The sequence below is a fragment of the Rhinolophus hipposideros genome, assembly GCF_964194185.1.
Source record: "Rhinolophus hipposideros genome assembly, chromosome: 4".
In the NCBI taxonomy this organism is placed as follows: domain Eukaryota; kingdom Metazoa; phylum Chordata; class Mammalia; order Chiroptera; family Rhinolophidae; genus Rhinolophus; species Rhinolophus hipposideros.
This window is the reverse complement of record NC_138050.1, coordinates 20,028,593-20,100,681: the sequence shown is the minus strand read 5'-3', so window position 1 is coordinate 20,100,681 and position 72,089 is coordinate 20,028,593. Positions and strand designations below refer to the sequence as shown.

Sequence of the window (72,089 nt, the reverse complement as noted above, 5' to 3'; positions counted from 1 at the left end):
CCACCAATTGTTCCCTTACTGTAAGCTTCTGAGTGAAGTGGCCTTAGAGGCTTCCATTATAACCAGCCTGTGCCCAAATTCCTGAAGGGCTGCCCTGGAGTTAAAGGGTATGCAGTAAGTATTTTCTGACATTTCCAGGAAAGGTAATGGGCTGGCATTTTTCCAGGGTGCAGAGCCCCCCTTGCAGACTTTGCCTTCCATCTCTCCAGAAAACCCTGGCTGGTTCCAAATCTTGACCACACCCATGAGAAGAATCTCAGCCCACCCTTGGTGGCACTGACCCAAACAGGCCTTCCTGGCCCACCTCCTGGCAGACAAAGAAGGCATTGGCAACATGATATCTTGCAACAGGTTGAGTCTGTGGTGAAGTTATTACACCACTTGAAAATGGGGTTATAATTGCCAATTTGAGTTTGAGGCATTTAAAAGATAATAAATCAATTGACAACTGAGTAGTCATTAATACCACCATGGGAATAGGTTGACCTAGATTTCTTAGATGCCTGTGAATTCAACCTTGATCATCCAAACGTGCTGTAGGCAAAATATTGCCACATCCTGTTTTGGTTTGTGGCTATGAGGGTTGGGGGTGGGGTGGGGTGGGAGGATGGGGCTGGTGGGGGCCTGAGGTTTTTCAAGGTCTGGGGTCCCATAGCTCAATGAGGGACAAGAGTTTTTCAGAATCTGCATATGCGTCCCTGGAAAGTAGATTTATAATTATTTTAAATTTCAATCAACAGTGAAATATCAACGTCTCAGTGCAAGGTGCTGGCAGACGCCCTTCCCTGGAAAGTGGATTTATAATCATTTTAAATTTCAATCAACAATAAAATGCTAACATCTCAATGCAAAATACGGACAGGCCCCTTGCTCAGCCTGTGAAAAGGTGCAAGGTTTGGAAAGAAAGGGATTAGGTATTTCTACTCCAACCAGTGGAGGTCAGTATTGAGTCACTGATCTCTTAACTGGATGCAGAAGTTACCACGTTTGATAGGTCCTTGCTCATAAAACAGAGATGGAGAAAGGACACCCAAAGATGAAAATTGTGTAAAGGGCAGCTCCATGACTCTGAAGAACGATTGCTTGGAGTAGCTGGTAACATTTGGAGCAACCTCAGGAAGACGCGCTGCTTAGCGAGAAAGTGGATGGAGGGATGGTGATATGTGTGCTTGCAGTTTCAGCTAACGAGACCTGCACCTGCCTTTTAAACTGACAACTTCCCCAAATTCCTGCCTGCCTGCGGAGAGGTTTTTGATCAAAAGGGAACGTGCTGTTCTCCTCCTTATCTATGTGAGTTTTTAAAAGCAAAGAGAGACTGGAATTTTCTTTCCAAGAGTGAAGGGAACTTCTTGTAAGCCATGCCTTTCTCAGGGTCCCAATCATTATTTCTACGAAGTTTAAAAAGCCTACTCAGACATTAATTCCAGAGAGCCACCCCACTGATGGCTTGCTAGAACTCACTCTCTGGGTGGACCTACCTTATTAACCTCTAGCTACTGCACAAGTGGGGAAGTTTTAAGTGTGAGGGAGGAGCCTGGGGCTGTATGCTCCCAAACTAACCCAGTAACATCAGGAGACAGAGAAGGCCTTGCAAGGGGCAACTGATAGATCTCTCTACTTGTCTCCTCCTTAAGGGCTACAAGTTTCTTCTCCATAATTTGAACATTTGACGGCATAGAGAACTAAGTGAAGTATTTGTCCGAATCAAACACTAAAGCTCTTGGAGGTTTACTCAGCACTGTTATTTAGGTCTTCAGTGATTTGGCTGAAGGGGAGATGGGCCGAAGTGCAGGAAGGCCTCACTTTCTATGGTTTTCACATCCTTGTTGATAGTAGTTACATTTTCAGATGGTTTTGTTCTTCATCAAAGGGCAGCTAAGAAGGATGGATGGCAGCTCTGTGTGTTTGCTAATGCCTGGGGGTGTAGGTCGCAATTAGTAACTTAAAATGATACACAGTGGAGGGCTCTTTAGTCCTTAGAGCCCGTGATCGCCGTTCAAACCTCCAATTAGCAAAGGACATTTTCTTGAAATGGAAGGAGGAGTGTTTTCTTGGTTTTTGAGGTTGGTATTCTTTTTCAGATTTTTGTGTTTATTTTTTGGAGATTTTCAGTTTCTGTTTTACACTCAGTCAACCAGGCTGACTGAGCCCTGGCCATAGAGATTTCTCTTCTGATGCAGGTATCATGTACTTCAGTTACTAGAAACTGCCTCTGTTCTTTCATACCACAGATTTTCATGCTCCTATGCCTTCGCTCATGCTACTTTCTACTCGTCACACTCCTTTCCTTGTGCAATCTGTAATCTGCCACCCCCAAGATAGATGTCTTTCCTCAGTGGTGAAGTTCTATTTGCTCTTCACATCTAATTCACATGTCACCTCCTGCATAAAGCCTTCAGTGCACCTTGCCAATCCTTTCTTCCCAGGCAAAATTAATCATTCTCTTCTCCATCCCCCTCAGTATTATGTACATTTTGATAGTGTTTCTGCACATATGTGTGGACATCAAATAATTAAATTACAAAACTTTAGCGATGCAGGAGAAGGATCATCAAAAAACCACTGTTGTTGCCATTGGGAGAATGAAGACAACACAACACAAGCAGTAATCGCAAAGGAAGCAACTTTAATAAGTGGAGGAAAGAGGAAACGGCTTTTCTAGAGAGTTTATAAACAGAAAAGTTTTCAGTTGCTGTCCCCAAATCAGAGGGGCCTATAATATCACTCCCCTCCGTGATAGTGCAGAGAGAAGACATGTTTAGCCATTATTTTATAGAGTCCATTTTAGGGGAGCCTCAAATCTCTTTAAGTTTCTGCATTTGTCCAGATTCGTGCAGTATCAATTAGGAATGGAGATCGCTGGTGCTACAGAAATGTAGTTGTTAAAGAATCTAAAATTTAGGATCTAAACTGTAGTGTCAGAACTTTCTACAACTTCAGAGAGACAGAATTCCCTGTAGTTACTAAAATCATTGATAGTAACTAATTTGACCAATCTGCCGGGTTAGGCTGGGACATGGATCAAACAGTAATAGAGAACAGCATCAGCAAATAACACAAAGCAGTGAAGCCAAAAGCGAGAATCCAGTCCAGCAGGAGACAAAGGTGTTTTACACAGACATTTGTGGTGTAGATTTTATCAGTGCGTTTCATGAGGAGGGGAAATTAGTGAATCCAGGTCACAGTCATCTCTGTGTAATTTGGAAGCTGGAGTGTGTGCATGTGTGTAACGTGTGCAGTTGAATAATCTTGTTATATCTTCACCCATCTGCTGCCCTGCCCCCAACCAGCCGAAGCTCATTGACTGTGGTTTACTGACTCAGGGAAAGGATGTATTAATCAAAAGCAGGCAACAGGGAGCCTCTTCTGGCTTTCGAGTTTCCACAACCAAAGCCCAGAAAGAAGCCGGGAAGATTCAAAGCAAAGATTCCAACTTCTAAGAGAAAGATAGAGCTTCACTAGCTTGGGTGAAAGAGAAGAGTTGAAGAAGCAAGGAGTGTCTTTTCTTCAGGCGGGGTGAGGTGGGAAGGATGTCCACATAGGGTGTGTGGGATCCAAGAGCAAGTGGCGACCTAGAGGCCAGCACACAGAGAGACTCCAGAGAAGCCTTGGCTGTGTGGCGGCACGAGTGCTTCCACTGTTCATGACTTTCCCAGCACATCAATGTACGGAGTGACTAGTAGAATTGTCCTGCTTGTAAGTTCTGTCGTGACTTGGAAGTAGAGATGGGACCAGGACAACCTCAAAGAGTTTTTCATGCCTTGGTGCCGTTTGGGAGCAGCCACATATTTCTCATGAGCTCAAGAATGACCCAGACACAGCATAAAGAGGCCTCAGCGTGTACCCCTGATGGAGGGATTGTGGACTGAAAACAAGATAGGATGGTGGCCATCTCAGTGGAAACTAGTATCATCAGGTGATGCTGAAGAGCCAGATGCTCTTGCCTTGGACCCTCTTGCTTGCCCAATGCTGCCCTGAAATTATATGGACTTACCAATTGCTTAGGTTTTAGTTTATGTCCCATTAGCCACAAGGGGACTTAATTTATAAATTAACGTGAGTAACCAAAAATATAACATATTTTACTCTTTACACAGTTGAGTTTGCAGTGAGGCTGTGAATTTTGTTGTTGTTGTTTTTTTTGGTACAATTGCTTAATTCTTCATCTACCTACCCATTAGACCATGAACTTCTTAGTTATTTTTATTTCCTGAAGCACAAACAGCGTGACTGAGGGCTTAATAAGTATTTGCTAAATAAATTAAAGAATGTCCCTAATGGTAGGGGACAGTGAGTTGTTCTTACAATTCTTTTGTGCCCTCTCATATTCTCGCAGATTTGGGGGCACAGAATCAGGGCTCAATAGTCATTGAGTAAATGATCAAATAAGGAAAAAAGAGAGAAAATATGTGACACCAAAGGGCTGTTCAGTGTCCTTGGCATTTTCCAAAGGAAAGTGAATTTGCTTTATGCCCATTTGCCTTAGTTATATGTCTAAAGATCTTTTCCTATATTTTCCTGCCCTGAGAGTGAACTCTAGACCTAACAAAACACAAAAATGCTTTTTAAATACTGCAAAGAAGAAACAAGCACCTATCTTTTTCCATCTCCCATTCCTACTTCAAAAATCTTTCTGACTCTTTTGTGAAACCGTAAAAACTTGCAAAGACAAAACTCTCAATGTAGTTCTATGATTAAAGCCTTGAAAGCGTGAAGGCCCCTGTGTCTGGAACCCTTAATATATTAACATATTTCAGAAAAAGATTAGATTTCTCTCAAGATTGACTTTGGCAGAGTTTCCTCCCTCATGTCCCACTCCCCCAGCTTCCTGCTTTGGGCTCCAGGCTGGGATTCTCACCATGGGGCCTTGGTTTCCAAGGGGATGAATCCCTGTACCCTTTTTAAAGTCAGCGGCTTCCTTTGGGTTGAATCCAGGTTCTAGACCTGCTCTCTGGACCCATATGCCTGCCTGTTTGTCCCAGACTACCCTACTCCATCCAGTGTGCTCTATGCTCAGGTCGTAACAGCCTCTCAAACCTGATCATGTACTAAAACCATGTACTGATCATCCATCAAAACCTATGATGGATCCCTGTTTTCAATAGCAGCGTTTTCCTCCTGCTTGTTGGTAGTACATTTTGTTCAAAGTATTAGTCAGGATGGTCTAACTTCTTTCACAACCAATTGTAAATTTGTGGTGGCTTCACACAAAAAATTTTATTTCCTGCTCACGACACAATTTAATGCAGGTCAGAAAGGGGAGTTGGGGCCCATGTGGTCTCTCAGGGGCACAGTTTCCTTTCATCTGGTGGCTCTGCTCTACTCTAGGTCTTCATAGACCTCATCATCCCACCAGAGGAGGGTGGAAGAACAAGCACTGGACATAGGAGGTTTGCATAATAGGACTGGTAGTGGCACATTCTGGTAGTTGTATTGGAAGTTGTACTTCTGTTCACATTCCATTGACCAGAACTCAGTTACATAACCATTCCTAAGGAACATGTAGTCTGCTAGGATACTGAGAAAGAAGAGGAGAACACAGGTTGGTGAGCATTAGTAAACTGAGTCTCAATTGTAACTTCCGCTACTGAAGATACATAGTTCCTAAGAATTTTAGGCCAAAATTGTCTTCTGATGCACAGGACAAATTATACCCTATCCAGGTCTGGCTACAGTGATGTAGCCCAACTCTTATTTGCAGCCACACTCTTTTTTTTATTTTTCAACTACAAGATTAGACAAATGAGTGAGCAGAGAAAGAAATCAATCATAGTAATTATACTAATTATCTTCAATTTCTGGTTTATGTACCTGATCTCAATTCTGTACCTTGCTTTAAAATAATTTCAATATGAGTTAACATTTTAGATTGCTGATAAAAGAATATGTAAAGAACATTTGCTATTTATTAATGAATTCAATAGAAACTCAAATATGTGTAACACACACATATAGTATGGAATGGTTCAAAATGGAGAATGTTAATATTTCTAGTTCTATTTGAGGAATGCTGAACAAAAACAAGATAAGTGTCCTTCTCAGTATAGCCTCAGCCCACCTCTTCACCACCATCTCCACCACTGTCTACCAAGGAACAGAACAGGTGGCTGGAACAAGGATTACAAGGGTGAAGGGCCACTCTCCCTTTGCTGTCAAGCTGCATTTGTTGACTGAGAGAGAGAGTAGGCAAGGTACTGGACAGCAGTGGGGGACTGTGGTGGCGTGGACATGAGTTCAAGGTGAATTTGTTTCTTTCATCTCACTGTTACCCCTAGTTTCACAAGCAGGGCCCTTGGAGCTCAAGAGGGTCTGTTTGGTTTAAAATATATATATAAAACACTGACCAGAAGCTGGTTTTCTCAGTTCATCCTCCTTCTCTAGGGAAGCACATACAGATTTCTTATAGGTGATATAACCTAGCATATCTCCAGCTTTTGGTTAATACTGGTAATTCACAAAGCAAGCCAAGGACTTCACAGCTTGGGACCATTTTGTATGGTTTTTGAAACCAGACCCAGGCATAATAAAATACTTAATTCTTAATTAGATGAAGATCATATGCTAGCATAGCAATTAGCAAATAAATTATGTTGTTTGATAACCATATAATTAATTCCCAACCCAACCAGTTAGCCTACAAACACAGGCCTTTGATCTCAAAGGGGTTTGTGTGTGTGTCATTTGTGTGGGGTAAATCTGGGTTTGTAATCTTTGACATTTTTTGTGACCTGTACCAAGTTAACCAATGTGAGCCATAGTAATGAAACTACTAAATAAAGCCCACACCAAAGGTTGTGAGGTTAGATGAGAACACATAAAGAACACCTACTTTATCTTTCTGATCACAAATCCACCACTATTACCAATTCCTGCAACTCAAAGTATAATTCCTACTAGCAGCAGTTCAGCGCCATAATCCTTATATAGAAAGAACTAAACATTTTCATTACAGGCCACTAGCCGTCGCACAGCCTAATATGGTAGCTAGAACACAAGAACAGTGGTCAGAAGCCCAGGGTCTAGACCTAGTTTGCCTCCAATTCAACTCTGTGAATTCGGGCAGGTCAACCTTCCGCTTCCTCATTTGTAAGTTGGAGAACATAATTCCTGTTCCATCACCTTCCAGGCTGATTTAAGACTCAAATGTCACAATGCTTATAATTCCATCATTATCATTAGTCACTTCATGTTAAACAGGGTTCTTTCTATGTAATTTTGAAAAACACTTAAACTCTTACGACAAAGGCCTTGGGAGTATGACTCATTCATTCAACACTGATTTACTGGTCTTCTCTGCTGTGTTGGGAGTCCTGAGGAGCTATGACATAGCAGTGAGTAGGAGAGGTGGGTAGAAGTGTATAAACAATCGGCAAGTAAACAAATAAATAAGATGATTTCAAATACTTAGGAATAGTTAAAAAACTAGGCAATATGAAGACAGTAAGTAGGGAGAAAGGGGATGGCTTAAACTGGTTGTTTAAGGAAGGTCCTTCTAGACAGGTGATGTTTGAGTTGAGATACAAAGAATATATTTCGCTATTGGACACCTTATAAACAATGGAATGACAAAAAAATGGTTGTGCAAGTGCCATTCGCAAACTGCAGTTAAATTCTTTTCTTAGAACTGGGTTGAGAAGCTGGGTGGGACAATAAAAGGAAGGAATGGGCCCAGGCAAAGAAGGCAGATGGGCACCAAGGACAAATTTTCCTTATGTGACAATTTGGCTATTTACCACTTGTCGCTCTGTGATTGTCTAAGTTATGGTGCTTTATTCTATCTCTCTCCATCTTATGCCTTTTACTTATCATTTCTCAATTTTTATCTATTGTAACAAGATTATATTAACCAAAAAAAGGAAATTTGAAAAATCCCGTATTTCTACATTTCCAACACAGATGTTCTATTTTTCTATATTCTCTTCCAGTCTTTGACACGCCCCCGAGTGTGTTACGTGAATAGGATCCAATCCTATAACCAAGGTTCTGAGTGGTATGATTATTAAGCAGACTCTCCCGAATTATCCATCCTTCAGGAAGTAAGGAGAAATTATTGACAGTGGAGCTTAGCAGTCTCACAGGACCTCACACCCTGGTGACATCTCTAAAGGAGGTGCCATCTTATTCATGGTGTCGACATGGGCAGTGCCGGGCAAGCACTGGGTGTGGCTACACCTATTCCCCCATATAAATTCAGTACTTCCCCATGGAGAAGCTCTGGGGCAAGGTTTATAACTAAAATTCCTCTCTCTCTTAATGAAACAACTAAGACTGGTGAGATATCTTCCCTCCAGAGAGTCACAGGCCATGGTTGGAATTTTAAAAGAAGATTAGTGTTGACATTAAATTCTGAACTTCTGTGCAAACAAGCTCTACAACTTCCAGGGCCCAGGGACGAATGTCAAGATTGTCTCAAGAAAGTGTCCTCCACCTTACCCCACCTCTGGATTGTCTGTATTTTTATAGGTGATGCATTGCCCAAGGGTGCCTGCTCCATCGTGTATACATTACTTACATGTCAGCCAGGGGCATATTTCACCATGAAGCCAGTGGAGCTTGCAATCCAGGGGTACTTCCAAGGTCCTGGGAGGAGAAAATGTGTTCATGTGGTCACATGTTTTAGTAAAATTTGCAAAAGACAGAATTTAAATTGCAATTAGTTAAGACAGCTAATTCCAATGTTTTCCCCTGCATCACACTTCTTCCTCTATTGAGTGGTGTTGAAGTGACTGAGGACATTTTTGGAAGTAGCTAAAGGGGCATTGCATTGGGGATTCATTTAGTTTGGGTTTAGTGAGGTATATTTACATGACACAGTGGTCCCTTCTCTGTATAGTTATTTGAGCTAATGCACTTCCTATGTAGAAATATCCTCCAGGATGGAATTTTGAATAGAAGTAATGGGTAGATTTTTGAATTATTTGATAATTTAATGAATGAAGAGGAGTAACTAATTCATATGATTTATTGAACACATTGAAAAGGTTTCAATTTCTTACCTATTTGACATAAAATATTGACAACAGTGAAGAAAACAGGAAACACATTCACCACTACAATGAGATATATGATGCACTGGATAATGAGTGTTACCAAGTTAAAGACTAAAGGTTAGCTACTGTACAAGAAATCTCAAAATGACCTTAAAGCCTGCAGCTCATATGTGAAAAAAGCTTGATAGAGGTTTTGCTACATTTGATAACAATTCTACCAAAAAAAAAAAGGAAAATATTGCCAATACGAAGTTGTGAAGCTGAAAGTTTGTGGCTAGAAAGGAAAGGCTGAAACTAAATCGTCTTTCCATTCTCTATGTAGAAAATACTATAACAGTATCATTGTCCTAGGGAAAGGGGATCAAAGAACAATCAAGAACAAATGTGGAAAACATATAAGGGTGTCAGGCTGTTAACTAATAAAAACTGTTTCTAGATTTTGTGATGGCTCTGGCATTGGTCACCTCTTTAAAACTGTCATTTATTGTCGTTTCTTTTCTCATTCTAAATAAATATTTATTTTCACACAACTTGGTATTCACAATTATGTAATCTTTTTCTTTAAAGAGAGTCCTCCAGTTGTGTAAGTTTTAGGCTCCACAAGACTTGAATCCACTCCTGTAGCTGGCCCCATCAGGGAGGTGAGGGGAGGTTCTCGGATTTTCCTGCAATGACCGAGAGCAAGTGCACAGACACTCACTGGTACACACACGTGCACCCAGCTCTATCCTGTCCAGGCTACTCCCCAGCCAGCCCTTCGGTGGCTTCTTCTGGAGGCACGATTCTCACTGCCTACACTCCCTGAACCCCACGTGATCACCTCCTGTGGGGGGCTGGCTGAGGGGGGAGCGTGGGGCAGGTGCTGGCTGTGAGAGTGGGAGAGAGTGTAGATGCTCCTGGGTGTGCACACAGCCCTGCCTGTCCCTGCAAACAGCTTAGAGGAGAGCCTCGCCCAGCCCAGGGGGCCCTTCTGTGCAACCGTAATTCTGCACTCGTATGGGACTCTTACGTAGATTAATAAAGAGTGCGATACCTGGAACCACAGGTTGGGTACATTCATGGTGAATTTTACCGTTGAGACCCTGGAGCCAAAGCTCTCCTTGACCCTTCCTTTGTGTCTTTACACCCCTTCCCTCTCACCCCTCTTCTATGTGCAAGCCACTGCCCAGAGCCCTGATTGGGTGGAGAAGGTGGAGCCACGGCCCCTCCTTCACCACCTCTCCTGCTTTTCCTTGGGTACAGTCTCAGCACGTTTATTCAAGTTGGCCAATAACATAGTAAACAATTTTTTTTTTTTTTAACTTGTGGAGGGGACACTTTTTTTCTAAAGATCACAGACGCTCAGTCCTGGTTCTTCCTTCTAGAATGCAGAGGAACCTAGAGACCATCCACTGCTAATCTCTACAGGTTACCTCTCTGGCTGCTATTGCCTCCTCTGTAAAACGGGGTTAATGATACCCTGTTTCCCGGAATATAAGACCTAGCCGGACCATCAACTCTCATGCGTCTTTTGGAGCAAAAATTAATATAAAACCCTCTCTTATATTAATTTTTGCCCCAAAAGACGCATGAGAGTTGATGGTCCGGCTAGGTCTTATTTTCGGGGAAACACGGTAGTATCCACCTCATTGGTTGAACAGTGGGTGGCAGAGAACTCTCCTCCCCACCCCAGTTAGCAAGTCTGCCTTCCCCATGTCACCCACCCCAGCCTAACCACCACAGCCTGGCCATCCACATTCCCTGCCATTCATAATTTTTCCAAACCCGCTTCCTCTCTACTAGTGTTTGAGTGACCAGGAATTTCTCAGAGCCGTTTGTGAACAAACGTGACGTCAGATTTCATGGCAAATACCTTCATGGCAAAAATAATAAGAAAAAGCAGCAGGGGTCTCCTTAAAGGGAAGTGTTATTTTGGTTCACATGAGATCCTTGTGGGCTTAAGAGGGAATCTCAAAGTTCACATTGTGTCATGAAAAGAATAAAAAAGGACCTGAGAAAAGAAAAACAAACTTCTCTCCCACACAACTCCTACTCTTCCCCTCTTCAGACCTTGTCTTTTTTTTTTCTTTTCAACAAAAGAAAGAGATATTAATGATAATGGACACACAAATAGTTTCAGAAATAGACAACACTGGGAAATAAAGATGCGTGGAAATACTTCCTGGTTCATTCTGAAATGTTTCCATTTACCTGATCACCACTTTAACTAACATTATGATGAATTTTATACAGGCAACATATTTTGAAATATTAGAAATGGCCAGTTATTTACCTCACCGGGTGTTAGTTTTCTCAGTTGTACTATGAAGAGTTAGAACAAAATGATTTCCGAGGTCTTTTTTTAGGGCTAACGTTCTATGATTTCATACTAATGATTTTAACATTGTTTTGATAACCAGTTAACATTTCTTTTGTATTTTTTAAGTGTCTTGCAATCTAGTCGACAGGTATTGATTAAACACTACCAGGTCATATAACTCAGAAAAGTACTTTTCTGTAGGACACAACTGTGTTTTTGACAATGTGAATAAAACGTATATTTTAAAAAATGAATCAACATCTTTTTACATATACCATGTGCTTTTAAGAATCCCACGATGAAGTGTTTTGCACAATTTATTTATTATGTTAAGTTCAATTTTCTTCAAGAAGAGGCACATTAATACTGGGTGCTTGCATTGCACTGAATGTCGTTTTCCAGGAGGTGGTACTGAGGCACAGAGAGATTAAATGGGTTGCTGAACAGTAAGAGCAGCTCCAGGACTGAGACAAGAACTCTGGAAACTCTGGTCCCATACTCTGACACCAACGTTGCACACGTCCTGCCCTGGTTAGTTGTTCTGAGAATTAATGTGTTAATGTGCCCACATGATGGACTTCCACCGAACAAGCTGAGCTCTGAAACACCAAGCACCCTCTAGGCAACATTTCATGAAAAACAGACAACCTTCTGGATGCTGTTGTCATATTGCGACGAGGCTCTGTCTGTTTGGCAGTACAATGACACTCCAGATGTATGTTGCCCCAAATTAAAACTATTTATTTACACACATACGAAGGGAAAATAAACCTCACTCTGCTGCAGACTTCTTAGTAGCCACTCTCTTTTTGATATAACCCCGGCTCCCTGTCTCTGTTCGTGGATGACAATAAGGTGCAGTTGGCGGAGTGGCTGCCTCCACAGTCCCACGGAGTGTTGTTACATGGAGGGTGTCCCCCAGCACATAGGACATATGCTTCCTCATGTTCTTCCATGGGCTTCAGCTCTCAGTGAGGACCCTGCCAACAGAGAGCCTTTTCACCCTTTAATCACATCACTTGCACTGCGGAGTAAGTCTTTACTATTATGAGAAGTATGAATCTAACATTTCTTATCATTCTTCTGATATAAGGTACTTTCCCATGTACCATTTCCACATCTGAAAATCCCAGGCTAGGACTCTTGACTTTATTTTCCTCTCAGGACATATTTCTTCCTTTATAATATTTTCACTTCTTGGCCCCCTGCTTTACTTTTCACTCCAGGAAACAGTGTGTTAGTTCTGTGTTCAAGTGATGTATTGGATCTGAACAGGTGGAAAGCAAATTGATGGCGGAGCCATCAATAATATTCAAAGAGTGTACTTGACAATGAGATTCTTCCTATAAAATGGTAGGAATTGTTTTTCTTACCTCAATCATCCTTTTACTTTCACTGGTTTGGTCTTATTTTTCATGTTTTTTCTCTCTCTCTGTCTCTTTCTCTCTCTGTCTCTCTCTCTGTCTCTCTCTCTGTCTCTCTCTCTGTCTCTCTCTCTGTCTCTCTCTCTCTCTCTCTCTGTCTCTCTCTCTCTCTCTCACACACACACACACACACACACTCACCCCCCACACACACACTCACCCCCCACATACACGGGGACTGTGGGTGGGGTATATGTGGGAGGATGTCACAGGCCAGCCCGGCATCAGTGCACATGTTTCTACCCACATTCCAAGGGAAGGCTGAGGAATGTGATCTACTCATGGGCCCTGAGAGATGAGGAAACAAGTTTTCTCAGTATCCAGCCAGGCTCTGTCCCAGGAAAAGTGTTGGAGCAAGGCTAGACCACTCAATAAGTGAATATTTACCGCTGGTGACCATCAGTGCACTGGGTCAGAGGTGGGAAATACAAGGTGAAGTGAAACATAATTTAGAGGCAGATCCCTCTGTCAGTTCCTCTAAGGGCACGTAACACGACCTGATGGGGTACTCCTGCTAGTGGTCTGAACAGTGGTGTGGGAGTAGACAGTATGGGAATGCTTGTCTTCCGGGCTTAGGGAAATTTTCACAGCAGAGGTTGCTTTTTAGTAAGTTTGTGAAGGGTGTGCACACTTTATGAGGGCACCACAAAGGGACAGTTGATATAAACAGAGTGAAGTCCCTGAGCCGGGCAAGGGGTGGCAGGTGGTCCAACGTGAATGGGGGGTGAGGCCACAGAGCAAGTTGAAGGAGACGGGGGTAGAAATGGTCCATTGAGAACATATGGTGGGGAATAAGTCATTGCTGAATGTTGGAGGACAGGGGAATGACATGATTGGATCCATGTTACGGGCAGTAGGTTCTGGTGGCATGTGGAGGATGAAGGGGAGATTGGAAAATCAACGGGAGTCAGGTAGCATGATGAAAAACATTCTTCACCATCCTGGGCGTATTCATATTTGTAAAGCTGGTCATGCAAAATGATGGTATGTGAAGGTTCCCTTCTGCCAAATCTCCATCACAGCAGATGGTGATGAGCATGTGGTTTAAGACTTCTCAAGGGATTTGATGGCCAATTGGATGTGGTGGGTGAGGGGCTTGGCACTTTTTTTTTTTAATTAAATTTATTGGGGTGACAATTGTTAGTAAATTTACATAGATTTCAGGTGTACAATTCTGTATTACATCGTCTATAAATCCCATTGTGTGTTCACCACCCAGAGTCAGTTCTCCTTCCATCACCATATATTTGATCCCCTTTACCCTCATCACCCACCCCCCACCCCCTTACCCTCTGGTAACCACTAAATTATTGTCTGTGTCTATGAGTTTTTCTTTCTCATTTGTTTGTCTTGTTCTTTTTGGTTTATATACCACATATCAGTGAAATCATAGGGTTCTCTGCTTTGTCTGTCTGACTTATTTCACTTAGCATTATACTCTCAAGATCCATCCATGTTGTCACAAATGCTCCTATATCATCTTTCCTTAACGCGGAATAGTATTCCATTGTGTATATATACCACAACTTCTTTATCCATTCATCTATTGAAGGACATTTTGGTTGTTTCCATGTCTTGGCCACCGTAAACAAAGCTGCAATGAACATTGGAGTACATGTGTCTCTATAGAGGAATGCTTTCAGATTTTTTGGGTAGATACCCAGGAGAGCGATTGCTGGGTCATATGGTAATTCTATTCGTAATTTCTTAAGAAACCTCCACACTGCCTTCCATAGCGGCTGCACCAGTCTGCATTCCCACCAACAGTGTATGAGGGTTCCTTTTTCTCCACAGCCTCTCCAACACTTGTTACTATTTGTCTTATTCATGAAAGCCATTCTGACTGGGGTGAGGTGATATCTCATTGTGGTTTTCATTTGCATTTCTCTGATGATTAGCGATGTTGAGCATTTTTTCATATGTCTATTTGCCATTTGTAAGTCCTCTTTGGAGAAATGTCTCTTCAGGGGCTTGGCACTTTGAGAGATCTGTTTGCCTCCTCCTGCCTGCCCTCCAGACCTGCTGATGCTCCATTTTACTCTCACCCTAAAGTGCTAATTTTAATGTTGGTGATTACAACAGGTAATGTTATTCATTTCTCCTCAGATTTACCAGTGAGAAGTCTGTCCTAAGTGGCGAAGTAAAGGCAACACTACTAATACTAACATTTCCGATTTTTGCTCTAAATTCCTTCCAGGACATTATTGAGTGGACTTGACTTAGCTGGGCAGATTCATAGTCAGAATAACTTTTACTAAGAAAATGCCAGGCACTGTTCTAAGGACTTCACATATATTAAATCATTCAATCCTCATGATAACCTAACAAAGTAGGGTGCTGCCAGAAAAATTATCCAAAACTTAGAATAAGGCAGACTGGTGGACAACACGTTCTTTCAGTGTAAGAGGGTAAAGACTGTCCAAGAATTTTCCGAGTAATGTTCTGGGTTTGCCTCACTGCTTAAAATCTTGATCAAACTTCCCAGACTTAGGGAAGTCACTTGTTAATTTGAAGACTTTGATTCAACAGATTTACAAATAATTTATCATGGGTGAAACACATAACCCAAATGATTTATGGTATGTTGGACATTACCCAGGTTATATCTAACCCAACAGTCTTATCCTAACATTTCTTTATCAAACTGTCTATAAATATCCTAGCTTTTCAGATACACTTTGAACCAATCATAATATTTCATTAGTTATTTCATTATTAATGAGTTAAAAATAAATGATTTTATATTTTTTGAAAATTACGTTTTGAAAATTATTATCCCCATTTTATAGATGAATAAACTGAGACACAGAGACATTATGAGACTTGCCCAAGGTCAAAGAGATATAAGTGATAGAGCTGAGATTCAAACTCCAGTAGTCTAGTTCCAGAAAAGTCTCCTTATTCACTCACCATGCATTGAACACTTTTCTCCATTCTTGACTATTCTGAATTTCTCCTTCTGAATCCAAGGGGTATTTATTTCATTTAACAAATGTTTACTGAGCTGCAGGTTCTGGATTATTCTACTTCATGGTAAATAGCATTCATGTTGTACAGTACAAACTTAGAAATAAGCTCTTGTCCATGTGTTCAGACTCTTAAAAAGGAACAGAAAAAAAAAGCAGTCACGGAGACTTCTAGGCATTTGTATAATTTGCCCTGTCCTTTCTGTTAGAGTTTTATGGTTATTATGCATATGGCAAACCAAGTGTACTTGCTACCAGAAGAGGGAAAAGCGAGAAGAGGTAAAAAAAATAAAAAATAAAAAAATAAATAAATAAGTAAATAAATCAAGCTTCTTTATGATGGGGTTAAGCACTGTGTAAATTTCAAGAGCCAGGTTTCTTCCAGAAGCTTGAGCCCATAGAATTCATATTTGTAAAGCTGGGCATGCAAAATGATGTCATGTGAAGTTTCCCTTCTGCCAAATCTCCATCATCGATGCTCTGCTTCAAAATCACCTGGTACCTTCCTTTCATTTTCACACCTAATTCTCATCTTAATGTTGGTCCTTTATGTAGCAATCTTTCCAAGCAATTATAATTGGTGGTTTCCTTGCATTTCAGCTGTTAGTATATTCTATTGTTTTAGTAGTGTCTCTGCCTTTAGGTGATAAAAGCATACGATAAAGGGACTGGAATAACTGTGGCCACACCTGTAATAACAGCTGTTCCTGAGAACATTCAGCAACTGTTGGTGATAAATGTTCTGTACTTTAAAAAAACAGGTTCTTCCCACAACACTCTGAGTTTATCTCCATTGCATGGATGACAACTTAAACTCCCAAAGTCAGGAGATTTCACCTGTAGCACAGAGAAGAAGGAAGTGATACTTCAGAGGTTTTCCCCATCCAGCCTGTCCAGCAGCGATGATATGCCTAATTTGCCTTTTAGCTTTGTGGTCTCCTATTCACCTAGTAGTTGGTCAAAGTAACTTGGATGACTCTTTTTTTTAATTAAAATTTATTGGGGTGACAGTGGTCAACAAACTGGTTTCAACTGTACAATTCTATAATACATCGTCTATATATTGCATTTTGTATTCACCACCCACAGTCAGTTCTCCTTCATCACCATATATTTGATCCCATTTACCCTCTTCTACCATCACCCCTCCCAGATGACCCTTTCTATAGCTTTAGATTGAGTTGTAATAACTAATCAGTACGCCACCCTCCAGATTCCAATTTTCAGTTTCCAGTGGTTTATGTTGACTCCAACAGCTGTTATCATATTTGGTGTCTAATACAGCAAAACTCTAGAAGAAAACTTCCCCCACCCAGATTAATAAATTTTAAGGAAATGATAACACTATACTAGCTGTATTATTATTAACTCTCACATCTTCTGACTTAAGCTTAAATTCCTCAAGATGTTAAATAGCTGAAATGCTGGTGAGTGTCTGGCCTCATTACTGATTACTGGTGCATGTATCTCTGTGTCTCACTTGTTCCAACCCAAGGTGCCCGTTGAATTTGGGTTTTCTCTATATGATTTGATACCACATCTGAGAGTGAGTTACTCTTCAGCTTGAGTCAGTGAGGAGGAAACTGCTAGATTACCCCTTGGCAAATTCTGGCTGTTATGGACCAAATGGTGTGCTAGTGATATGAGCATCATGGCACTTCCGTAGTACATGATGTAAGCTGATGGGTTGTTCTTTCTCCTCCTATAACAAAAGTACGAACACAATTGTGTTAGATCTGGAAAAGAACAAGGAGTCCTCACTTGGGAAGTGCTAATTTGCACATCTGAAGACTGCCGGTTTATAGGGAGAGACAGATAACTCAGAGCTGCAGGACAGGTAGGAATGTGAATCTCTTACTTTTATGGAACCCTTAACTGTTTGCATCAATCCAGGGAAGGGATTACGTGGCAAAGATCCAGGAAAGGAGGTTGAATAGCTCAGTTGATCCCCTCTTGCTGATCAGAGAAAGGAGGCCCAGGCAATTTAACTGGCTTATCTGATGTCACCACTAGGGAGAAGTGGCAGATGAGGGATGGGGTCCAGGATCTCAAATGTGATAGTGAGCTAATCTATCTGTGAGTGTCTCAGAACTAGCTGCCATTTGTGCCTATAGGAAAATGTCACTGAACACTTCTCTTGAGTGTGACGTGCTCCTTGGAAGGAAATGTCCTTTACTTAGCAGGTGCACACATGTCTTCATTGAAGAAAATGTGCTTGAAAATTCCTATTTTTCCTCCTCATTTGAGAGAATAAGCTAAGAAAGACAGTGAAGGTGTGAAGTGAGCACTCCAGGAGAATCAATAACCAGCCTAAATTAAGGCTGATATGCAAATGGAATTCCAGTATGTTTGATTTCCATGTGAGACGCCCAGCTGCATTTTTCCATCACGCCTTATGGGCCTCTAAGGAGCTGTGAAAAGCATCTGGTCTCTAGGGACCAATATTCCAAAGTAAGCAGCTAGGAAAAATCCTTCTTTAATATGTCTTGAAATGAACTCATGATTGGACCAGAAATATATTTTCACTCAACATGAGCACATCAATAAGCCAAAAAGCAGAGATGCTTCCAAAGCACTTTAAGTGGGTGTTTGATTAACATCTCAGAGCCCGCGGCAGCTCCAGAGCACGTTTGGAAATTCTCTCCATCCAAGTTGAACAGAAACCCATGTGCTGGGCAAAACACGAGTGTGGGTCTTTGAACTGAAGCTAGAGCTTATGGGTTTGTAAGGAGACTTTATAGAAGGGGGTGGCAACTTCTGAAAAACAGGGAGTGGTATTTTTGTGGTCCTTATTCTGGCAGGAACAGTCACAGTGGACGCTAGGGGGACCTGCAAAGCCTCCACACATGTTCACTTGGGCATGGCTTGGGCTAGCATTGGGAGGGTCCTATGGCAGCATGAGGGAGGCAGCTGCTGGGAATGGGCCTGGGTTTGTGTGTACTTACAAGGTGTCTGTTTCTGGTATAAATGTGAGATTACTCACTTCAGTCTATGGGTATATCTCCAACATCTTGTGTTGAATTTGGTGACCACTTATTTTCTTTCTCTTTGCCTTTCTTCTACTGATTTCTGGCAGACACTATTGGCTGTCAATCCATCAGTGATATCCTCTATTTTACTTACAGGACCATGATGTATTTGCCCGCCTTTGGGAGGCCTCCAGTAGGGAAGAGTGGATCCTTCCCCACATTAGGAAGAGAAGCTCTGTTGGTCTAAGGGAATCATAGTGATATCACTCCATTACTAATGAATGAAAGTACAGAACACTTACAACTTGGAGTGAGGTGTCTTGGGGACTGGTTAGGTCAGAGAGTGAAATATGTGTAAGGAATTGATGACATAACCTGGAAAGGTAGGTTAGAATCAAGTTATGGGATGCTTTGAATTATAGGTTAAGAAATTTAGATTTTGTTCAGTGTCATTTTGGGGTTCAGCGAGTTATTTGGGAGGTGAACAAGGGGACATAAGGGAAGAAGTGGGGAGAGTGAGACAGGGAAGGGAGAGAAAACAATGAAATGTTTGTTAGTGAGAGGTTTACTGCTGTGGGCAACTGGCACTCAATCCTATTGGGCTCTCTGAGAAACTGAGGAACATGCTGACTCTCAACTTGTGTGGGTTGGTTGTAGGTCCTTGCTTTTCATCACTTTGAATGTTTCATGCCAATCCTTTCTGTCCTCCAAAGTTTCTTTTGAGAAATCAGCTGACATTCTTATGGGAACTGCTTTGTAGGTAACTAATTGCTCTACTCTTGCCGCTTTTAATATTCTTTCATTGTCTTTAACCTTTGGCATTTTAATTATGATGTGTCTTGGTGTGGGCCTCTTTGGATTCATCTTGTTTGGGACTCTCTGCAGCTCCTGGACTTGTATGTCTATTTCCTTCACCAGGTTAGGAAAGTTTTCTGTTACCAGTTCCTCAAATAGGTTTTCAATCCCTTGCTCTCTCTCTTCTCCTTCTGGTACCCCTGTGATGCAAATGCTGGTACACCTGATGTTGTCCCAGTGATCCATTAAACTATTCTCATTTTTTTAATTCTTTTTTCTTTTTCCAATTCTGATTGGGTGTTTTATGCTGCTTTTTCTTTTAAGTCACTGATTTGATCCTCTGCTTCATCTAATTTGCTGTTGATTCTATCCAATATATTCATTTTGGTTATTGTATTCTTCATTTCTGACTGGTTGTTTTCCAGTTGGTTCTATCTCTTTGTGTAAGTTCTCACTGAGTTTATCTATGCTTTTCCCAAGTTCACTGCTCATCCTTACAGCCAATGTTTGAACTCTGTATCTGGTAGATCCTTCCTCCATTTTTTTAAATTCTTTTCTGGATTTTTGTCCTGTTCTTTCATATGGGATATGTTTCTTTGTCTTCTCATTTTGGCTGCCTCCCTGTGTTTGTTTCTACATATTAGGTATATCTGCTATGTCTTCCAGTCTTAACAGAGTGGCCTTATGTAGTAAGTGTCCTGTGGGGCTCAATGGCTCAGCTTCTCTGGTCACTAGAGCCAGATGCTCCAGGAGTGTCTCTTGTGTGGGTTGTGTGTGCCTTCATGTTGTAGTTGAGCCTTGATTGCTGTTGGAACATCAGTGGTTGGGATTGACCTTCAAGCTAATTGGCTTTGAGATCTGGCTATGACCAGAGCAGACAAGCTATTGTGTGGGGGCTGACCCCATGGAGTGGGATTCACTATAGTGGGGCTATAGTGCCTGTCATATCTGCCCTATGGGTTTGTCATTTCTGGAGCTAATTAGGTGCTGCTCTGGTTTAGTCTGTAGGTGGCCACCAGGTGTGTTGGTTCTGGTGCTTCTTGGGAGTAACTCCAGTGGAAGCTCATGTCAGCTGCTGCGTGTGCCTGACCCGGGTCCACCTGGTAGGAGATACAAAGTGATCTGTAGTTAGTAGGAGACTTCACTGGGCTTGGAGGCTCCTGGGGGAGGCTATGCTGAAAACCAAAGCTGGTTGCCACTAGTACCTGGCTGGAGGCCAGTCAGCAAGAGATACAGAGCATGCCAAGGCCAGCCACTTCTTGTTTGGGGTTTGTGGAGGTTTCAGAGACTTTAGGGAACTCCACAGTACTGTCTGAGGCTGGCTGCTATGGTTACCAGCCGCTGAAAGTGGTTCCGACCTCTGCACAAGTTGGGTGGGGCAGTTTCTCAAGGAATCACCAGGGTGGGGTGAGTTTGATGAAGACTCAGATTCAGTGCTGGCCTGCACCTGCAGACTGGGTGGGGGGAGGGCTCAAGAAATGATTTGCTTGATTGACACAATAACAATCTGATAGAATCCTGTTGGCCCCAAGGTTGCAATCTTTAATATTTTCAGTAGCCAGGAAAGCAAAGCAGTTCAGTTGTATATCTGTCAGGTGCTGTGGTGACTGTGGCAAGCTCCAGAGCATGTATCCCATCTCAAAGGGGAAAACACTACTTAGCTACAGCTTACCATTGCCAGGTGAGAATGTGACCCAACACTAGTCAAGATTCAAAATTTTCAAGAGAAACTGGAAATCTGTATTTTTATGTAAAATGTTCAGATTAAAAAACAAACAAATAAAACCTATAAACTACCAATTTGAAACCTCTGTTTAAAATCTTGAGCAGGCTAGTTATGAACAAACAGAGAAATAACAGAAAACCTTCTTTAACAAAACATATAGCAACTGTAGATAAAATGTTAAAAATATTGTTTAAATGTATAGTTAAGCTCTTTAAAGAGTAAAATAAATCCTAGAGTAGTGAGCATATGAGCTGACAATGTGCCTTCCCTGGATTTAGGGGTAGATTCCAGTCTTAAAATCTAAAGGAGTTGGTGTTTTGTTTTGTTTTTTAAATATATAAATAACATAAAATTTACCATCTTAACCATTTTTAAGTGTATAATTCAGTAGTAAGTACATTCATATTGTTGTGCAACTATCATCATTATCCATATGTAAAACTTTTTCATCAATCCAAACTGAAACTCTATACCTATCAAACAACTCCCCATTTCTCCCTCTCTCCAGCCCCTGACAATCACCATTGTACAAGTACTTTCTATCTTTATGAGTTTGGCTACTCTGGATCATTCATGTAAATGGCATCATACAATATTTGTCCTTTCATGATTGGCTTATTTCACTTAGCATGTCTTCAAAGTTAATCCATGTTTTAGCGTGTATCAGGATTTCATTTCCTTTTTAAAGCTGAATAATATTTCATATATATATTACATTTTGTTTATCCACCCATTCATCGATCAATGGATATTTGGAATGTTCCCACCTTTTGGCTATTGTGAATATAGCTGCTATGAATGAATGAGGAGTATGAGCAATTCAACTCCTTACTTTCAATTATTTTGGGTATGTACCCAGAATTGGAATTGCTTGATTGAATGGTTATTCTATTTTTAATTTTTTGAGGAACTGCCATACCATTTTCCACAATAGCTGCACAATTTTACATTCCCACCAGCAGTACACAAGTCTTCCAATTGCTCCATGTCCATGTCAACACTTATCATTTTCTGTTCTGTTTTGATTTTTTTAATGGATGTGAAGAACTTTGGGTTTTAATGATCATTTATTTATGAATAAGAATTGAAATCTTGGATCCACAATAGACTCAAAACCTCCTATGGAGTCAGTATTCTTAAATAGATAATTCCTCATTAAAAGGGAGAACTATAAATAAATCTACATATCAGTGTAGGGATATGTCAAAGAAAATTGTCTATTTCAATTTAGACTCTTGATGGAAAAAAGTTCGCTAAGGTGCAGGAATCCTAAAACTAAGAAATTAGTTAAAAAGTGTACTCAGACCAATTATAGCATTGGGGTATCAGGCAATTCAATGAAAAAACCACTTTGCATGGCAATACCCTTTACCAGGATCACAGGTCCTGGTAAATTTTCACAGATAGAACTCGGTGGAAAATAAATGTGAAATCCGAGTCAAAAACTCAAGCACATAATAACACAATCCACTATGAATAGAAGTCAACTAACCAAATAAGTAACTTTATTTGATCCTCCAGGATATAAAGATTATACAGCTCCCAGATACAAGTTATAAATTAAGTATGTTCAAAATGACGAGGAACTTAAAAAGGAATTTAAAAAACGAACAAGGCCCTAGGGAAACAAAAAGCTGATGTGACAAAGATAAATTTTTCATAAATAAAAATCACAGTTATTGAAATTAAAAACTCAATTGACAGATTAAATGGTCACTGAAACAAAGCCAAAGAGAAATTTAATGCATGGAAAGCTATATGTGAAGAAATTATCCAGACCATAACACAGAAGAAAAAGACATGAAAATTATAAAAAAAAACAGAGCAATGGAAGAGTGGAATGTTTGGACACCCTCCTGCTGATAATAACTATAAACTCTGTAGGAAAATTAACAAACAACTGGGAAATGAACAAAAGCTGGCAGAAACTGGTGAGGATTTGATCCTTACTGAGTGAAATCCACATTTATATGGTTTTTCCCCTAAGGGTACTTCCAGGTCCATCAGAGTGTGGCAGACAGAGCTGAAGCAGAAAGTGGCATTACTTATTGGACTGAATCAGAAGATCAAGTTTGGGACTGCCAGAGAGGCCTAAAATTGAGGTGGAGAGTCACGGAGAAATGGGAAACTGCAGACAGTGCAGTTCTGAAATCTGTGTAGAAACTCCATTCAAATCATTGACTGATCTCTAGACTACATGTGCGCTGGGTGAAACTCCAAGATTCCCAGGGAGAAACAACAGTGAAAAGCTGAAAAAGCTGAGCAGAGATTTTAATAGTTGCCTGTTACAGACATACAGTACTTTCTCCTTATCCATGGTTTCACTTTCTGTGGTTTCAATTACTCCTGGTCAACCACCACACAAAAATGTTAAATGGAAAATTCCAGAAGTAAACAATTCATAAGGTTTAAATTGCATGTTGTTCTGAGTAGCACAAAGTCCTGCTCCGTCCAGCTTTGGACGTGAATCATCTCTTTGTCCAGCATCTCCAATGCAATATATGCTCCCCACTCGTTAGTCACTTAGCCATCCCAGTTATCAGATTGACTGTTGCAGTATCACAGTGCTTGTGTTCAAGTAACCCTTATTTTACTGAATAATGTCTCCAAAGCGCAAGAGTAGTGATGCTGGCAATTAAAATAAGTCAAAGAGGAGCTGTAAAGTGCTTCTTTAAAGCGAAAAGATATATATATATATATATATATATATATATATATATATATACACACACACACATATATATACATATATATGTTATATATATGTATATATGGGAAAACATTATACACACACACGTATATGTGTATACACACACATATGTGTACACACACACACACACACACAGGATTCAGTACTATCCACTGTTTCAGGTATCCACTGGGGGTCTTGGAATGTATCCCACATAAATAAGGGGGGACTACTGCAGTCTGTAATTTAAGTCCTGCCAAGTTAAACAGATTTGAAAAAATACCCTAAGCTTTTTAAATTAAAACCCAGAAGCTATGCCTTCGGACTTTGGACTAGGGGATTCACCTTAGGCTAGTGGTAAAACTGAAACAGAGCCACCCTAACAAATCCCAAGACCAAGCCTTCATAAATCAAGGTCATCTGCTAGTATCTTAATTGCCTTCTTAAACAAAACTCAACAGTTTTCAGAAGAAAATGGATCCATAGTTTCTACAAAGTGTCATCTGCAACATTTGCTATAAAATAAGTTTACTAGTCTGTGTCAAGATATGGGAAAATGTGACACATAGTCAAGATAAAAGCCAGTCATAGAAAGAGACTCATAGACCAACAATATGTTGAAATAAACAGACAAAGATTTTAACATAATTATGATAAACATGATAATGAATTTATAGGAAAGCATTAATATAATGGGTGAAGAGATGGGCAACTGTCAGGAGTAATATATAAACTGAAAAAACAACAACAAAAAACAAATTTAAATCCATGAACTGAAAAACACAATATCTGAAAAAAAAATCCATTTCCTAGGATTGACAGTATATTAAACACAACAGGAAAAAGGAGTAGTGACCACGAATACAGGTCAATAGAATTCATCTAAGCTGAAAGACAGAGTGAAAGAGATTTTTTTTTAATGAACAGAGAACCATTGAGCTGTGGGACTGTCTCAAGAAGTCTAACACATGTGCAAGAAGAGGAGAGAGATAATGGGGCAGGAAAAAAATTGCAGCTTTCTACTGGTTGAAAATATTCTAAATTTGGTTCAAAACACCAACCCAGACATCAATGAAGCTCAGGAAGCCCCAAGCAGGATAAATGCAATTAAAAGCATGCCTAACCGCATGATAATCAAACTTATGAAAACCAAAGAGTAAGGGTAAATCTTAAAAGCATCCAAAGAAGGAAGACACAGAATATAAGGGAAAATAACTACACAAACGATGGCTACATCTCACAAGAAAAAAAGTCGGCCTAGAAAACATGGAACGATAGCTTTAGATTAATGAAGGAAAAACATTACCAATTCAAAATTCTATACAAAGCAAAAATACAGTTCTAAAATATAAGTGAAATTAAGATATTTTTAGATAAACAAGAGCTGAAAGTATTTGTTGTCAGCAGACCTACATTATAAGAAATTCTCAAAGATGTTCTGAAGAAAGTTAATACCAGATAGAAATTCACAGCTATGGGAAGAAATAAGGAACACTAAAAGTGATATATATTTGAGTAAATATAAAAGAAACATAGGACTGTCAAAAATTAACATTGTCCTTCAAAACACACCATTAGGAAAATATAAACAAGTGATAGAATGGTAGAAAGTGTTTGCCCCTGTGGGACCTGCTGTCACATTTCTCACAGCCACCGCTCTGGAGGGGTTGTTTGGGGCTGAGTGCCAGGAAACAGTGAGAAGAAAAACAATGGGAAATTTTCTTTCAGGAGCTCTGTTTCCCACTTTTCAAGCCAGGGTGTCTCTTGGTGCTGCCCACTTTTAGGTCTCAGGCTGTCTTGTTTCCAGGCTGGGGGACCCAGGAGGAAAATGGGAACTTCACCACCCGTTCAGTGGTACTTTGAAGTCTGGTCTTCTTTCCCAGTCTATCTGCTACTTTTCAGAGTCCTCAAATATCTTGTTCAGGTTTTAGAGCCGCATTCAGGGTGGATGGACTGTGCTTAGCCATTTTACCCAGAATCAAAACTCATGAAGTTTTAAGCATGTTAAGCTGAGGGCCTCCAGGTGGAAACATCTGTTTGGAGCTTTGATGTGAGATCTGAATTAGAAATAAACATTCCTGCTTTTCATGAAGTATAGGTGCTTCCAGTCATAGGACTGGAGGAGAGCAATCAGGAAAAGTGTGCAGAATAAGAGAAATGGGCTGAGAATAGAACCCTGGGGATCACCAACAAGATGGTGGCAATAGGAAGAGGAGCCAAGGCAGAGGGGTCAGACAGGCCAGAGGAAAACCAGGACACTGGTGTCAAGTCTCCATCCAGCTGGCTCTTTGTCATGCAGGGTGTCATGCAGGGTCTCAGCTCCTGCTCCCCACATAAGAACTCAGGATATGGTGAAGCCAAAAAGGAACACCCACAGAGCCATAGATAGGGGAGTTACCACTATAATCTTGCTGGTGCCTGGGTTGGAGACACAGGAAATAGGATCCACATGATCTGCAACTGCCATCTGCTTCTCTGCCAACCAACCAACCCCACTTGCTAACTGCAATCCGCCATGCTAACTGCAATCTGCACTTGCTAGCTCAGCTACCATCTTCTTGCGAGCCTCCATTTTCTGCTGGCATAGCCACTGCAGTTGTATTAGTGGCCAATGGCTCACTGGCTACAGCTGATGGCCAACTAGCCACAGCTGATGGCCATCCAATCACAGTTGATGGCCATTTACTACCTGAGTGTGCACCTTTCCACGTGAGGGCGAGAGCCTGGAAACTGCACTCCTGGCTCTGTCCCCACACTCCTGAACTGAGCATGCCAGTGGTTCTCGGGGTGTTTCCAGCATTTGTCTATCCACCACGTGAGTCAGAATCACCTGGGGAGGGGTGGATGTTAAACATGTTGACTTTCAGACCATACTCCAAACTCATTAATTAGAATCACAAGTGGTGGGGCCTGCCTGCCTGAGTTTTTAACTAGCTTTCCAGAGATTTCTTATGAACAGTCAGAGAGCCACTCCCCAAGACTTACAGAGTGTGAGAACCCCTTAGACTGCTACCAGCATAAAGAGAAGGTGCTGAGCAAGGGGAAAAACAAGAGAAAAAAAGGAAAAGGAAGCTAAAGAGGGAAATAGAGCAATTCCCAAAGTTTGGTAAGTAATGTGGGTGGAGGAGGAAAGAGAGCCCTTATTCTCATTATTCCAGACCCGAGGCAGACACTCTTGGAGATGCTGTATCAGGTTGATTTGAGAGTTTCATGTTTGAAGCGCATTAAGAGCCTGGCACCAACCTGCAGGGCCCCAGGTCAACTGAGGGGACAGGGAGAAGGGCGGGGTGGGGGGAGGTGGGGGAGTGCAGCCAGGTGGCTGCAAGGAATATGATGATGAACAGGACCGGTGATGAGCATTTTGGCTCACACTGTCCGTCTCAGAACAGCATCCAATGGTAATGGAGTCTTGTTACTTTTACATTATCCATTAGCATAGGTTAATTGGCCAATTTTATGCCAAATCCAGTAGTCATGTGTTATGCTGTGATGCTGCAGCCAAACGACATCTGTTTGGATAGAGGAACGAAAGTTGCTGAGATACAAAGTCACAAAACCCCCAGTCTCCCCAGTAAACAGTAAATCTAAGAAATCTCTTGAAAAAGTCTAAAAGCTAACATCAATAGAAACCACGTTCGATGAAAGGGAATTCGTTACCAAAGGTGCTTAGAGAAAAGACACTTGACCCCTTTTGAGCCTAATCAAAGCCATGCCAAATTTTCTTAGCCTTGATTTCTTCTGCACCTTGATGTCTTTCTTCTGAGTGCCTCAACAACAGTGACCATATTCCCTTCGGCTCTATGTTCCTAGCTCCGAGCACAGTGCCAGGCACACACTAGGGGTTCAATTTGTTTTGTTAAACTTAACTAAGCTTAACTTTGAGTCTAGCATAAGTAGACATGCATTCTTCCTAATGTCTTTTTTATTCCTTCCAGATTTCTCCCATTCACTATCTCTTTCTTCCCTTTTCTTCTTCTCCTCTTTTGTCTGTTCTCTCCACCAGTGCCCAATTATTGCCAGCAGAGGACAAAGTTAGGAACTGGAGTTTGAAGAAAATGAATTCCTCCAAACCTTTCTTTTGTCTTTCATCTCTGTCTTTTTTTTTTTTTTCTTTCCCCTCTCTGCACCCTTCAGGTTTCTCTTTCTGCAACCCAAGTTCTCTATGTAGAAACATTAATGTGAGACGCAGTGCTATTTAAGTAAAAGGAATAAAAGCTATTTCCCATTTCCTACTAATCTCCCGTCTTTAGTGATTCTTAGTTTCGAGTGGAAAAACTCCTCTACAGCACAAAACACAACTATATTCTAAGATGCAGCCTGATCCAGTTAGCACTATATCTACCCTTTCAGTATGCTTAATTAGTGAGTGCACTGACTTGGTAAAGAAATATTATATCTCCAGCCACATTTGACAGACTATCTAATGTCCTGAGGACTCAAGAGGTTTGACCAAAGTCCCCTTTATAAGCTAAATTTGCCAGATAGTCTATTGAACAATGAACAAATGCTTGTGGATAACAACTGTGTCAGAAGTTACTGAGATTATGGGTTTGCATATATGTATGTTAAGTAACACTTAAGGACGCTTGACTTATTTGAGTCCATCATTGTTTTGACTCACTGTGCTTTCATCAGCAGTTCACATGTTTCTGAATAATATAGGCCCTTGGGCCATCTGGAGATTTCACTGGTTGATAGTTAACCACTGCTGGCAGTAGAAAGGAGAGGATGGAAATTCAGGCCAGAATATTTTCCTTTCTGAAAGCAGCTCTGGTAAAAGCTGAGTTTCTGCTGGAACTGTATTACTTTTCAGGAGGGAAGGAAGTAGGAGTGGAAGAAGGAAACCAACATTGTTGAACCCCTCTATATACTACCCAGTTTCTAAGTGGTAACTCAGAAACATTGTAAGGGAGGAGATATTATCTTTATACAGCAGATAAAATAATGGGGCTCAGAGAGATTAGGTAACTTGCTAAAGATCTCAGAGCTAGCCAGTGGTGAAGCTAGGAATCAAACCCAAACCTGGCTAAGTCCAAAGCTCATGCGCTTTCCAGCACATTTTAATCTGTCTGCAGTGCTTTAATCTCCCTGCTGGACTTGAGCGTGGCCTGCACTTAGTGGTTTTGCCATAGCACTATCCCTAGTGACCGGCTCCCAAAATTGCTCTATCCACTATTCTCCCTCTCCTCCTACATTCCTCCCAAATATCCTTTTTATTTTGCTGTCATCAGTAACAACACCACCTGACATTTGTCTGGTGCTTCACAGACATTTGCTTTCACAGACATCATCTCTTTGAGTTCTCACGGCAACCCTGGGAAGTAGGATTTCCTTTGTTTGCAGTTTATAGACGTGGAACCTGGGATCTGGAGTGCTGATGGACTTGGCTCTTTGTCAGAGAGCAAGTCAGTGTCTGAGCTGATTCTGGAAGGAAGTTGGGCCATGGGCCAGGTCACTAGGGAGCCTGGAGGGCACATCAGGGAGCTATAATTGGTGAAAGGCAGGTCAAAGGGAACGGGGCAGGAGGGAAGCTGAATGTTTCATTACAGAGGATGAATTTGGTTTGTTGGGAATTGCTGAATTTTCTGATAGCTTTATTTCCTTTTTGCTGTTTAGAGCACTAGTATTATCCCCTAACGCCTGACTCTGAAAATTCTTGCTTTACCCAAAGAATTGCTTTTCTTTCAATGTTTATCTCCTAAAAGCACTATTCATTTTCTTCTTCCATCTGCACGTGCATAATTTCTGATGCAGGCCCTCACTGCCTCCCACATGAATAACCACAATTGCCTTCTGATTTGTCCCCCGGAATTCAGCCAACTCCTTCTATCCAGTAGTTCGTGCTATACTAATATTCCTTAAATGAAAATTTAATCATGTTATTTCTCGGTTTAACATTTTTTAGTGCCACCCAATCACCATTAGGTCTAAATCCAGACTCCTTATCACCAGATATGGTCTCCTTTACAACTTGTCCCCACTCATCCTTTCAGGACCCTGTCACAGCAGTGCTAAAGTGTAGCTTTTTCCCACACTCCTCTGTATCTTTACACATCACTGTCTTTCTGCCTACAACCGTCTCATTCTCTCCCACTCTAGCCCAATTCATTGCTAGGAAAATGTCTTCTTAGTCTCTAGCTTTGTCTCTTTTCCTACTGGCCCAGGCAGATGTAGGGTTTCCATCCTCATGCTCTCATTACATGTAGACTCTTCTCCCACCAGTGTGAGAAACACTGTCAGAAGGACTTTATCTTTCCATCTCTGATTCTGTTGCTACCCTCAATATCCCTTCCTGGATGTGGATCTTTCCAAGGGTAGGGGGACTTCTTGTAATGATGGGAAGACAACTGATGGTTTGTTTTTTAGCAGACTAAGGGATAGGGGATTTTGCGCTGTACAGTGTGAGAAAGTGTTTTTGTTGTTGTTTGTTTTGTGGGGGTGGAGAAGGGGGTGCCATTTTTAAACCACCCTGATACCACCTTACCTCTTTAATCCTCCACCTTCAAGATGCATACAGCTTCTATCTCTTCAATTTAATATTTTAATACTCACAAATGTTTGTGAAAAGAATGCAGGTTTTCAAGTTCAAAGGTATTTTAATGAAATGAAAAAGACGTTTGTATTCTTAAGAGTCAAAGAAACGCAAAGTCCAAATAAGTGATGAAGCAGCCAGGATAGGTCCTGACTGTTCTGCCCTATTCTGTGACCATTACAGGAATATGGGCCGTGTAGATTCTGAGGATGGCAAGCCTGTTTTTAAATTAAAATGCTCCAGTTATAGGCCCGAGTTCATACAGTAAGATTCCTGGCTAAAATCTCCAATTATGATAGTCTCAGAAAGTAACACCCCCAAATCCCTGGTATTGCCTAATTCTGGGAAGACACACAATTAAGCACAGAAATCTTTGAGAGAGTCACAATTGCATCATTCATATTTTCACATTAAAAAAACCTCTGCCTATTTGGTATTTACTTCTGGGTAGAAGCAGTCAAGTAGGCATATTCCCCTGGACTTCCTTTCCTTGTGATGGTGACCTGGCTGGTGTAGGTACTAGCTGAAGGATGGCTCTCTGAATTACACAGCACCCACCTGAAGGAGAAGTAAACCTGTATTGTGTTGTGAGATACTATGAAAAACAGAATTTTCCACTATGATTCTCACATATCTTTGTCTCCAATAGCTGTGTCTCTCCATCCCCTTCTTGCATATAACCTTAGCCCTAACTGTTCCTCTCTACCCCTCTTGTTAAAATCCGGATTGCTCAAACCGTGGCTGCTAATCCAGGAAACAATTCCATTTTCTTCTGAAAACTCTCCTTGATTCAACCATTCCTGAAACTGGCTGAACTTCAGGAGATCCCCTCTTGCTAAAGCCTATAAAATATTCTGCCCTCCTTTTCCAAATTAAAAATCCTGTTTGGAAACTTCTTATGCCTGAAATTTTTTAATAAAGCCTACTGCTAATGGTGTTCTGATTGACTTTTTCCCATAGTGTCAAGCCATCACAATTTCAGATTTCATTTGTTACCACACCATAGCCAAACCTATACTGACTAACATATTTACTAAATTTGTAAGCAATATTGGAACATTTTGTTGAATTTATGATTAATCACATTTAAAATTTTGCTTGATTAGATTTATAAGAAATACTTAAATGCATGGGAAACTTTATTGTTAGACAAGTCAAGTGGTACTTAAAAATACATACATTCGTAAGTAAATTCAAAATATTCAAAGGCGTTTAATTAATTTGGCTTATAAAATGAGATCAAATATTATTCAAGGGATCCTTAACTATGATTTCTAAAAATTGCCAGACATAAGTAAGATAATATGATTTATATGAAGCACGCAAAAGCTTAAGGATGAATTACATTTTTACAAGTATGACTTTACTAAGTCTGGTATTGCTTTTTATAAACCAGCCCAAACCTTGAAAGGTCTTTTGTGTGCATAAAATCTATACTCAGCGATATTTAGAAGCTTTCATATTTAGCAGTTTGCTATGCGACCAGGTGGGGCTGACACTGACCAATGAGCCATACTGGAGTCACTGCCCAAGGGATAATAAGATCTCCGGGTGAAGGGCTTCAATGAACAGAAGGCAGAGTAAAGAAATGGTAGAAGGAAGAGAGAATCTGCAGGACAGGTAAGCGGAGAGAAGCTTTTGATGTGGAGAGGGCAGCCTGAGAAACGTGAATGGAAATCAGAGGCAAGATAGATAAGTCAGAGAATTACCATGCTCCCCGCACACTGTGAATTTGATATTTTGCACTAAAGGAAAAGTCTTCAGTGTGGAGGATAGAGGCAGGGCACTTTTACTGTGTTTCCCTGAAAATAAGACCGTGTCTTGTATTAATTTTTGCTCCAAAAGACACATCAGGGCTTTTGTTCAGAGGAAGCCATCCTGAAAAATTATGCTAGGGCTTATTTTCTGGTTAGGTCTTATTTTCGGGGAAACACCGTAACCCTCTTACTCCATTACTGATGCTGATGTTTCTCCATTGTGAGGGAATGGATCTAAGGGATTGACACCTGAGATAAACTGACTGGCTCAATAGTAAGACTTTTCATTCCTGCCTGTCCTACTTTGACCCCTTCATGGTAAAGGCTAAATAATCATAAACCCTTACACGCATATGGTACTTTACAGTATAAAAAGTGCTTTATAAAATCCTCAAACCTCATCCATGTAACCTCCACTGTAGGCCGCTGAAGTCCTTATTTCTGTCACACATTTTATTCTATCCCAAGTCTGCACACATGGAACTATAATTTCATATACTTCTAAAGTTTTGAGAGATTTGTGAGATCATTGGGTTCAAACCATTCCTTCAGCAGATGAAAGGACTGAGACTCAACAGTTAAATGATTTTACCAACACCATACAGCTAGTTAGGATAAAGTTACTCAGGCCTTTTGATTGTTTGCTTACTTCCTAATAATGCTAAACCCGGTTAAAAGATTAGGTTTTAAATGGAAGGTATGTATATGGGGGGAGCGAGGAAGGAGAAGGAAAGGGATGGGGAATAAACTGACCCTCATTTAAAAGCACATATTTGCAAGTTTCTCTGATACAATAAATTTCCAAAGGAACCCAAATTTGCTTGTGGTAGCTATTATTGCACGAGTCTCAGTTCCCTAGTACAAGACATTTTCCATCATGGACTACACAGTATAATATTCAGAAATAAGGGCTGTGGTAGGCAACCTTTAAGTTGGTTTCCAATTATCCCTGCCTCCTGTGTAATCTTCTCCTCTTGAGTGTAGGCTGGACTTAGACTCACTTCCAAAGAATAGAAGAGAAGTAATAGAGTGTTACTTCTGAGATTCCATTATAAAAAGACTATGGCTTCTGTCTTAAGTACCCTCTCTCTCTCTCTCAACCTCTCTCTCTCTCTCTCTCTCATCACTCACTCTGAAGGAATCTAGCTACCATGTTTAATCAGTCTTGTGGAGAGGGTCGTGAAGCAGTGAACTGAGGAAGGCCTTCAGCTAATAGCCAGTAGGAAACAGAGGCCCTTAGTCCAACTGATCATGAAGAATTGAGGCCTGAAATAACCAGGTGAGTGGACTTGGAAATGGACTGTCACCTTTGGTCTGCAGATGAGACCACAGCCCCACCGACAGTTGACTGCAGTCTCATAAAAGCCCTTGAGTCAGAGGCTCTCAGCTAGTGGCAGCCAGAGTCCTGAGTCATAGAAACTGTGACATAATAAATGTTTGTTGTTTTAAACTGCTGTGTTGGGCAATTTGTTATGCAGTCATAGTTAATTAGTACAAGAGTAAAATAAAGACAAAAGACATCTTATTTCACTGAATTATTTTCTCACTTTGATCAATGTGTATCACAGTCTTGAACTTTTCTTTAGCACTGTTACCAGTAAGCTTACAAATCACACAATTGAAAAACTTGTCTATGTATCCCCTTGAATTTGTTGCTCACCCCACATTGTGGTCAAAAATACATTTTGGTAATGAGGGAAAACATTCAGGGACCAATTCAGTTATAAATTATTTCAGCAACTTATTGTATTTGGGCGCCAAGGTCTAGAGTCATTTTCAAGACATGGTAGAGTGGGTATTTGTAGGTGTGAATCGCCGTCTGGGCCAGAGTACTTCTGGGTGCCCCTGTGCAACAGCTGGTCAGTCCTGGAAAGTGCTCAAGGAGGTTCTGTGCTTTTGCTGACATCGCATTGCTTATTTGCAGAGCTGGAGATATATGCTTGCAAAAGGCATAAAAACTCCAATTTTATAATCACATTTCGGAAGAGAAATATTTCCATGTTCTACCTCCCATCCACCCAGCCTATGATCAAATTCAGCCTGAAAGACAGAAATTTAGAGGAAAACAGAAGTTGCTTGCAGTAACAAGAATGGCAAATCACAGGCCAGAAGAAACAGACCCTGCCTAAAGGCGTGAGCTCTTGAGTCTAGAAAGTAAAGTTCTAGAGAGGTTTGAGAGGTGGGGACATTTCAAAGTGCCATATAGTTGAAATGAAAGGGAGCTGTGATCATTTGGGATGTCTAGCAATAAACCTAGAATGACAGGTTATAGGAGATGAAGTAAAGAAGAGTTGTGACCAGTAAAGATTAATTGAATTCAAGGTTCTTATGACTAAAGCACAGCTTGTTTACGTCTCAGTGCTGTGCAAACTATGCAAGCACAGCTTCATGAAGCATACACAATCAGCACATTGAGGACTGTCTCAGTATTTCTTCTGTTTCCCATTCTTCTTTCTTCTTCTCTTCTTCATGTTTTTCTCTTCAAAAACATTTACAAGCCTCTGGTACCAGCTTCCTTCTCTGCAATGGGGGTGGCGACCCAAAGAAGGACTGTCATGAGAGGACATGCATCTCTTCTGAGTCTGTCTGTCTTCAGCTGCACTAAAAGCCATATTGATACTTTTTTTTTTTTGATGTAAAGGCTCATTATTTCTAGACATGGAATTTTCAAAATTTATTTTCCTCTCTAATAGAGTCAACCCAATAGACTCATGTCCTTTGCCATCAAGGAAGAGGACATTTATGTTTTCTGAAAGTATAACTTACTAATGACCAAGGGTGAGCACTTCTAAAATATAGAAGTGATATTGGGACCCTGTTGTATGAAGACAGCAGTCAAGACCCCTGTCCCAGCCAGCTGTGAAACCTGTGATTGATTTCTGAAAAATCTTAATAAAAAAAAAAGAAAAAGAAAAAGAAAACGTTAAAGGAGACCATGTAAGAAGTAAAAGAAATAAATTGATCACACATGTGCAATCATTATTCATATGAGCATTCTATTACTTCATAACACAGCTGTATACACACACACAAAAAAGTCCCATTTGCTTCTTCCTATTGGAGTCTTATTAATTTCTGTTTAATGAAACACAAATGTTTGTGTGCTTCATTGTGAGGAGCATGGTCTAGTTGGGTGTTTGTTCAGCACTGGCCAGCGTGACTGTGCCCATCTAATACAAATGTCTGTATGCCTTGCAAAGCCCCTTGACAAGGCCTCTTTTGAGCATTCCAGTTGCCATGGTCACCAATGTGCTGATTTGCAAGGAAAATTGGAAGCCATGCTCATTATGTCCAAAACTACATTGGGGGATGAAGAGAGCATCTTTGCTTGGAGAGTTGGCAATTGGGGTTTGTTAGCCTCCCCGCCCACACACTTCCATTAAACAATGTCTCATTCAACCGCATAAGTCAAAGTTTACAACTGCCATCTTTCCAGCTGCAATAGGCCTGGGGAGTGTGAACGGAAAATCATCACTCTCAGGCTCATTACAGCACAGGCTCACAGGCTGATCTGTTCCAGCAACTTACAAGGACAGTGGGGTGGGGGGGCGACAGATGGGTGATGAGGGGGAAGCAATGACAACGTAAGTTTTGTGACCATCTGGCTCAAACTAAATGTTTGACCTAGACTTACAACGTTTTGGGTTTTCTTCATCTATAAAATGAGGTGGGTGAGAGAGAGCTTCTCTATAATGTCCCTCTTATCCTCCAAATTCTGTGCTTCCAAAACCCACTCTCAATGCTGATACATTCATGTTATACGCCTAGGTACAAACATACAGCTTTATGTAGTTATTTTGAAATGTTTTTTGGTTTGAGAGCATAAATGGAATGCCTTACATTTTTATATGAGATGTGTAGGCAAAATCAGCCCCCTCCAACCTGGAAAGAAAGAGCATAGCTATAGTAGTTTGAGAATTAACCTCAGAAAGCAATGGTTTAATTACCTATGATTACTTTTCTTAGCAATAATGATTGTCATCCACTTTGAAATAATCAAAATGCTACCTATAATGAATTCTGGTTCTTATCATTTTCTTTTGGCTATGTTACATGGAAATTCATGCCTGGAGGCAAGTCTAAGTTTATATTCCACTTGTGTGTGTGTGTGTGTGTGTGTGTGTGTATACACGTATATATATTACATATATATATATATATATATATTATATTCATAACAGGAGAGGCTAGGTAATTCTTCCAAAGTCCTGCAGCTGAATGGCCAATCTTGAGTTTGAATATAAATCTTTTTGAGGTCAAAATTCACTCTTTTTCTATCTACAGGCAGACTACCTAAAAAGGCAGTCTTTTTTCTTCTTCCAGCCAATATTCACTTAGAAAGCCCTGGAAATCAAGGTGGGAGCAGAGAGATTTACTGTAAAGGGATAAATCTAGTAGAAAATTTGGTGGGCCCAAATAGAAGTTTTCCAGAAAAAGTAAAATAACACTAATTAAACAGGTATGTATATCTATGTGTGTAATACTGAAGAGTGACTATGGTCTAGAGAGGTAAGGACATATCAAAAGGTTAATAATTTTGTCCCTATTTTATTGATTTAGCTAACTACTTAAATGAAATTGCTGAATTTTGAAAGCTTGCTTAGTGTATCAGGAAACTAAATTTATCCACTGACACCCATGATGTGGGAATAAGGTGATATTATAGCCGGTTTGGAGGGCAAATAAAGTCAAACTCAGAGAGGGTAACCAACAAAGCCACACTGCTTCAACTGAACTGTGTAACTATTATTTTTAGCTTTTGGGGAGCTAATTTTCTTTTATTGTAAGCTTATTTAAGAATCAAATGAGTTAAGGAATATGAAATTAGGTTGTAAAATAAAGTTAATTGCTATTAAACAAACAAATATTTATTTGTTGGTTTCAACAGATACGAGTATAGCAGTGTGTGCCAAGTACTATTCCAAGAACTTGATTCTCTTATGAAGACTAAAAGGTATTTACTGGTATTATCTACATTGTATAAATAAGGAAACTGAAGCCCACAGGTCAGTAATAACTTGATGGATCATGGTCCTCTGTGACTTGAGTATGGAAGATTGTTATTAAACATTACAGATCCCTACATATATACTAGAGTCTGTTTTATCGTGGTTTTCAAAATATTTGGTAAATTGCTTCAGCTTTCCTCTCTCTACAAAATTTGCCTTGCTGTAACTACAATTCAAGTTTTGGTTTCCTTTCTTTTTTCCTAATTCTCCTCAATTACATACCGGGGATGCCAAAAAATATATATACACATGACTTGTATTCATCTTTTGTTATCGGTATGTATTGAGTGTTACAATTTTAATATACTTTTTTCCCTTTCTTAAAATGTGTATACGTTTTTTTGGCACCCTGTTTATATTCCAGCTCCTATGAATTACACTGAGAGAACCAGGAAATCCACTGCTCTTCAGAGAGCACCAACCAGATGTTGATAAACACCCAGTCCCTGACAACCACAACTACTTTCTGTCCCTATGAATTTGACTACTCTAGATACTTCATATAAGACAAATCATACAGTATTTGTCCTTTAGTAACTGGCTCATTTCACTTAGCATAATGTCCTTAAGATTCATCTATGTTATAGTATAGGTCAGAATTTCCTTCCTTTTTAAGGCTGAATGATATTCTGTTGTATGTATTTACCACATTTTGTGTATCCATTCATCCATCAATGGACACTCGGGTTGTTTACACCATTTGGCTATTGTTAATAATGCTTCTATCAACATGGGTGTATATGTTTGAGTCTCTGCTTTCAATTCTTTCGAAGTGGAGTTCTTTCTAGAAGTGGAGTTTCTGAATCATATGGTAATTCTATTTTTACCTTCCTGAGGAACCTGTATACTGTTTTCCACAGCAGCTGCAGCATTTTTCATTCCCACTAACACAGCACAAAGGTTCCAACTTCTCCACACCCTTGCCAACACTTGTTATTTTCTACTTTTGGATAATAGCCAGCCTAACAAACGTGAAGTGGTACCTGATTGTGATTTTGATTTACATTTTCCTAATGATTAGTGATGTTGAGCATCTTTTTATGTATTTATTGGCCATTTGTATATCTTCTTTAGGCAAATGTATATTCAAATCCTTTGCTGATTTTGGAATTGGTTTATTCATTGTTGAATTGTAGGAGCTAATTCCACTACTCTGGATTGTAATCCCTTATCACCTATGATTTGAAGATATTTTCCCCCATTCTATGGATTGCCTTTTTACTCTGTATTTGTTTTTAAGCTGCTATCATCATCATCATCATCATCATTATTACAATGTTGTATTTTTAAAAGTTTGCTTCCGTATCTAAGGCTATTCACCCATGGAAGTATGTTTACTGAGCCTATTCCCTGGATGTGATACACAATTTATAAAATTGTTAATAGACCTTTGTGAGCTAGACTTGAATCACCACACATAGTGAGGGTCCAGTCAGGAGATGGAAATCGCACCAATGATTGTAACAGAGTGAATTTAATATAAAGAACAATTAAGCAGGTGTTGGAGAACTGAAAAGGCAAAAGAGGAAAACATAACACAGATATAGTAACTGTAGGGAGTAGCTACCATACATAAGCTTGGGGGAATAAAAGGAAGAGGTTGGGGTTATTAAAATTTAGCCTGTAGGCAGAGGAGGGGAGGTGAGATTGGCTCAGCCCTCTGCTGGTATCTCGGAGAAGTAGTGATGAAGCTGAGTCTAAGGGTATGGAAATACTGCTGGTGAATCGCTGCTGCCAGGGTGAGGGAACCTTGTGAGGGCAACACTGATGTAACATGAAGCCCTCTCCTTCCTCCAGTCCTCCAGCTCCCTCTAGCATAGCACTCCCCGACCTAGTAGGGAGCAACTGACAGAGGTTTTCAGGGTGTCACACCCAGTATCACTAAGCAGAGTATAGAAGGGTGGGTTTACAGCTTAAAAACCATGACTTTTAATGATGAAGACAGCCACTAAGGCCCTTTCAACTGTTTATTATCAGAAGTGAGGAGTCTTTGTTCATTTTTGTAATGCCAGAAACTAGCACAGTGCCAGGAATATAATAAATGTTGAGGAACATTTGCTAAATAAAAAAGGAATGGGCCTAGAAAACAGAATTCCACAAGGGAAATTACAATGCTTGAATTTACTGCTTTGTTCTTCACTCACCTAGGATTTTAATCGTACTTTAACTTTTAGTTGTTTTCTTTTTTAAAATTAAATTTATTGGGGTGACTGGTTAGTCAAATTACAAAGGTTTCAAGTGTATATTTCTGTAATACATCATCTATATATCACATTGTGTGTTCACCACCCAGAGTTCCATCACCATATATTTGACCCCCTTTACCCTTTTCTACCATCCCTTCTCCCCTTTAAAAATGGACAGAGGACATGACCAACTTCTCCCAAGAAGGCATACAAACAGCAACAGATATATGAAAAAAATGCTCAACTTCACTAGCTATTAAGGAAATGCAAATCAAAACCACAATGAGATATCACCTCACACCTGTTAGAATGGCTATCATCAACGAGACAAATAGTTGTTTTCAATATGAATTTCCTGTTCAAAACTTCATTATTATAGTGGTTTTCATTTACTGGGCACTTATGTTGTATTAAAGGTTGAACATATCTCTAAATCCTTTTAGACATCCTACAAGTGAAGGTATCCTTATTTCCATTTTATAGATGAGAAAACTGAGGCTTGGAGGTTAAATAGTATGCTCAAGATCAGCGAGGTAGTAAATAACAGAACCAGGATTTCAGACTCAGGTCAGTTTGTTTCCACAGGCTGTGCTCTTAACCATTATCCTCACATACTCAGTCTTTCACATGGCATTGACCATTTTTTTAAAGACACTCACTGGGCCACTCTTTAGCACTTCTTTTCTATCTTGACTGCCCTGTCAGCAAACCTGTTCTGACCTCACAGGACCTGTCTACCAGAATCTGTTTATGTTCTTAAATAATCGAGTTTTCTTTTGTCTTTTTCTTCTCCTCTTCTCTCCTCTTCTCTTCTCTTCTCTTCTCTTCTCTTCTCTTCTCTTCTCTTCTCTTCTCTTCTCTTCTCTTCTCTTCTCTTCTCTTCTCTTCTCTCCTCTCCTCTCCTCTCCTCTCCTCTCCTCTCCTCTCCTCTCCTCTCCTCTCCTCCCCTCCCCTCCCCTCCCCTCCCCTCCCCTCCCCTCCCCTCCCCTCCCCTCCCCTCTCCTCTCTTCTCCTCTCTCTATCCCCCCTCTGAATTCCATTAATGGTTCAGCCATAATAATATTTAAAGGGAAGAAATAATTTGACACTGTAAAAAACAACTCAGCTGTGTGAAAAACGACTGAACCGGTTACTCTGTAGCCCTTTAAGTAAAACGTTTTTGCCACCTTTTACAGAATGATTCTAATATGGAGGAGTGCATCCTGGACTACCATGAACCTCCAAACACAGGTTTCACCAGTGCTGAAGTTCTGTCTCACCCCATGAAAAGAGTTTCATAGTCTATACTGATGGTTGGCAAACTTTAGCCTTTGTGTTGCTTGTTTTTGTAAATAACATTTGATTGAAATACATGTTGATTCATTCTCTTTCCTCCTAACTGCAGCTGCTTTCACACAATGGTAGAGTTGACTAGTTGCAACAAAGATTGTATGACCTGCAAAGCCCAATACATTTCCTATCTGACCCTTTGTAGAAAGTGTCCTGGCCCCTAGTTTATACAGACCAATGACTCAATTGATCTCCTCATCAGTGTTTGCAGCTGCTTTACCCTGGTGCCTTGGAATTGGGAGTTACTCTTCAGGCCTACATAACCTACATAAGGAAAACAGGGCTGTAAACCATACCAAATACAAAGCCTAGACTTCGAATCCTGAGTGTGGCTTCCTGTGTTAGCTTTAAAATGGTACTCCCCTCTCCAAGAAATACGTACTTCTTGGGCAAGTGGAGGTGTTGGCTGATCTTTAAAGGACCTAGGGTGATTATTTAAGTCATTTTAGGTTTCTTTAAAGTTTAAAAAAGAAAAAAAAAAGAGCAAGGGCCAAAGTCTTCAATTTCAAAGAGGATCATTCACACATAGGAGAACAATAAACCTTCCACCAAATTATTTTACACACACAAAAGAGGCAAAGCATTTTTAATCTTGCTCTTTTATCAGTTCATTGATTGCATTTCTTTTTTTTCCTAGATAATCTAAAAACACAAATACATCTTTATACTACTATTCATGCTCTAAAACCTTAAAAATCCCTTGTACCTTAATTTCCCTGCCAATCCTACAAAGGAACAAGCATTATTTTACCCATTTTACCAATGGAGAAAATGGAGATTCTGAAAAAATAAATAAAATTTAAGAATATTAAGTGCATTTCTTTACACATCGTAGGGCAAAGTAAATATTGCTTAAATTCACTTAACTGAGTAGATGTACTCATGAAATTGTGTGGAAAATAAACATCTATATGTGAGATCATGATTTCCAATTTTGGAGAGAATAATTTTGGCTCCAATATATAATAAAATCACAGTAATGCACCAAAGAGCAAGCTATGTTTGACTATTTGCATGTACTGTGCATTTGGCTCTCCCATGCAAACATTAGAAGAAAAGTTCATAAAGTGGACAAAGAACAATGAGTTGCTGTGTTTTGGGATGCTTGCTTAATTCATATATAATTTAAATATCTGATTAATGCCCATTTCATGGTCTCTAATGAGATAATGCTATTTCTTTTGTGATATTAATTGAGAAAGCACTGCTCAAAGTATAAAGTAATTTAAAATATGAGTTAAGAGACACTCTGGGGAGTTCTTAAAAGTATGGGATATAGTCTTTGCTTTCAGGCAGTTTATAATCTTGCTGAGAAATAGCAGTAAAACAGGAAAGGTATAAATATTGATGTAGTCAGATTTTCTGAGCCTTTGCTTTGAAATAGTTGTCTTCAGATTTATTTGTGCATAAAAATCCCCCTGTGGGGAAGGGGAACTTGATGCCCTGCACATTTCTGGGACCCACCCTTAAAGATTCTGATTTTTGTTCAGAGGTAGAGCTCAATCATCTGCATATTTACCAAACACCCATGGATTTCTAATTTAGGTGATTCATAAGACATATCTTCAGAGAAGATGCTCCAGGTATTTTTGAAAACAAATGTGGATGGAAGTAAAGCTGGCAATTGAGGAGGAGGATTAGGTATTCTTTCAGTGGATAATTTAGGGGGACCGATAAGACCTTTCCCTTTGCTACTTCTCCCAAATAACTTTCTAACCCTTATAATTGGGAAATAAAAAATAAATCTACAATTGGAAATGCATTCTTTTGGCTTGGAATATTGTCCCTAATAAAGTGCAAATATATTAAGAGGTAAAGATCATTTGGACCTTAGCTGTCATCTATACTTCTATTTGGCAGACTTCATTAGATCTTCCCTTGGAGAGATTTTGATGAGGGAGCAGATGGTGCTAGGTACACTACTGCCCAGAATGCAGAGAGGTGAGGGACCCAAAGTGGATATGGCTATTTTAAATGTTTCTATGACTTCAGGAAGACTTGAAGATGTGGGAAGGAAAACGGAAAGGCAAAATGTGCTGTATAGAAGGCTCCCTATTTACAAGCCAGTAGGGTTCAAAAAAGGTTGGAGGTGTCCATTTACTTAAAAGAGCAAAGTAATACTATAGGGTTCTTAATAGAATTGTTGCATTTTTGCTCTGGTTTATTTGTATCCATGAAAGTTCTTAAACAGAAAGTTTCTAAATTGATGTGCTGTGTACTCGGGACTATTGCTTCCTATAAGCATGCTTTAGAATCACAGCTTTCAGAGATTAGCTATAACAAGCCTAAGGCTTCTCCTCGTTCCAAGACAGCAGATAGATTTCAATACCTGTGCAATCTCCAATTGATTGGTAGTGACTGCCTAGTATAGGAGCTGCGTTGCAAAGAATTCTGTGAGTGATTAGCAGTGTCTCTTCTGTCTGTCATGGGAGTAGGCAAAACTCCATTTGTCTAAAATCCTAATTTTATATACACCAGAAAATTGAAATACAGATTTAGTCACAGAGAAACCTCAGAAAAGATTGAGAGAAATAAGTTTATGGTTTGTAAATCTTTGTGTGGACATGGATTTAAAATGACTTCTTGATTTCCTTTATTAGGAAAGTTGCCCACAGGACTCCAGATGTTGAGAAAAGGGTTCACTGTTACATTATTATGATTTGGGGATTGTTGTGCATACTGTTTTAGTTTCCATCTTTTTCCTATTTGTGCATCCTTAGAATGGAATGTACCAAGGGATCAATAAATGGAAGCCTAAATAGTGTGGGGGGGGAAAATGCATGAGGACCTTTGTGGAATAAAACTTTTCATTTTCAAGCTCTTTTAGGAATATTTAAATTGCTGAGTGCACTTCCATGTTCCAGTCAGGACGTGAATGGAGAAATGGGGCACAAATCATTGTGGTCTCAATAAAAAGGAAGAATTCATCTCTCTATACACCATACAATTAACGATTGCTGGTTTAATAAGAAATGCTGAGCATCTAGAATCATTTCTTCGGGAGACTTCGTATGCCCTGACATGAGAGTCTTGTGTCACTATGTATCTAGCTAAGCATTTGGCTAAAAGAGACTAGGCAGGATTGGATTACTAATGAAAAAGTGGGAATTCCCAGGGATCTGACCACATCTTGGTTTTGGTCTCTTTGGAGTTTTGAGATATAGTAGAAAAGGAATAATCCCCAGAAACTTTAATTAGAGACAGAAATGGTGAGAATTTTTTCAGACTCCCCCAAATTCCTTTTAGCTACCTGTTTCTTACAAAATGTAATTCATATCTGGTCCCAGCAGGACAAGCACAAGAGCCTCTTGAGGGTGGATTTTTAAAATTCCATTAAAAAAAATTCAATCTCAGAAAGTACCCCACACCCATGTCTTTGTTTCTATTCTCATACCTCCTCCCTCTGGAATTTGGCTCAAGATTTTGCCTCTCTCAGGTCGGAATTTCCCTCCATCTTTGTCCTATAACTGGATGTTCAAGTCCTGCTCTTTATTCACGATCATGGATTTATCTACTGAATCATTCAGTTCTATTCACTCAACAAATATTTATTGAAACAAGTCAATTATGGTTTTGGATCACACCAATAGCATAATTACAACTGTGTCTTGTGTCTCAAAAGGAGAAGGGGAGGTGACATGGTATTTATTGAGAAAGCAGCCTTTTTACCTGAGCCCTACAGAATGAATAGGATTGGACTACCTGATGTGAGAGTGCGAGGCGGGGAGCAACTAAGTTAAGAGCATTCCAGGAGGAAGGTACTGCCCAGATAAAGCCACAAGGCAGGAAGGAACATGACAAAGAGAACAGAAAGCAGGCCAGTGTGGGGAGAGCTGGAAACTGGCACAGGTGGGGGTGTGCCACCTGTTTGCCATGCTGAGGATTTGTTTCCTGTGTGGAGGTTTGGAAGGGCTGAGTAGGGCAGTGACCTCAGATACTGACTCCTCAGGAAGCTATATGTAAAGTGGATTGCTCAGGAGCAAGTATGGAAGCCGCCGGTCCTGCCTGCCAGGGCACCAGGTGAGGGGGTGAGGCCAAGGGAGGAATCGCCGATGGCCGCTCTCCGTGCACAGATTTCGGTTTGCATGAAATCTAAGTTTGGAAGAAAGTCAAACTGGTGGGGAAGTAGGGTATTCCTTTTCCAGGAGTAGTTCAGGAGGGTAGTTTGCTGTGATGATGCACAGGGATCAGTCTTGCCCAATCGTCCCAGCGAGGCCCCCCCAGGACGCCGGGGTCAGAGCAGCCCCCTAGCCGGGGCGCCTCAGATGCAGCAGCCATCCAGGACCTTCCCGCCGCTCCTCTGAAAGTACTATCCTGACTCTCAACAACGCATCGCGGGAAGATGGCGCAGGAGGCTGGGGACATGGAAGATTGGCAGCTTTCAGACTGGGATTCCAACCTGAGGGTCACGCCTAGCCACAGGCCACCCCAGGCGCCGAAAGCACTAGGTGGGGACAGAGCAGCGAGGCCCTAACAGGGTACTACAGCAGCGTGTGCATCAGTATCACATTCCCAGACTGCCAAAGGATTGGATTCAAGAGAAAAGAGTTTTTCCCATTTGGATGATGATAGCTTGCTTTGGAAACACAAGCGACAGACACGTTTTACCCCACCCCCAACCCAGAGCCTTTTCAGTTTGGCCAGAGCAACCAGAATTTGCCTCTTGCTGGAGGGAAGAAGGCTAACAACATATAGGGTGCTGTGCTGCAGAAGCAGAATCAATATGCTGTGGCAACTGAACTTGGTATCTTGGAAACGGAAGGCACTATGACAAAAGCAGACAATCTGACACCTACCCTTACTTGTTTGCTAAGAAACTTAAGAGGGAATCTCAGGAACTCACAGAAGAATTAGGCAAAGCATTAGATGCATATATGTGTGGTGGCAAGAAAACTGGCTCAAAGGAAGAGGAAAATGGGCAAAGTCGTCCCAAAGGGAAATGACCGGTCAGAGACAGACTAGAAATGAACTATAAAGGCCATTATGAGATCACAGAGGATGATTCTCAGGAAAAAGTTGCTGATGAAATTTCTTTCAGGTTGCAGGAACCAAAGAAAGATCTGATAGCCCAAGTAGTAAATATAATTGAGTACAAAAAGGCAATTGAACTTCTGAGGGAAACTGCTTAAGTGGAACAAAATGGTGGCCTTTTTATAATGAATGGTAGTTGAAGAAGAAGGTTGAGTTTTCCTGAATCTTCTGAAAAACACACCTAATGTTAGTGAGGAACAAATTGAGAACATTTTCTACATTGAAAATAAAAAGTAATATGAAAATAAAAGTTGCTAGGAAGAGAACACAAGTGGTGGGGGAAAAGATGAAAGAAGCTATTAAAAGTGTAAATTTTCAAGACGATGATACATCATGAGAAATTTTGCAAGTGACACAAATGAGGCTCTGGCCTATCTTGATGAATTGCAGGAAGGACATGAAGAAACAAAGTTGGATGTAGACAAAGCCATTGAGTTTGATCCTGCTCATGATTTGGACATATTTTTAGTACATTTTGAGGAATAAACCTCTCTAAAATAACATTGTAATAATCCTCCCCTACTGAGATTGCTTCATTTTACTGTGCACTGATAAACATGAAAAGCTGGAGAGAAAGAATGGTTTTCTTGTTTTAAATAAAATTGAATATATGGAGAGATGAATGTGATTGACATAAACATTTAAAACCTTCTCATGTCTGACAAAAAACAAGAGTATATAGCAGAGGACTTAGTTTCTCAATTTGTTGCATGTGCTAATTATTACTAGTTGATAATCAATTTTATCCAGGTCATTAAAACATGCCATTCAAAAGTTTGTTTTCTTTTTCTGATTTATCTTTGCAGTGAATTATGACTGGTTTCAAAACATTCCATTAAAAGATCTTAATGAGAACAGAAAGAAAGAAGAAAGAAAGCAAACCAGTGTGGTCGAAGTAGTGTGTGTGCGTGCTTGTGTGTGTGTGTGTGTGTGTGTGTGTGTGTGTGTTATTTTTTGAGGATGTCTACTGGGAAATGCCCAAGATGAGGATAGAGAAGTAAAAAAGGGGACAGATCATATAGGATCTTGGAGGCCATGTTAAGGTTTTGTATTCAAGCTTATAAATTACAGGAAACCACCAAATGGATTTAAGTAGGGAGCAAAGTACACCTTAGACACCACTTCTTCTAAGAAGCTTTTTCATTTTCACCCAGCATGTTATTTGAAAATCTATTCGCTATTTGAACATACTCATGTTATTTGAAAATACGCACTTGTATTAGAAACACATAAGTATGGCTTTTTCTCCACCATATTATGATCTCCTTGTAGGCAAGAATTATGTATTTTCCATCTTTGTATAATTTGCAGCATAGCAGGATAATGTGGGAAGAGTTTATTGGCATGGATGGAGCTTTGGAATCAGGCAGATCTGGCTTTGATTCCTGTCACTATGCTTTTCCAACTCTATGACACTAACCATGTACCCAGGGCAGTATAGTAGGAGGCCCACCCTGGGTGCAGGCAAGAAGAGTGTGCATTGCTGTTGAGAATTTAAAAACAATAATAAACCTGACTGAAAGTCAATCTGCTTTTTATTATCACCATGTGCTGGCAATTCTAAACAATGTTAGTGATAAAATACTCCTCCCTAAAAGAATCTTTTGTGGGCCTAGGTTCTAAACAATTGTAGTGGTTTACCATTGAGGTTTTCTCCCCAACATCTTATTATGAAAAATGTCAGACATATGGAAAATTTGAAATGATTTTACAGAGAAAAGTCACCGTCTAGATTCTAAAATTAACATGTTATATTGCGTCATCTATATCTATCCATCTATCAATTCTTTGTCCTATCTGTCAATCAATTTTTGGATACGTTACAAAGCAAGATGTATTCATGAGTACAATGTTCCCTAAATATTTCAGTATGCATATCATTAACTAGAGTTACTACTGTGTTTCCCCGAAAATAAGACCTGGCTGGACAATCAGCTCTAATGCGTCTTTTGGAGCAAAAATTAATATAAGACCTGGTCTTATTTTACTATAGTATAAGACCAGGTCTTTAATATAATATAATATAATATAATATAATATAATATAATATAATATAATATAATATAATATAATATAATATAATATAATATAATACAACTTATATTGATTTTTGCTCCAAAAGACGCATTAGAGCTGATTGTCCAGCTAAGTCTTGTTTTCAGGGAAACACGGTACTTATTTATAGTTTTGTATTTATTTTAGGCTCTTTCTTTTCTTTTGAGATAAAATTTGCATGGCATGAAATGCATAGATCCTAAGGGCATCATTTCATGAGTTTTGACAAATGCATACACCTGTGTAACCCAAACCACCATTAAGATACATAAAATGACCATTATCCCTACAAGTACTCTCCCACCCGTTCCCAGGCAATCCTCCTCCCCATCTCTCCAGAGGAAAACCGAGTTCTGATTTTGTCCCCAACAGGTTACTTTTGTCTATTCCAGAACTTCACACAAAGTAAATCATACAATATGTACTCTTGTATAAGATTTCTTTCTCTCAACATAATGTGTATCAGATTCAACCACATTGTTGCATTTATCCATAGTTTTTCTTTCTTAGTTGCTCAGTGTTATCCCTTTGTATGAATATACCTGCTTGTTTATTCATTCTCCTACTGATGAACACCTAAGTTGTTTCCTGGATTATGGCTATTATGAATAAAGTTGCAATTAACTTTAATGTACACAGTGTTTTGTGGGTTTATATTTCCATTTTGCTTGGGGAAGTGCCTTACAAGTATTAGGTTGGTGCAAAAGTATTTGCAGTTTAGAAGGTTAAAAATAATTGCAAAACCGCAATTACTTTTGCACCAACCTAATAGAATTATTGTTTGTTGTGTAGGTATATGTTTTGGTTTATCAAAAACTGCAAGACCTTTTTTTCAAAATGCTTGTGCCTTTTTCTACTATTTTACCCCCTCATCAACAATATATGAGAATACCACCTGCTCCATATTCTTGCCGACATTTGGTATTTCAGTTTATTTTTGTTTTTTTTTTTTAAATTTATTTATTGGGGTGACAATTGTTAATGAAATTACATAATTTCAGGTGTACAATTCTGTATTACATCATCTATAAATCCCATTGTGTGTTCACCACCCAGAGTCAGTTCTCCTTCCATCACCATATATTTGATCCCCCTTACTCTCATCTCCCACCTCCCACCCCCCTTACCCTCTGGTAACCACTTAACTATTGTCTGTGTCTATGAGTTTTTGTTTCTCATTTATTTGTCTTGTTCTTTTGTTGTTTGTGGTTTATATACCACATATCAGTGAAATCATAGGGTTCTCTGCTTTTTCTGTCTGACTTATTTCGCTTAGCATTATACTCTCAAGATCCATCCATGTTGTCACAAATGTTCCTGTATCATCTTTCCTTAATGCCGAATAGTATTCCATTGTGTATATATACCACAACTTCTTTATCCATTCATCTATCGAAGGACATTTTGTTTGTTTCCATGTCTTGGCCACCGTAAACAAAGCTGCAATGAACATTGGAGCACACGTGTCTTTATGTATAAATGATTTCAAATTCTTTGGGTAGATACCCAGGAGAGGGATTGCTGGGTCATATGGTAATTCTATTTGTAATTTTTTGAGGAACCTCCACATTGCCTTCCATAGCGGCTGCACCAGTCTGCATTCCCACCAACAGTGTATGAGGGTTCCTTTTTCTCCACAGCCTCTCCAACACTTGTTGCTATTTGTCTTGTTGATGATAGCCATTCTGACTGGGGTGAGGTGATATCTCATTGTGGTTTTTATTTGCATTTCTCTGATGATTAGTGATGTTGAGCATTTTTTCATATGTCTATTTGCCATTTGTATGTCCTCTTTGGAGAAATGTCTCTTCAGGTCCTCTGCCCATTTTTCAATTGGGTTGTTTGTTTCTTTGTTGTTGAGTTTCATGAGTTTCTTGTGTATTTTGGATATTAGACCCTTATCGGAGGAACTGTTTGCAAAAATCTTCTCCCATTCAGTCTGTTGCCTCTTTATTTTGTCGATGGTTTCTTTTGCTGTGCAGAAACTTTTAAGTTTCATATAGTCCCATTTGTTTATTTTAGCTTTTACTTCCATTGCCTTTGGAGTCAAATTCATAAAATGCTCTTTGAACCCTAGGTCCATAAGTTTAGTACCTATGTTTTCTTCTATGCAGTTTATTGTGTCAGGTCTTATGCTTAAGTCTTTGATCCATTTTGAACTAATTTTGGTACATGATGACAGATAACAGTCCAGTTTCATTCTCCCAGCACCATCTATTGAAGAGGCTGTCTTTCCTCCATTGCATGTTTTTAGCTTCTTTGTCAAAAATTATCTGCCCATATTTATGTGGTTTTATTTCTGGGTTCTCAATTCTATTCCATTGGTCTATGTGTCTGTTTTTCTGCCAATACCATGCTGTTTTGATTATTGTAGCCCTGTAGTACAAGCTAAAGTCAGGCAGTGTGATACCTCCAGCATTGTTCTTTTTTCTTAGGATTGCTTTGGCTATTCGGGGTCTTTTGTGGTTCCAAACAAATCTGATGATTTTTTATTCTATTTCTTTAAAAAATGCCATTGGGATTTTGATGGGGATTGCATTAAATCTGTATATGGCTTTGGGTAATATGGCCATTTTAACTATGTTGATTCTTCCAATCCATGAGCACGGAATGTCTTTCCATTTCTTTGTGTCATCTTCAATTTCTTTCAAAAATGTCTTATAGTTTTCAGCATATAAATCCTTCATATCCTTGGTTAAGTTTATTCCTAGGTATTTTATTTTTTTCTGCAATTGCGAAGGGAATTGTTTTTTGTATTTCTTTTTCTGAGATTTCATTGTTAGTATATAGGAATGCAATGGACTTTTGTACATTGATTTTGTAGCCAGCAACTTTACTGTATTCGTTGATTGTTTCTAACAGCTTTTTGGTGGAGTCTTTAGGGTTTTCTATATATAGCATCATGTCATCTGCAAAGAGTGATATTTTAACTTCTTCATTCCCAATTTGGATGCCTTTTATTTCTTTCTCTTGCCTGATGGCTCTGGCAAGGACTTCCAACACTATGTTGAAAAGCAGAGGTGATAAGGGACAGCCCTGTCGTGTTCCTGAACATAGAGCAAAGGGATTCAGGTTTTCACCATTAATTATGAGATTAGCTGAGGGCTTGTCATAGTTGGCCTTTATTATGTTAAGGTATTTTCCTTCTATACCTATTTTATTAAGTGTTATAATCATAAATGGATGTTGTATCTTGTCAAATGCTTTTTCTGCATCAATTGATATAATCACATGATTTTTGTCTTTTATTTTGGTTATGTGATGTATCACATTGATGGATTTGCGGATGTTAAATCATCCTTGTGCCCCATCAGTTTTTTTTTTAATGTTAGTCATTTTAATGAGTTCGTAGGGGTGTACTGTTTTTAATTTGAATTTCCCTAATGACTAATAATGTTGAGCACTTTTTCATGTGGTTAATAATCCTTCATGTATCTTCTTTTATGTAGTGAATGTGCAAGTTTTTCCCCCATTTGTATTGGATTGTTTGTTTCTTTTATTACTGTTTTGTAGGAGATATATATATATTTCTCGTATATTGATACTTTGTCAGATACACCTTTTTTGAAAATTAAATTTATTCTGGTGACATTGGTTAATAACATTACATAAGTTTCAACTGTACTATTCTATGATACATTATCTGTATATTGTGTGTTCACTGCCCATAGTCTAGTCTCCCTCCATCACCATATATTTAATCCCCTTTAACATCTTCATCCTCCCCCACCCTCTGGCAACCTTTATACTGTGTCTGTGTCTATGAGTTTCTTTGTTTTTTGTTTGTTGCTTTCTGTTTCATATCCCACATATGACTGAAATCATATGATTCTTGTCCTTTTCCATCTGACTTATTTCACGTAGAACAATAATCTCAAGATCCATCCATGTTGTCACAAATGTCAGTACTGATCCTTTCTTATGACTGAGTAGTATTCTATTATGTATATGTACCACATCTTCTTTATCCAATCATCCATTGAAAGACACTTAGCCATTTGTCTATTGAAGGACATTTTGGTTATTTCCATGTCTTGGCCATCGTAAATAAAGCTGCAATGAACATTGGAGCACATGTGTCATTATGGATAAATGTTTTCAGATTTTTTGGGTAGATACCCAGGAGAGGGATTGCTGGGTCATATGGTAATTCTATTTGTAATTTTTTGAGGAACCTCCACACTGCCTTCCATAGAGGCTGCACCAGTCTGCATTCCTACCAACAGTGGGATGAAGGATCTTTTTTCTCCACAGCGTCTCCAACACTTGTTAGTATTTGTCTTGTTGATGATAGCCATTCTAACTGGGATGAGGTGATATCTCATTGTGGTTTTTATTTGCATTTCTCTGATGATTAGCGATGTTGAGCATTTTTTCATATGTCTATTTGCCATTTGTATGTCCTCTTTGGAGAAATGTCTCTTCAGGTCCTCTGCCCATTTTCCAATTGGGTTGTTTGTTTTTTTTTGTTACTGAGTTGTATGAGTTCCTTGTATATTTTGGATATTAGCCCCTTGTCAGAGGCACTGTTTGCAAAAATCTTCTCCCATTCAGTCTGTTGCCTCTTTATTTTGTCGATGGTTTCTTTTGCTGTGCAGAAACTTTTAAGTTTCATATAGTCCCATTTGTTTATTTTAGCTTTTACTTCCCTTGCCTTTGGAGTCAAATTCATAAAATGCTCTTTGAACCCAAGGTCCATAAATTTAGTCCCTATGTTTCCTTCTATGCAGTTTACTTTCAGGTCTTATCTTAGGTCTGATTAATTTTGAATTAATTTTGGTTAGGTTCTTTACTTTCTTTGTTAAGTTATTTCCCAGATATTTTATTCTTTTTGTTGCAATTGCAAATAGAATTGTTTTCTTTAATTCTTTTTCTGATATTTCATTGTTAGTATATAGGAATGCAGTGGATTTTTGTACATTGATTTTGTGTCCTGCAACTTTACAGTGTTTATTATTGTTTCTAATAGCTTATTTGTTGTTGTCAGAGACTTTAAGGTTTTCTATATATAACAGCATATCATCTGCAAAAAGTGACAATTTTATTTCTTCATTCCATATTTGGATGCCTTTTATTTCTTTCTCTTGATTGATTGCTCTGGCTAGGACTTCCAGTACTATGTTGAATAATACTGGTAAAGTGTCATCCTTGTCGTGTTCCTAATCTTAGAGGTAAAGCTTTCAGTTTTCACAATTGAGTATGCTATTAGCTGAAAATTTGTCATATATGGACTTTATTATGTTGAGGTACTTTCCTTCTATAGCCATTTTATTGGGTGTTTTAATCATAAATGAATGTTGTATCTTGTTAAATTCTTTTTTTGAATCTGTTGGATCAGATGATTTTTTTCCTTTATTTTGTTAATGTGGTATGGCACAGTGATTTGCATAGGTTGAACCACCCTTGCCCCCCTGGAATGAACCCCACTTGATTGTGATGTATTATCTTTTTAATGTGTTGTTATATTTGATTTGCTAGTGTTTTGTTTAGAATTTTTGCATCTATATTCATCAAAGAAATTGGTCTGTAATTTTCTTTTTTTGTGTTGTGCTTGCTAGATTTTGGTATCAAGGTAATGTTGCCCTCATTAAATGAGTTAGGAAGTATTGCCTGTTCTTCAATGTTTTGGAAGAGTTTGAGAAGGACAGGTATTAAATCTTCTTTCACTGTTTGGTATAATTCACTAGTGAAGCCATGTGGTTCTGTACTTCTATTTTTTGGGAGGTTTTTAATGACTTTCAATTTTCTTACTGTTGATCAGCCTATTTAGGTTTTCCAATTCTTCATTCTCCAGTCTAGGCAGATTATATATTTCTAAGAGTTTGTCTATTTCTTCTAAGTTATTGATTGGTGGCATATAGCCTTTCATATTATTCTTTTGAGGTCCTTTGTATTTCTGTGGTGTCCCTTGTAACTTCTCCTTTTTCATTTCTGATTTTATTTATTTGAGCCTTTTCTTTTTTTTTTCTTTACTGAATCTAGCTGGAAGTTTGTCCTTTTTTCTTAACTTGTCAAAAAAACAGATCTTTGTTGCATTAATTTTTTCTATTGTGTTTTGTTTTATATTTCATTTAATTCTGCTCCAATTTTATTATTTTCTTTCTTCTACTGAATTTGGCCTTCATTTGTTTTTCTTTTTCTAACTCGTTAAGGTGGGATGGTAGGTTGTTTATTTGACATTTTCCTTGCTTCTTGAGATAGGCCTATAATACTATAAACTTCCCTCTTATTACCACTTTTGCTGCACCCTCAAAATTTTGATGTCTTACTATCATTCTCATTTATCTCTATGTATCTTTTGTTCTCTTTTTTTATTTCTTCTTTGACCTAGTCATTGTTCAGTATCATGTTTTTAAATCTCCACATATTTGTAGTTTTGCCAGCTTTCTTTTGGCCGTAATTTCCAGTTTCAAACCTCTGTGATTGGAGAATATACTTTGTATTATTTCAACTCTCCTAAAGTTGTTAAGGCTTCTTTTGTGTCCCATCATATGGTCTATCCTTGGCAATGTTCCATGTAATCTAGAGAAGAATGTATATTCTGGTGTTCTGAGGTGAAAAACTCTGTAAATATTGATTGTGTCCATTTGTACTAATTTGTCATTAAAGGTCAACATTTCCTTAGTGGTTTTCTGTTTGAGTGATACATCTCTTGCTACAGTGGTATATTTACATACCATTCTATAATTGTATTTTTCTCCATGTCTCTCTTTAATTCTGTCTGTAATTGCTTTTTATATTTGGTGCTCTCAGGTTTTGTGCATATATATTAATGTGTCATGTCTTCTTGATATATTGTTCCTTTACCATTATAAAATGTCCATATTTGTTTCTTGTTACCTTTTTAATTTTGAAATTTATTTTGTCTGATGTAAGTATGAATATACCCGCTTTTCTCTGGACACCACTTGCTTGGAGTATCATCTTCCACTCCTTCACTTAGAGTCTGTTTGTGTTTGTAGCTGAGATGCATCTCCTGAAAGCAGCATATAGTTGGGTCTTGTTTTTTAATCCATCCTGTTATTCTGTGCCTTTTAATTGGTGAATTCAGTCAATTTATATTTAGATATATGAGGACTTCCTGTACCATTTTATTTGTTTGTTTGTTTGTTTGTTTTCTGGTTGCTCTTTGTCTCCATTGTTTCTTTTCCCTTGTGTTTCTGTCTGATATTTTACTTTGGTGACACTCTGGTTTTTTCCCCTCCATTTCCTGTTCTTTATGTTATATGTCTCAGCTCTAGATCTTTTCTTTGCAGTTACCTTTATGTTTGTGCAAGAAAAAGTTTCATACATACAATAGTCCTTTTTTATTGCATCTTATTTCCATTCACTTGTACAAGTTCAGTCCTTTTTCCCTTCCCCTTTCATGTTTTTGTTGCCACAAATTATTTCTTTTTATGCTGTGCATTTATTTTCAAATTATAGTATCTATTGTCTTCTTTTTAAAAATGCTTTTATCTCCTTTAATCTTTGTTATATTTAAGTGTTTAACAACCTATTCTGAGCAAGAGTTGCAATTCCTTGCTTCTGTCTATCTGTTAGTCATTGCACTCATAGTTTTACATCCTTACTTTTTTTGGTTTCAGGCAGAAAAGCATCTCTCAGTTTCTTGTAATGCAGGTCTCGTGGTGGTAAATTCCCTCAGCTTCTGTTTGGAAAAGGGTTTATTTCTCCTTCATATCTAAAGGATACCTTTGCTGGATATATAATTCTTGGCTGGTGATTTTTCTTTTCCAATGTTTTTAATATTTGGTTCCATTCCCTTTGAGCTTGTAGAGGTTCTACTGAAAAAGCCAATGATAATCTAATGGGGTTTCCTTTATAGGGTACCGTCTTTTTTTCCCTGGCTGCCTTGAGAATTATATCTTTGTTACTAATTAAATTTTGTGTTTTTAATTGGGGAACCAGTGTGTTTTCCAGGACCCATCTGCTCCAAGTCAAGTTGTCCTTCAATCTAGTTGTGGAAGGCACAGCTCAGCTCCAAATCCAGTTGCTGTTTTCAGTCTCAGTTGCAGGGGGCGCAACCCACCATGCCATGTGGGAATTGGACCAGCAACCTTGATGTTAAGAGCTCATGCTCTAATCAACTGAGCCATTTGGCTGCCCCACCAGAAGCTCAGCGGCAGCTCATTGTCTTCAACTTAGTTGTGGAGGGCGCAGCTCACTGGGAATCGAACCGGCACCCTGTTGTTAAAAGCTCACTCTCTAACCAACTGAGCCAACCGGTTGCCCCTGTTACTAATTTTTGAAAGCTTCAGTATAATGTTCCTTGGAAAAGGCCTTTTTGGATTGAGATAATTAGGTGTTCTTTTAGCTTCTTGGATTTAAGTTTCCAGTTCTTTCAATAGGTTTGGGAAGTTCTCATTGATTATTTGAATAAACTGTTCCTTTCTCCCTCTCTTCTCCTTGTGGTACACCCATTATTCTTATATTGGTCTTTCTAATGGAGTCTGACGGTTCTTGAGAGTTCTTTATTTCTCTCTCTCTCTCTCTCTCTCTCTCTCTCTCTCTCTCTCTCTCCCTCTGTCTCTCTCTCTTTCTTTCCTCTCAATTCTGTCTTCTTTCACCTGAATCATTTCTAGGTTTCTATCTTCAATTTTATGGATTCTTTCCTCAATCTGGTCTGCTCTGTTTCCTAAGCTCACTAGTTCGTTTTTCATCTCATTTATTGAGTTCTTCAGCTCCAGGATTTCTCTTTGGTTCTTTTTTGTAGACTCAGTCTCTTTGATAAAGTACTGTTCTTGTTCATTGATTTTATTTTTGAGCGTGTTGATCTGCTTCTCTGAGTTTTCTTGTATCTCACTGAGTTTTTTTCAGAACTGCAACCTTGAACTCCCTGTAATTTAAAACACAGTCTTCCACACTTTTAAGTTTGTTTTCTGAGCATTTAAAATTTTCTTTCTAAACTCCCTTGTTACCTTGGTTATTCATTGTACTAGATGGATTATTTCCTCTGCCTGGACATTTGTGGCTATATATATATATATATATATATATATATATATATATATATATTTATTTTTTTAAGTATTTGACTCTCAACTGTTTAGGAGGTTTTCCAGTAGGTGGTGCTGAAGTGCAATTTTTTTGTTTTCTTTTACATGCACTACTAGGAATTCCAGGATCTCTGTAAGATGGTGTCACCTAGGCCACAAAAAACACCCTATATTATCTGAGGAGATAGACCTCCTCTTTATGACTCAGTCACCTGGATCTCAGGGTCTCAGTCCCCTTGTGGGATGTGGGAGGCTATGGGTCTCTTGCCTATGTGTTACCCACACTACCTTCCTGCAGCCAGAAGCTGCCACCTATCCACTTTGTCTGGGGTGTCTCAGTTGCCTCTATCAGGCTCTGCTTCTGTGGATGGGAGAGGTATGTACCAGCCACTCAGCCTGATTACTGCCTCTGCCCCTCCGGTTTGCCCAGTGGGGGTTGCACCCCAATACTTTACTGTTATTATATCTGCTGAGACTGTGATGAGCACTGGATGGCTTCTGCAGCTCCCATCTCTGTCCTTTCCCCTGTCCCGTTTCCTCTGATCACTCCAATATGCTCACCTTAAAATGTCTCAATGTGTGGATCCCTCAGATGTGTTTATGTGTTGAGCAGGAAATCCTTTGTTGAATTATAGTTGTCCAACTCATTGTAACTTCAAAGGGAGAGACCTGGATGTCTTCTCACTCCACCATGCAGCTGATATCACTCAATTGAAAATATTTTGCCTGTCTGTGGCTGGCCTATTAATTTTTAAATGGTGTCTTCAATGGGACATAACTTTTAGTTTTGATGAAATGTAATTGATCAATTTTTCTTTAATGGCTATCTATTACTTTATCTATCTAAGAAATCTTTGTCTAATCTCAAATCATTAAGATATTCTCCTATGTGTTTCAAAAAGCTTTGTGTTTTTAGCTTTGTTCAGTCTGTGATTATCTCAAATTAATTTTTGTGCGTAATATGAAGTAGAGATATAAGTTCTTTTTCTCTTCTCCATTCTTATAGATAACCAGTTTTTCAGCACCATTTGTGAAAGACTTCCATTTCTCCACTGATTGCTTTGGCATATTTATTGAAAAATAAATGGCCATATAAACTCTCAATTTTGTTTCATTATCTATTTGTCAATCCTTGTGCCAGTCCCATAACAGCTTTTGGTAATCTTGAAGTCAAGTAGTATAAATAAGTCTTCTAATTTTATTCTTTTGAAAGATTGTTTTGGACACTCCAGGTACCTTGTTTCCACATATATTTTAGAATTAGTTTGTTATTTTCCACAATATTATTACAACTATCACTGAGATTTTATTGAAACTATAAATCGGTTTGGGAAGAATTAACAATTTAACATTGAGTTCAACTGTTGAGTTTTCCAGTGCTTCAACATGGTATATTTTTAAATTTATTTATTATACTTTAATTTCTCTTAGAAATATTTATAGTTTTAGTATATTTTCTTATAGCTGTTTTGCCAAATTTATTCCCAAATATTTTTTGATGTTAATGCAAATGGAATTGTTTTTATTTTGTTTTCCAGAGATTTGGTGCTAGTTTTTAAAAATACAATTGATTTTGGTACATTATTCTTTTTAGCCTGAAAACTTGTTGATTTATTTATTTTTATTATTATTTTTTTATTAATTCTAGTAGTCATTTTTAGATTTCTTAGGACTTTTTGTAAAAACCATGTCATCTGTACCCAGTTTTACTGCTGCTTTTCCAACTTTCATGGCTTATTTTTCTTTTTCTAGTCTTATTTCACTGATTAGGACCTCTAATACAATGTCAAATAGAGGTTGTGAGAGTGGGCATTCTTTCCTTATTCTAATGTTAGAAAGGGAGGGGGAGCACTGTTTCTCTGTTAAGTATGGTATTAAATTATGGGGTTTTTGTTGTTTTGTTTTGTTTTTTCTTGTTGTTTTGAGATAATCTTTATCAGATTGAGGAAATCCTCATCTACTCCTAGTTTGATGAGAATTTTTATCATGAATGAGGGTAGAATATTGTAAAATGTTTTTGTGCATCTATTGAATTAATCATATGTGTTTTCTTTTTTATTCTGTTAATATAGTGAATTACATTGATTAAAATTTGAAGGTTAAAGCAACTTTGAATTCCTAGGATAAACCTCATGTGGTCACAATGTATTCATTAAAAAAATTTTTTTTTGAGGATTTTAATTTGCTAATAATTTAAAAAATATTTTTGTTTTATGTGAACGAATAATGGTCTAGCAGTTGTTTTTTTTAATGTCTTTGACAGGTTTTTATATTAAGGTTTCATTGGTCTAATAAAATGAGTTGGGAAATGACTTCGCTTCTATTTTCTGAGATTTTTGTGTAAGATTGGAGTTCCCCACACCTCCACCCCTTAAATGTTCGATAGAATTTTCCAGTGAAACTATCTGGCCCTGAAGTTTTCTTTGTGGGAATATCTTTAATTACAACTTCAAATTTTAAACTGGATATTGGGCTATTCAGCATTCAATTTCATCTTTTTTCAGATTTGGTAAGTTGCAATATTCAAGGAATTTGCCCACCTCATCTAAGTTGTGAAAATTTTGGCATTATTCAATTAATAAATTGTTATCCATTTAATATCTATAGGATCTGTAGTGATAATCCCTCCCTCATTCTTGATATTAATAATTTCTATTCTCTATTTCTCTTTTTTCTCTCTTCTCCTCAGTCTAACTAGGTGTTTATCGATTTCATTGGTCTTTTCCAATTTTTTGGCTTGTTAAATTTCTCTACTGTCTGCTTTTTGCTATACCGATTTCTGTTTTTATCTTTGTTATTTCTTCTCTTCCACTTACTTTGGGTTTACTCTGCTCTCCTTCTCCGTCTTCTGGAAGTAGAATCTTAGTTCACTAATTTTAGAACACTCTTCTTTGGTAGTATAAACATTTAAACTATAAAATTTCCTCTAATAACTATTTAACTGTATCACGAATTTCAATATATCTTTATTTTCATTCAGTTTGAGTTATTTTATAATTTTTCTTTTAACTTCTTTTCTAATTCATAAATTTCTTAGAAGTGTCCTATTTAATTTCCAATTATTTGGAGTTTTTTTAAAGATATTTTATTGTTATTGCCTTTTAATGTAATTCCACAGTAATCACAGAACAAACTCTGCCTAATTTTAATACTGTTTAACTTATTGAGACTTGCTCTATGGCCAAGCTGATAGTCCCTCTTGGTGAATGTGTACTTTTGAAAGGAATACCAAATCTAGTCTGTTATAAATGATGTGCCCTATAAATATTAATTAGGTCAAGTTAGTTGATAATGTTACTCATATCTTTTATGTCTTTGCTGAACTATTTTGTCTAATTGGTCTATCAATGTCTGACAAAGAGGTGTTAAAGTTTCCAATTATGTTGTGGGGTTGTCTAGTTTTCCTTTTAATTCAGTCAATATATAATATTTTCCATGTATTTTGAAGCTCTGATATTAAACACATATACATTTATGATGAAAAATCTCTTACTGATGACTTGAATACTTTATCATTATGAAATGTCCCTCTTTACTTTGGTAACTCTCTTTGTCTTAAAGTCTACTTCATCTGATATTATAGTTAATCCTGCTTCCTTGGGTTTACTGTTTGCATAATGATCTTGGGCAGGTTGCTTTTTTTCTTCAAGTATTGGTGTGTTTTTCTGCAAGATGAGTCTTTCCTAGGTTTGTTGTGAGGCATAAATGAATGCTATATAAAGTGCCAACTACAACATATGATGTGTAATATGACCTAAAATGAAGTTATTATTATTATTATTTTGTTACATGGGCTTTATTAGAAGAATAATGTGGAAGGAAAGGTATTACATCAGAAAAAGAGTGTCTCTAATGTTATCAACTGAAGACTGGGAGATAAAAGATAAGAAGTGTGTCTGTGATGGTAGGCAGGCAGGGGACAGAGTTAAAGAATTAGGGGTACCCCTTCTAGTCAGTGGGAGGGAGGTGGTGGGGAGACAAATTCCCTGAACTAGTCTCTGGGTGGTGCTATTAGTCCAGGAGAACTTGGTTACGTTCTAAGTGTACAGGTGAGGTGATTGTTTTTAAAGGATGGGGCAGAGGAAGGATGGAAGCATAGTGAGGGAAAACAATGTGCCAACCAGGCATTCAGATAAAGCAGAACTTTTGAAAATCTGCAGAATACTGAAAGAATATAGTGAGTACCTACTAACTGCCCAGGTAGAGATATCGGGACTTTTGGTTTATCTAGGTAAAGATATGAGGATTTAGTTTATGTCTAATAATCTAAAACTTTTGTTCTCAGTCTGGCGATAAATTAGAATCACCTGTGAGGCTTCAAAAACTTTGGATACTCTGAATCTACACCAGAGATTCTGCCTTATTTGTTCTGGGGTGAGGCCTGGGCATCGTCAGTGTTTTTTAAAAACTTGTCAGATGATTCTAATGTGCAGACAGGGTTGAGAACCACTAACCAAAAACAATGACATGCTGTTAAGATATTGTCTTTGTACTTTCCTCTGGGGAAAGGAGAGAATGGCCACGTTCCGTGTCTGTGTGTGTGTGTTTGGTAACGAGGTGATTCAGCAGCAAGTAACGCACACACAAGTGGAAACCGTTCAATACCCTCAGCACACCATAGAGCGAGTGATGCTTCTGCCTGGCCTACAGCTGTGTCTGCTCATCTGCTACCCTCTGAGACCTTTACATAAGTCACTCGGCATAATGTGTATTTAAACAGTGCCTGGCAGATGGTAGGGCCCAGGAAGTGTTAACGATTGTTATTGCAGTTACTAAAACTATTTTGTAAGGTCATCTAATATAATTAAGTTTAAATTAATAAAAAGGAGTGAAAGAAATTTAACAGAGTGTAATCACCTTTCTTTGGGGTGGTTCTACCTCATCCTTTCAATTCTTGTATGTCATTGTAAACAAGCTTTTTAAAAAGGCGTTAGAGTAAGTCCTCACATCACGGAGATCACGAAACCATGCATAATGAATTACAAAAAGAAAACCTGTCCTAATACTGTGAAAACGGGTATTTGTGGTCTGGGATAAAATTTCCTATGACAGCATCGCATCTGGATGCTCTCAAAACTTATATATGGATGTTGTCAAAGCTTGCGTGGCAGAGAAGATCATGTATTTTCGAAAATCGTTAAAAAATCAGAAAGGATTTCCAGTGATGACAAAAATCACCGACAGCCAAGATGCACATGACACATTTGAATCAGAGGCTTTTTGAAAACTTAGAGTAGAATAAAGCAGTATTTCTAAATTAACATGGGTGTGTTTTATTTTCTTTTTAGTTTTATGCAATTGATCCAAATGTATGTAAACTAACAAATTAAATATTACAAATGGATTTTTAGCTATTTCATTGAGATGCCTAAATATTTATATGTTTAAGTTGGCAAAAAATTGTTTTCCTAATTTTGCATTTTGAAAAATGTGTATTGGCTTTGTGTTGGGAGTGCCTTGTGTTCAGGTGTGTAGATAATTAGGGAAAGGGCATTATGTGTGGAAAGGTGCTAAATAGGAAGAAAAGACAAGCTCAAATAGCCGCCCTTCTATTTATAATTTTGAGCAATTATCATTACAATACTTTAGAATAAGAAAGCACATATAAGCCACTGAATTGTGGACTTGCGTGGGCTTGTTCTTGGGCCAGTGAGTTTTTTAGAGGAAAGCTCACTTTTTGTAGCTGTCATAGCAACCTAAAAAACATAGGCCCTACCCTGCCAGCTCTGATATGTCCAACACAGTCCCATGGGGGAAGTACACTATCACAATGGAGGGATGATTTTCTACTTTTACTGTTTTTCAGTACAATATTTATTGCTTTATACAATTCATAAATTCACCCTTCTCCAATCCCAGCTACCTACTACATCAGGAGCACGCACACACAGGTACCACTTAATTTGCTCCATCTCTTTTACCTAGTTCTCCTGAGAGATGACCAACAGAATTTTGGTTGAGGACGTAGCCTTGGACGCCCCTTCTGCATATTGGCTTGTGGCTGTGATCAGGTGAAACACCTTTCCCTGCCTGCTTGCAATAAAATCGCAGAAATGTCAGTAGCATGCCTCACTCGGAAAAAAGAAGAGACTCTCCAGACAATATCTTGACTTTTACTTACCAGGATGCAGACCGCTCGGCAAAATACGGAGGAGGCATTTCTCTCCAGGTCTTCTTGTCATATAGTTTCCTGCTATTTGCCCAGACAAACTCTTGAATCTCCAAGAGAAATTCAGAGGCATACTCAAACATGTTGAACTAAATCAAGCCTTCTAGGCTTGTCTAATTATAGGTGATATGCAGTGAGAGAAATATGTGGTTTTTTTTTTCATCAGTTTAAATATTTTTCAGCTTACTTTTCTTCTACTTTCACACTCAACCCTTCTACATATAATAAGGAGGGGAAACAGTGTGGAAGGAATACCTTTATTTCTTGATATAAAGTGGAGATGATCAGATGTCCTGACTTTTATATTCAGACCTTAGCACTTGAGAGAAGTGTGTGACATTTGTTAAAAAATTAAATAACCATAGGCAGATGTTTATGGACCCATGAGCATCCTAAAATGACTAAGTTATTAGCAAATGAATCTGAGAAAACAAACACTTTTCCATTGCAAGGAAGGGGAAAATTTTTTGTGCATTCCTTATAAGCTCTTCTGGTTGATCTAATAATCAGATTAATATGAGACAGATTAACAGGAGAAAATGACCAAATTTATTACATATGTACATAAGAATGAGACCTGAGGACAGATTGGGCAGTTGAGGCTTATATGCCATTTGGAGCTAAGAATCACGGAACAGGGGAAATGTAGTTTGTGACTTCATAGGGGAGGACGGCAATTCACATAGAGATGGAAAAGTAAACGCTCGGTTTGCTGGGCCCTCTCTAACAAAGGGGCAGAGAGAGAGCTTTGATCAAATGCGCTTTGCTCTTCCTCTGTGTCTATCACACATGAGTCCATATTAAACTACAGCAATCTATGATGATATCTCCCCTCCTGGAGCAGATCCTCTGTTGAAATTCTTAGTTAAGGGGAAGATCAAAAGTTTTTCCTTCGTTTTTCGCTTCTTAAAAACAACCAGCTTAAAATAGTCAGTATTCCAGAAGCATATTTTGGGGTGGCCAACTCTGCTCTCTGAGGCAGGAGGCGGAAGCAATGAGGAGGTCGATGAAGTTGACTCTGGGTGTGTTCTTGTGTGACCCTTCCAAAACAGCTTTCCACGGAACTTCAGTCCTATTAGCCTCCACGAAATAAAAAGGCAGGGAGCGTATTTCTTTGGACAATCCTTTTGGGGACTGTGGCATGTTTTATGTCCTTTTTGGAGATGCACATTAACTTATAAAAGCCCCTGAATAATTCTGCGATAAGGAAAACTATTAAACTTTCTTTCACTCGGTGTTGAGATTCTAGAACTCATTTGAGCACAGCCCTCTTTTGCACACAACTGTTAACATCTCACAGGACCAATATTTCCTAGACTATAATTAGGGAATCTCAGTTTTAGTCTATTATACTTTTCATTTCTCTTTTAAATAACTAGTTTCTTATCTCTATTGGGAAAAGCTACATTTTGTTATTTTTTTTCTCCCAAAGCCCAGCCTAATGTGATTCCTTTCCAACCCGAGGAGTAGCTTCTTTTCATCTTCTGAGAAGAGTGCCAGTGGCCAGGGCTTAGAGGCTGAAGGGACAACCCTGCCAAGTACCAACAGCTGTAGCCTCAAGTGTACTTTCAAGGCTTACTCTGAAGGTGTGGTTCCAAGCCAGACTGCATCTGTCTCACATGGAAACTTGTAGAAATGCAGGATCTCAGACCCCACGACAGACCTATAGAGGGAGAATCTTCATTTTATCAAGGTTCTCAGGTGCTTAACATGCACATTAAAGTTTAAGGAGCTTGTTGGGGAGCACATTGCAGCGAGCCAGAGCCCAGAAGTTTGAAAACAGTGACAAATTCCCCGGTCCCAGAACAAAGTGGAACATGGGGACGTCATCGAGCCAGTGGCATGGCCAGCTTGCCTGGCTTTGACACTGAGAGGTCACTAACTGGATCCCATGGTAGAGCATAGCTCTGCGTGTTTTGAGGGTGGAACTGGAGAAAAATGAGGGGATATAACTTCTAATCATTTCAGGTAAGTGACAGAGGACTGGCTCAGGGAATTGAGACCAACCGACACAGGAGCCCAGGGGATACCAGGAGCCCAGGCCTTGGGGAGTCTGGAAAGAACAGCTAAGCAGCTCTTCACCGGCATGGAACCCAAAAACAACTGGGTGTAATTACTTCATCTCCCAGATGAACAACTCAGTAGAAAAAAAGAAATGCTTTGACTCCATGCAGATGTAAAATCAGGTCTCATCCTGAATTACCTTCAATTTGACTTAGTATAATATTTGGTTGAAGATTTTGTTCATTCTTCAACAGTCTTACACAAATGCATACACATACGCATATACTTATTTACCAAAGAAGAAAAAAATAACTAGACCTCATGTTTGTGAGTATCACAAAATTGTCTTAATCTCTTCATCTTCATACATTCGTGAACTTTGGTGCTCACACATACACAAACATGCACACAAAACTTCCATTTCTCCTTTAGATAACATTTAATACATATTAACACATTGTGGGAACCAACAACAATAACAACAACAGAACAAAAAAACAACCTAAAACACAGAACTCACAGGGTTACTGTCTTCAGCACGGCAGTAATTACAACCCCCTGCCTGCAGAGAACAACAGCCCTTGACCCCAGAGCTCAAAGGAGGAGGGTCTCCATTCCATAGACAACTGGGAATTGTGTCTGCATTGTTGGACATCCATAGAAGAAGTATAGGATATATATGATGCTGAAAATTTTGCAGTGCAAAACATAGTTCAGTGTTTGAATAGCCTATAAAATCAAGGATATAGATAATTTCACCTCCCACATCTTCTCCCCTTACTGATAAGAAAATGATTAATTTGGATGTCCATGTATTATGCAAGAATTTTAGTGTGCCTCAAGACATGAATCTCCAGGCTTAGTTATGGGCAAACCTGGGGCCATCGTCATTCCCTGAGATCCATGCAGTTAGGGAATATGTCCAAGCTCAGTCCCAGTTAGGACCTGCTGCCACCTGGACTCACCAGTACTATGCCCACTCCCATGGTGCACTACTCCTGCCTGGAGAAAGAAAAGGCAGAGCCAGTGGGCTCTCAGAACAGTGACATCCACATGTGAAAAGTTCTCACACGATCCACAAATCTAACCACAGATGGGAAAACCCAATGCTTTCAGAAAGCCTCTTGACCTATATTTTTCAAACATTTTAGACTTTGGCAAAAAATTTTGTAATTTGAAAGTGGAATTTTTATCCTTAATTTAAGCCCTTGTGTATTTTCAAGAAAAATTTAAGACAAAAACATGTCTTTTTAGTTAAATGGAAGGCTTTGCCATATACAAAGAGGGAAAGGGAAAGTACTGAGACTATTTGCAGCTGGCTGATTCGGGGAAAAGCTGTTGGAGAGGTGGATTATTTGTGGAGGAGGAGGTAGGTGGGCGTGCTAGAAGAGTAGGAAAATGCATGGCACTTTTTGCCAGGTTAATGGTAAACTGAGGCAAATAAAAAGAGTGCTGAGCAATGGAGAAGGTGGGCTGGGCTGGGGACTTCACAAGTTTTACAGCACCTAGGAGGTCAGCAGTGCGATATCACCTAATTCCAGGCCACAGGACAGGAGTTGGGGCGAGTATTGGCTGTCAGGCTGTTTGTGGATTATTCTTTTCCAGGTTCCTTCTCCTGTAAAACAATGGGTTCCTGATCTGCATATTGCCAGGGCCTAACACATGCTTAACATATAGTAGATGCTAGGAAAATGCTTAGATGATATACAATCAGTAAGAAAAGAATGCCTTTCTAACCCAAACAACCAAAAACTAACCAAGTCTAGACAAAAAACCTTAATGATTAAGGTTACTTGTTACCATGTTTCCCCGAAAATAAGATCTAGTTGGACAATCAGCTCTAATGCATCTTTTGGAGCAAAAATTAATATAAGACCTGGTATCATATCATATCATATCATATCATATATCATATCATATCATATCAAGACCTGGTCTTATAGTAAAATAAGACCGGGTCTTATATTATTTTTTGCTACAAAAAGCACATTAGAAATAATTGTCCAGTGAGGTCTTATTTTCGGGGAAACACACTGTAATATTCATAGGCTACATCCCAAACTGGTAAAATAATTGTTTGACTTGGCAAAATAAAAAATAAATAAATAAATAAAAAAAATCTACTGGTTGAGTTAGAACAGCAAAAAAAAAAAAGAATACACACACACACACACACACACACACATAAAGTTAATGAAACTCTATTCAACTCAATCTGATGAAATCAGTTCAGCAGCTGAACCAGTGTCTCTGAGTAGACTAAGAATGAGACCCTTCCTTTCACTTCTCACTCCTTCAGCCACCACTGCTGGATTCCCTTCCTTCTCTTTGTTGTTTTTAAATTTACAAAAACCATGAAATATGCTAAGGGCTCTCTTTTCACTCTGAATCTCATGAATGGCTAATTCCTTTGTACCTAAAAGCCTTGCAGGTAGAGGAGGTGCTGTCCTTGGGAGGGGAATGAGGTCCAGTCACCAGGCAGCAGCTCCCTGCCTCCAATGCCTATCTTAGCTAAAGGACAGAAAAACTAAAGCTTGGCTCGAAAGTAGTACGCAGCCTCTTATCCGACCCAGTATCTGGCAAAGTACCACACGAGTGCACATCCCTAGGAATCAAAGCAGGTCAGAGCAGGAAGAAATTTGAGGGATTTTCTCATTTTGTAAATGAGGAAATCACAGCCTAGTGAGGTGATGTGTGACTTGCCCAAGGCCATGAGGCTGGCTAGCCAAGGCTAGGATCCAGATTCCTTCCTTCCAGATTCAGTGGGTTTCCCTTCATATATACTCCATACTTGTGGGCATTAGAGGCAGGGTAGTCCACTGCTGGCACAAGACAGATACCCAAGAACACTGCAAATGGCAGAGTTGGGAATTGTGTTAAACAGACTTGGGCTTACATATTAGTGCTGTTTGGAAAATATTTCCAGGTCTTCTTTTAAGGCCTGTGGTAGGATGACCTTCTGCCTCCTTGTTGTTGAGGTGGGAAGTGTGATCATATAAAAAGTTCTAGTCAATAGTTTATAAGTAGAAATGATGCTTGTCACTTCTATACCAGAACATTTAATTTCTGGAACCCTCAAGAGTTTCTCTCTATTTCCTTTTGGCATGGCAACTAGCAATATTTTAGATGGTGGTTGCTCCTGCAGTTTAGGTTTCTAAGTGATTATGATGAGCATAACCTGACTCACATAATGATGGCATATAGCACAAGTTAGTGAGGAGTAAGCTACTTAGGATTTGGAGGTTATTTGTTAGTGCAGAAAAACTTAACATATCCTGACTGATGTAACCTCCAATATTATTTCCAAGGCAATCAATTCTTTTCTCTGCCTCTCTCTTTCTTCCCTTACACTATACCAAATTTCCCTTCAATGTACTTTTGCCCTATTAGAGTCATCCTTTAAACTTTTGTTGCTTTTTTTTTTTTTTACCAGATTTCACCAGTGGGAGAACAGGAAGAGGAGCTGTAATATTTCTTGATAATAACTGAGATTATTGAAATGATCCCATTCTAACTTCACCTTGGAGTCCCAGGATAAAAAAGTATGGCATGCACAGAAAAGAGCATAACTTTACGACATAAATTAACAAATAGGACACTGGTGGAAAAGAGATTAAAGTTTTGATAATTATTTTGAAAAAGAGTAGATGGAGAATGATAGTGACCATCATCACATACAGTAGAATTTTATTAATTTTATGTTAGTTTGTTTAAAAGAATGTAAGATTCAAAGTATTTCTTCAATTATTGATGGGCTATGTGCTACCCCAACTTTTGTAATTACACCTATCAATTTGCCGTCTGTACTTCATAATTTAAAACAACCCTTCCTTTTGAAAATCGTATATTTTGTAAACACAAGTATAGTATATGCTTAGTGAATAAAACTTGGAAGACACAGAGAAACATAAAGAAAAAAGTTCTAAAATTTCCTATAATTCTGCCACCCAGAAAATAACCATTCAACATTTTGTTACATGACTTTGGAGACTTTCAAATACATGTGTAGACTTAATTGTGCCCTCACAAAATTCATATGTTGAAGTCGTAACGCCCAATGTGGTGGTACTTGGAGATGGGACCTTTGGGAGGTTATTAGGTTTAGATGAGGTCATGAGGGTGGGGCCCCCAAGATGGCATTAGTTGCTCTTATAAGAAGAGACACAAGAGAGCTTACTCTCTTTCTCTGTCTTCCATGTGAGCACATAGCAAGCAGAGACAGTTGTCTACAAGCTAGGAAGTTGATCTTAACCAGAACCCGATCTTGATGGCACCCTAATATTGGACTTCCAGCCTGCAGATCTGTAAGAAACTAAATTTCTGTTTGAATCGCTGAGTCTATAGAATTTTATTAAGGCAGCCTAAGTTGACTATCTCTACTTCTATCTATCTATCTATCTATCTATCTATCTATCTATCTATCTATCTATCTACCTACCTACCTATCCATCCAATCATTGATTGTTGTTTAAAGCTACTGAAGGGATGGTGTGTTATATGATGGTAGCTAACAGATACAGAGGTCAAGAGTGTTTGTTGGTGGTAGTGTTTTTAAATTGGACATATTAATGTATATTGGGAAGTAATATTAAAATCCAATTATAAATAAAAAAATTTTCTGCCAGGTTTCACTTATGAATTAAATAAGAATTATCAGAAATAAGTAAATTCTTTGACCTAATATTCCCACTTGCAGGAATTTAATCTATAAAAACAGATGTATACCATAATATTTATATAAAATGTTTATAGAAACTTTATTTATTGTACTGATAATTAGAAACATACTAATACCCAATAGAGGATTATTTAAGAAAATTTGATACATTCATTGATACAGTGGCATCCTATGTAGCCTTAACATTATATTGCAAATGAGTGCAAGTAAAACTGAGGTCTGTAAAATTTATACACAGCTATGTATAAATGCTATGCTATGATGCTTTGCTTTCAGGATTCCTGCCTTTGGCGTTATATTACTTAGAAAGGGCTTTCCTATCCTGGCTGATGCAATTGTTTGCCTATTTTATTCTAGTTGTTTTGTTTTTTAGGGAGTTACTATTCTTCATCTTAAAAAATTCCTTGTGTCAAATTAAATTTCACTACGTGGAGAAGGCTATGACCAACTCTTACCACTCTCTGTTAAGATATGAATGAAGGAATAGTCTGTTATGTTTAGAGGATGAATTTAGGGTGGATATGGAAATAGAATTTATTTTAGAATTTGTTAAGCTAAATTAGTAAATAATTTATTACGAGATTGAAAAAAATAAACAACTAAACTTTCTAATTCTTTAGGATGGTCTAGTGCCATACTCATAAAAATAACAACGTGTATCTTTACACAAGCTTGCCTGCTGCATTGTGGTCGTGTTCTCACACACAGCATCACAGTTGATTCCCACAAGTCCTGAGACCTCGGGCAGCAGGAGACAAACAAAGCACTAGACCTGACTCACTCACAGAATCTTTCCAGCCCAATTTTTCCCTGATTTAGTCATTAGGTTTGCAAAAGTCCCATTTTTAATGACCTTACCAAGTTTGGCTACGTATAAAAAAGGAAAGGAAGAAAAGAAAACAGAAAACACACAGAAAGATACTTGAGGCTAACACTGTGAATCGTGCCTACTGCACAAAGTGAGAACAAGAAGAATTTAATTTTCTGGTCTGCTTGTTCTAGCATGCTTCTCTAGGTTTGTCATCAGGTCTGGGGGAACACAGAGAATTTAAAAGATATTTTAATTCAAGTGACTATATTCAATTCATTCCATTCTCCTTATAAAACTGTCTGCTGTAAAGTCGTGTGTCTAATATGAAACAGTTCTAACTTGCTAACTAAACCGCTTATTAATTCCTATTAACATTGAACCACAGTAGCATATTCACCCAATTGTTGTAACACATGGAAACCCATAAGCATGACTCAAATCTGAGATGACTGCACTTAGATCAGCACATAGAAGAGATATAAAAAGAGTTGTTCTCTGTCTGTTTAAGCTTGAACTCAAATAATCATCCACACATAACAGTTGCTATATTGTTCTCCTAATTTGCCAACACAGAACTCTGTTTTATCTAGTTTACATACCTATAAAAGTTATCTCATTAAGAAAGAGTTTTTAATTTTTGGTAATTGAAAACCTCCCTAAAAATCTCTGTAGTTAAATGTTGAAGAAGAATTTTCACCTCTGCCAACTGAAAATGACTCAAGAGGTTAAGACTTTGGTTCCACGTAAGTAAATTTCCACTATCAGAAATGTTATTTGTTGTAACAAATCATTTAAATTACCAAAAATGTGACGTAAAGCTGGCTGGTGTCCTAACAGTCTAGTTGATTATATAGGGACTTTCCAAGAGAAATGATTCATTGTAATGGATTATAACTTGGTCTCCTGCAAATAAAATGACAGCATCTTCCACATTGGAAGTGACATTTCAGATTTTTAAAATGTATTTATTATTACCAAGAATCAAAGAGTCACCAGCTGGGTGCTGATATCTACTGTTTCTGCAGTTTGTTTCCAAGTGGTCTGGTCTGGGCATTCCCAGGTGTATATGTTCACTCTTGTTTTCTTTTACTGATTTCTTAAATGGGATGTGCTCATGGCAGAAATAGTAAAACTTCTTAATTTTGCTGCCCTTGTTGCTCTCAGTTCTTCTTCCTCTACAACCCTGGGAACTTTTACTCAGGTTAGAAGTGGATTCTTCTTTATGTTCACACTTAGGGTAAGTCCTTGAGTTATTTTCTAATCAGAATCATATGTGGGAAACTTCATATACCCATTAAATTATCAAGTTTCTCTGCTTTTATCTGGACTTATAGCAAACCTAGTGGTAACACACATCATCTCTCACACTGGTCAATAGAACTTTTATGAATAAAAATGGGAAACATATTCTTAGTTAACAAACGAAGAATAAAAATTGAAGTCTTTTAAATCAAGGGCCCATGGGGGAAACACAGTAAAAGAAACCCTTGGTGTCAAACAGAATCACTGATTCACAGAACAGAAAATCCCATAAAGAAAATGTCCGAGGTTTTAAATATCCTAGATTGTAAATGGGGGCTTCATTCCATTGGCACCTTACTAATTAGTAGATTCCCTTCTTCCACTAATAGCCTCCTCATTCTCCTGGTCACCAGAATGGGGCAGCTTCAGTCT

The 72,089-nt window shown here is 38.8% G+C and overlaps 1 pseudogene across 1 annotated transcript; it reads left to right on the top strand.

Moving 5' to 3' along the window:
• Nucleotides 1–45,013: 45,013 nt before the first annotated feature.
• On the top strand, nt 45,014–46,188 carry LOC308496846 (phosphorylated adapter RNA export protein-like; annotated as a pseudogene). The gene has a single exon. The product of its transcript is annotated as a phosphorylated adapter RNA export protein-like (transcript).
• The last annotated feature ends 25,901 nt before the right edge of the window (nt 46,189–72,089 follow it).